The 60938-nt window shown below is 39.7% G+C and overlaps 1 protein-coding gene across 3 annotated transcripts; it reads left to right on the top strand.

Moving 5' to 3' along the window:
• The first annotated feature begins 5403 nt into the window (after nt 1–5403).
• Nucleotides 5404–57791, top strand: SMC5 (structural maintenance of chromosomes 5). 3 transcript variants are annotated; one of them, XM_014057175.2, is made up of 24 exons: nt 5405–5618; nt 8210–8351; nt 9290–9342; nt 9909–10071; nt 11066–11200; nt 12820–12960; nt 18649–18810; nt 19839–19910; nt 21565–21820; nt 22438–22592; nt 23449–23562; nt 27203–27297; nt 27909–28041; nt 28286–28459; nt 30784–30953; nt 32510–32633; nt 34833–34955; nt 39590–39715; nt 41708–41803; nt 42482–42586; nt 50039–50158; nt 53785–53964; nt 54049–54144; nt 56976–57791. In XM_014057175.2, the coding sequence occupies exons 1-24, from the start codon at nt 5440–5442 to the stop codon at nt 57102–57104; spliced, it is 3243 nt and encodes a 1080-aa protein (XP_013912650.2). In that variant the 5' UTR covers nt 5405–5439; the 3' UTR covers nt 57105–57791. The 3 variants fall into 3 exon arrangements, with proteins under 3 accessions (XP_087572123.1, XP_013912650.2, XP_013912652.2); XM_014057177.2 differs by lacking the exon at nt 5405–5618 and having other exon boundaries at nt 8335–8351; nt 9290–9340; XM_087715997.1 differs by lacking the exons at nt 53785–53964; nt 54049–54144; nt 56976–57791 and adding an exon at nt 51987–52160 and having other exon boundaries at nt 5404–5618.
• Nucleotides 57792–60938: the final 3147 nt, after the last annotated feature.

Raw genomic sequence — 60938 nt, 5'->3', positions numbered from 1 at the left:
TCAAGTGGGCCCAATTCTCACACTCGTTCAGAACACTCTTTCTCCAAATTGTGCAATTTGGAGAGGAGGCCTTTCAAATGATTGCAAGAATGATCTCTGTGTTATCTGTATTAACATCTTCCTAGGAATGTAAGTCTGCCTGAGTTATGATCATGTTGAATGAGTGTCATGGCAAGTAGTGGGATAACACTAACAATTAACATTTCCACCAGCTTTTCCAAAAATCTTTAGAATTTTTCTAAAAGCTCCCATAATTCTTTGGAATCTGCTATCTGCAAGTCTATAGAAAAGAATACAGTGTACCTGCAATGTTCCCTCTAAGGTGCGCGCTGCACACGTGGCAAGAAAACACCGTGCAGCAGTTTCCAACTGCCGCGCAGTGATTTCTAATGTCACAGGCTCCGGAAGCTGAGGAGCCTCAGATTTTCTGTCCTGGTTAGCGTTAGCATTGGGGGGGGGGGGGAAACGGCAGCAGGAGCTTAAACGGCACAGCTGGTCTCCTAGGACCTCCTAGGCACTGGCTGTGTCGCTCAAACTACTGTCAGTTGCCCCGTGTTCAGCAAAACAAGCGCGGGGAAGTCCTTTGCAGGTGCTAGAACTGGCTGCCCACAAAGGTCCTCCCCGGACTTGTTTTGATGAGCACGGGGCAACTGACGGTAGTTTGCGCCGGCCACGCACACTCAAACTACTGTCAGTCGCCCCGTGTTCAGCAAAGCAAGCCCGGGCAGGTCCTTTGTGGGTGGCCTCTCCTAGCTGCTTGCACCCGGCGCTGTGGCTGAAGTGAAGCCCCAAAGCCCCTGCTGCCACCAAAATAACTGCTGCCGCCGCCTCCTCCTCCAACAGCACTGCTGGATTTGCCGCCCGGTGCTGCAGCTGAGGTGAAGCCACCAAAGCTTCCGTTGGCACCCCCGCCCATGGCAGCGGCGCCTCCCCCTCCACTTGGAGCACCTGAGCTTGGCCCCGCGTTACCACTGCCCCCTCCTCCACCATGCTTTTGAGGAGCCATGACGCCTTTTTTTTTTCCTGCGGGGCGGAAGCTGGACGGCAGGTGCGGACTGACTGCAGGAGGGGAAAAGGGGGCCGGAGCGCTGACAAAGGTGAAGTGGCGAGGAGGAACCCGATGGCGGTGCAATCGTGGGAGCCAGTAGGAAGGCGGCGGGAGCAAGAAAAAAAAGGCCTCATGGCTTCTCAAAACCATGGCGGAGGAGGAGGCGGCAGCAGGGGTAACGCAGTGCCCAACTCAGGTGCTCCGAGTGGAGGGGGGCGCCGCCACCACTGCCACGGGCACCAGCGGGGTTTTGGGTGGCTTCACCTTAGCCCGGGTGGCAAATGCAGTGGTGCTGTTGGAGGAGGCAGCAGCAGTTATTCTGGTGGCGGCGGGAGCTCATCAGCATTTTAGCAGCGGCCCTTCCCCTGGTGGAAAAAAAAATGCAGCAGATCCAGGCTGATGACGTTGCCGCAGCTTCCAGGTCCAGAGCGGTGCCGAGGCGAAAGAGCAACATGACTGAAGGAGGAATTCTGGGAGTTGAAGTCCACAAGTCTTAAAGAGCTCAAGTTTGAACACCCCAGATTTTTTTTTCTAAAGGGTTAGGGGTGCAAGGATCTTGTAACTTGACAGCTTTAAGACTTGTGTGCTTCAAATGGCAGAGTTTCTGAGCCAACATTTTGGTTGCTAAGCAGGACCGTTGTTAAGTGATACTGATATTATATAACACTTTTAATTAAGCGGGTACCTTGAATAAACATAACTTTGAATTTAAAATAATACTGATTTCGTTGTTGTCTTAGGTGACATCTGTGAAAAAAATTCAGGTGCTCAGGCATGAAAATGTGCTGTTCAAACAGTATACTTTTCTGCTCACACTGAAAAAAAATTAGAGGGAACATTGTGTACCTGTACCATGCATGAAAGCAGTGAATTAACATTATTGGATGCAAAACCTAGATCTTTTATATCCAATTCAGATAGATATCCATTTATCCATTATTTTGTTCTACAAAATATTGTTAATACAGTAGTCTTCTTAATACCTTCCATGAAGCGTTTCTAATAATTTTTATTGCATTACACATTTAAATGTGGAGATCAGGGAAGGCCCTGCCTCCTGCGCATGCGCAGCAGAGACCCAAAGACCAGCTGGCCCGAAGGAGGTGCCGCGCATGCGCAGTGGAGCTGCGCTGGGGCGATTGTTGGCATGCCCCTAGAGAGGGCTCTGCCTGTTACCTGTGGCACGCATGCCATGGGTTCACCATCAGAGGCCTATAATAAATGATGTAAAAATATAATTCTACTCCATTTCAGCAGCCCATGCTTTCCCCAATCTCCACCGTTTCCCCCCAGCGCACCCTACCTTTCTCCATTTCAGCCGCCCGTGCCTTCCCCAATCTCCACCGTCGTCCCCCCCGCAGTGTGCCCTATCTTTCTCTTCCATTTCAGCAGCCCATGCCTTCCCCAATCTCCACAGGTTCCACCCTCCGCAGATGCCTCTCTGTGGCAGAAATGGAAAAGAAAGGTAAGGCGTCCTGGGGAGGGGTGAAACTGCGGAGATCAAGAAAAAAATAGGGCACAGGGAGCCACGTGAGACCCCACTGTGCCCTGTTTTGGGCCTGGAAAGCCACCTGCACCAATCTGGAAGCCAAAACGGGGGCCAGGAGCATGGGGCGCATGCAAGGAAGGCGCTCACATTGCATTTTCGGGGTTGGGGCATACGCATCTTGCATCTGCATACATTTTGGGCACTCAGAACCAAAAGATTAACCATCACTGTTATAGGCTGTCAGTATATTCCACCATTTTTTGGTCAAAAGTAGGAAGTAATGGTTTAATTGTTGATACATTTCTTTCTTGCCTGTGATATTCTCCTGACATCTAGTGGAGACTTCAAAAATGACACCCTCTAGTTTAATAACTTACAAACTTGGCAAAAATCCTATATGTTTTGAGTTTTCAAAAGAGTGAACAGTGCCTATTTGCTGCCCTGTTTTCCTGAAAATAAGCCCTCCCCCAAATATTGCAACACTAAAGCAGCCATGAGGTGACCACGCTCGCTACCTCCTGCACCTCAAAAATAATAAGACATCTCCAAAAATAAGGCCAAGTGCTTATTTCAGAGGGAAAAAGAAAATAAGACCCTGTCTTATTTTGGGGGAAACACCAAAATAGTGTAGCACAGAGAAAGAAACTTTATATATATTATATGAAGTTTATAATGGATCATATATATATATGGATCAGTACCTTGTGTTGGTCCATGACTGTAGTAAAGATTGAACTGAATTGGATCAGTACCATCTGTGATAAGGGTGAAAAATGCAAATCTCATCCCTTCCACATTAGTATACACATAAAAGGTCAGAGCTTGCATCACATTGTGATATCTGCCATCTTGCCCATTTTTACACTTCTGTGAATACTGTACCGTTGGTTTTAGTGAATTTCCTGTTAAGTGCCACATCCTCATCATTTTAGAATCTAAATTTATCCTAAGGCACCATAGCAGAAAAGGCATACTTCTTTGATCCCACTAGATGACACATTTAGCTGAAGAGATCAGGAGCATTCCCATTCTATCTGACCCTAAATTGGCAGAGTGGATGAGCTCTTAGTCCCTTCAATTAATCAATGTGATCTATCAGAACTTAGAAAGTCACTTCTGTTACAGCATCTGCAAGCTAGAAAAACATCTATACGACTTACCATGATGATATTTTCAAAATCATTGAAAACTTGGCTCTGGTCCAAGATTTGGAGGGAGGATAGCTGTTTATCCCATTGTTTTTCCCATAGGGTGTTTTTGAGGTGTTCTGTTCCCTTTTTTCAGAGGTTGAGAAACTCATGATCTTGTTTTTCTTCCTTTTATTATGTACTCCATCTAGAATTGTCTAGATTGGAGTCACATGGCCTTGACATTTCACTAATTAAGTAAATTTTTAAGTTAGATTCCTTTTTCTGTGTAGTGCTTTCCTCTTGTTGCACACAAAAGTGGGTATTGAAATAATGGAAAGCACTGATGGATAGAATAAGGTGATTTACAAACAAATGTATGTAAAGGTATGTGCCAAAAATAATAATTCACTTTTATTCACTATCTTTCTTGGAGCCCATTAAATCTAGGTAGACATAACAGCATTAACTCAAACAAAAATGGGCAGATAAAAGCAAAATAAATTCCACAAGTTTAATATGCTTACAGAACTGAAAATCTTAACTACATTGGTATTATGCTTACTAGAATTTCAGCTTTAACAGCTCCAGAAAAAGTAGGCTAGTTTTAATCTTAACTTGCAATCTCCACTCCAGAATGAGATAAGCATATGCGCAGGAAAATAAAACAAGTGAACTGAACTTTTGATAGGAAAAAAAGAGGGAGCAAAAAGCCATTTTTTCTACCATCATGTTTACTCCCTTTTTTTCTATCAAATTATCAATTCACCTTTCGTATCTTTCCTCACATGATCTTGTGATCTCAGGTTGGCTGGGAAATTCTGGGATATGAAACTCACAAGTCTTAAAAATTGCCAAAGTTGGACACCTCTGGTCTAAATATTTTAGAATATAATCCCAATTAACCAGTAACAGAATATTTTACAAATCTGGAGGACATGAAGCTGGGGGAAAATGATGCACACAAAAGACTTTCCCATGGAAAGCCAAGTTTATAGCTCAGTTTATGCTAAATTCTGAGAGGAACTTAAAAAAAAAAGCAATGAAGTCTTGGATAAACGTCATGTGATGCTTGTGTTCAACCCCAATTTCTGCCACGGTAACTTCTGTAACACTTATTGATAACTGTAATTTGCAATCCTATTCTACACTAACATGGCTTGGTTTAGAAACTATGTATTATCAGTTTTGTACGATGCTCATTTTTTTCTGCTCCCAACTAGCGCGCCTACCTCCTTTCGTAACCACCAGCAACTACTTTTAGTTCATCAGGGAGGCTTTTTCTAAGTGGATCAAAAATTCTCCCTCGCATAAATTGGGGACGACCGTTAAGATAGCAAGAGGACAAGTTTCTGCCGTCCAAATCTACTAATCCTAATTCGTAATGTACTTAACATGTCTACTTGCAAATTATTAAGGATTAAGAATTATTTGCACAACGGCTTCCAGAATAACTCAAGGTTTCACAGAGAAACGCCCCACTGTTTTTCGCAGCCAGTGAAAACGCTCGTTCCCGCCCTTATTTTCCTCACCATCCAATAGACATTGAGATCTCACGAGCTTCCTCCCCGGCCGGTAAGCAACAGAAAAAAACACGGAAATGGTGTCCTGTTTCTTCTAACGGAAACACTCACGAGGCGGAGGAATTGTGGTAACCAATGACATCCGCCGGCAGCTTAACGAGAGATCAGAGCAACCAATGGGAATCGAGCGCGCATTGTCGCTCGCCTAGCCCACCTCAGAATTCACTTTAGTTGTTGCGGGAGGCGGCAAAGATGGCGGCCTCTGGCAAGCGTAAATCTGAAGATACTGAGGCGGCGGGGAGCAGCGACGGAAGAAATCGCTCTAATAAACGAACCTCGAGGGACAGCCAGTCGCGATCGGGCGATCGACGAAGCGCGAGTCCATCGTTCGTCGAGGGCGCTATCGTGAGAATCTCCATGGAAAACTTCTTGTGAGTGCGAAAGGCATACGGGCAGCGGCTATACGGCTGCCCAATAACGGTGGGGGGAGAAAAAAAAAACAATGAGGCGCAGTGGGCGTGGCCTCTTTCAAGGCCAAGAGGCGGGGTTTTCTATTTTCTCGGGAAACTTTTCCCACCCGCGACCGGAGGGTTCGTGACGGCCCTCGTGGGTTCTTCGGTGGTAGTCCTGCATGGTTTTCATCGGCTGCGCTCAGGCTTGCTTACCCTAAATCCAAGAGGGCCTGGATGTCTTCTTTTGTTATCAGCAGTAGTTGCCCCATCACAAAAACCAGGCTCATCTTTACCTCAGATCCTAAGAGCGTTCTAGAGACGTTCCATTGCCTTTAAACGGAAAGGCAGTAGTTGCTTGGAGTCGAATAGAGAGTCTGTGGTGCATAGTAGTGAGTCGGTAGCCCACGGCTTCTGATTTCTCCTTGTCACCTGTACAGTAGTGCTCCCTGGGGCCCCTCAACTTCCCTCAGGAAAGGACGAACAGGAAGTTAATCAAACTGAATAAAGAAGGAACCTTGGAGGTCTTCTAGTCCAACCCCCTACTCAAGCAGGATAGCCTATAATAATGGTTGTCCAGACAAATGGTTGTCCAATTTTTTCTTAAAACCTCCAATGGTGAAGTATCCACAACTTCTGGAGGCAACTTTTTCCACTGGTTAATTGTTCTCACTGTTAAGAAGGTTTATTTTCCTTAATTCCAGGTTGCTTCTCTCAATTATTTTCTGTCCGTTGTTTCTTGCCTTGGCTTCTGGTGCTTTGGAAAAAAAAGTTGACCCCCCTCTTCTTTGTGGTGTTGGAAGAAATGTCCTTCTGGGTTCGGCTCCAAGTGGGGAAAAAGACACTGGAGACATGGAGGCTGCTTGGAAAGATGGTTTTAATGGTGGACAGGACCACATGGCTTGAGTCCTGAACAGAAAATGTGATCACATGCTTCAATGTTGGTAGAGAAGAGAAGGGAAGAAGAGAAGTTGGCCTTTGATCTTGAGCTTGTATTCTGATTGGTTGTAAGACTCCCATGGGGCCATGTAGGGGCAACTCTGTAGGCTGTGTTTTGAATCCAGGTTTGGCTGAGCTCTCAGATGTCAGTTGAGTAAAGGGCCAATATTATCATGCCTTAATCCCATCACTCTGGAGCTGAAGGGGAGAACTCTTTATTATGTAAAGTGGACTAGCTCAGGCTTTAATGGCTCATTGACAAAGGAGGATGGGCAGGAAGCTGCAGGAAGCTATTCTGTCTTTTAAAACATGTTTCTTCCTTTTAACATCCAGAGAAATATTCTGCCTTTTCAATATTTCCTAGGATATTTCATTTTTTCTGGGAGAGGGCTGGGTGATAACTTCCTGCAGTGGCAACCCCTCAAATACTGCTATCGTCACTCCTTAGTCCTTCATTCTCTAGACTAGCCATAGACTACCTAAAGAGGCTATGACTCTTTACTTAAAGCAGCATTTTCCAAACCAACATATATCTGATAGTTGTTGAGTATAATTTCTTCCACTTGAAACCAGTATGGCTACTTGTTTTGGATGGAGGTGAAAGCAGTTTTAAGCCATTATATCTGAGGGGACAAAATTGGGGAATCCAGACTTCTAAATTCAAAGAGATGGGCTTTTGTGTAAGTGAGCATGGGATTGATACTGCTGTGCAAATTAGATAGACCTATGGCCTATTAGTTTGAGTGAGGTCACTAAATAAACATGCACTCAGTGGGCTGAAAAGCTGAAATCCAGTAAAAGTTGCTTTGGTAGTGAATAATAATGAATACCCCAGGGCAGCTTTATAGTTACTATATTAAATAAAGGTGTGCTATTTCTATAATGTTTATTAATTGGTCACTGATGTCTTAATTTGCAAGTGTTTATGAAAGGTCCCTGCTAAATTAGATTAAAAGTCCACTTAAACATGTTCATCCTACAATAGCCAATCAAATATTCACTGTAATCAAAGCCAAATATTACCTATTTTCTGCTCATGTTTCTCAGTAATTGGTATTGAGAGGCATATTGCTCCTGGTATTGGAGCTAATAATTAGCCCTAATGATTGACAATCTTTATTAAAGTTGCCCAAGTATGTGCTCAATGCTATACTATGAGACTGAATTGACAAATGATTTGCAATGAAAAACTCATTGTTCAATTTCTTCACACCATATAATATAAATTTCTTCACACCATGTAAGACAAAAGTACATTTGTCTTTTGCCATAAAAGATTTGAATATAACTCCCACTTCTAAAGGAAGTATTGCAAATTTTTGATGATTAAAAGACTAGCATTAAAAAGTTAGCTTTAGGTAGAATTTTTGTTTCAGTTAAGATACATTAATTTTGTTTGATGAACTGTGGCATATGATTTTATTTTTCTTTGTTTCTTTGCTAAAATTGAAAGTCAGATTATCTTAAATACAGTATATTTGTTAGATTCTTTCTTTGCTTTATTTTCTATTTTGATGAGAACTCAAAATAATAGTGAAAAAATAGGGAAAAATGAATTATTGAAGGCATATCTTCTGTTTTTTATCTTTAAAATAACTTTCGTATAAACATTTCTTTTTAAAATTGCTTTTCAGAACCTATGATAACTGTGTGGTGTTTCCAGGCCCTCATCTAAATATGATAGTAGGAGCTAATGGGACAGGTAAATCAAGCATTGTATGTGCGATATGCCTTGGATTGGCAGGAAAACCTTCCTTTATAGGACGAGCTGATAAGGTGAGGATTTGGTTTGGTTTTGTTTGGAATCATATGATGTCATTTGGACTTTTGTTTGGTAACATATCTTTATGTAAAATAACTTCCATATAATACATGACAAATAAATGATGGCCATTTGTATAATAATGTTAATGCAATGTTTTTCAGAATTGATTTTCATATTTATTCATTAATCACATTTAACCCAAAAGATAGTATTATTGGGGTATAAAGCAACCAACTCTTTTTGCCACCAGCAGATAAAAAGGATCCCTGCTTACTTTAAACTAAGTGGCAAAACCAGAACATTTTAAATGCTCTGTTAAAAGTAATTAAATGGGGTGGGGGGGACCAGAACCTCAAGGGTGTTCGTATTCTAGACGGCAGTTGCCCCAACAAAGACAGCCTGCTTTCTAATTCCTACTAAGGCATTCCTTAATTAATAGAACCAGGAGAGAGCCTGGTTTATTTTGTCTACTCCTTTTTCTAAACAACTAGCCTCTGGAATGTTTTGTTTTGTTGTCCTTCAGTATAATTTGTGCTACAGTGCTCATTGGTGCTACTCCTTAATTCTTCTTTCTCCTTTGTTATGTCAATACTGAATTGCATCTATTAAAGCTGGATTGTTTTAACTGTAATGATTTCAAGGGCGAACTAAATATCAAATTCTGCTCTTTTTACTTTTATAATACTTCCTAAACTACATATTTGGGTTATAAATACTGCACTGTACTAGCAGTTATGATTTCTATCATGAGTTAGAGAGCTAAGTACTGCTAGATTATGTGTTGAGTTTAGGTAACCAAAAATGATGCCTCTATAGTTACTCTTTTTTCATTTCACTGGTATCCTGTCCCAATTTATATTAAACAACTCTATTTAGGTATTTCATAATATGCAATGGTATGCAATACATCTAAATTAAGCATCTCTGTGTATCTTTTCCTTTTGTTCAGGTTGGTCATTATGTGAAGCGAGGTTGCAATAAAGGAACAGTTGAAATTGAGGTGTGAGTAATGTGACTTGTTTATATGCCCGTTTTCACAAGTGTACAGGTTGTATTCAACAATAGTTTTTTAGTGACCATTCAAAGTTACAGTGGCACCGAAAAAAAGTGACATGACTATTTTTCACACTTTATGACTATTGCAGCATCCCCTGGTCATGTGATCAAAATTCAAACACTTGACAATTGACTCATATTTATGACAGTTGCATTGTCCGGGGCTATATGATCACCTATTGCAGCCTTTTGATTAGCAAAGTCAGTGGGAAAGCCAGATTCACTTAACAATCATGTTACTAACTTAACTGCAGTGATTTACTAACAACTGTGGCAAGAAAAGTTGTAAAATGAGGCAAAACTCGCTTAAAAATGTCTCACTTAGCAACAGAAATTTTAAGCTCAGTTGTGGTCATTAGTCGAGGACTACCTGTACATAAAAATAATGTTACTGAAAAATTGTTGAGAAAGTGTAACATTGAGATATACATGTTTATTTTAATAGTACATATATAGTGCTAAATATTATCATAGCCTAAGGTAAGATGTAACAGTTATTTTCTGACCATTAGGTATAAGATGCCGAACAATGTTATTATCACACGAGAAATGTCTGTATCAAACAATCAGTCAACTTGGTTTCTTAATAAAAATCCCTGTACTCTCAAAATGGTGGAGGAACAAGTATCTGCTTTAAATATTCAAGTGGGCAATCTATGCCAGTTTCTTCCACAGGTATGAATATTTTTCATTTTAAAGAAAATATAAATATTAACAATTTCAATAAATGAAATAATAAAGGATGTAATGATATGAGGAATCCTGTGCAAGATAAATGTTTACTACCTGATAATTAGCTACTAGATGCAACAGGATAAGTTATAAAAACAATCATCTTTATACTACCACCTCTTTCATTCCAATGTGTGCCTGACATAATGGATTTAAATGACAGAAAATAGGATTATGACTAAATATTGGGAAAAATTATAATTTTTAACAGGGAAATCAATTAGACAAACTAGTTGCTAGTTACTGGGTGTTCTCAAGCAGAAATCGAATAGCCTTCTTTTTGAATTCCTTTAATTTGAATCTCCACATCAGTAAGGGATTGAATAACATAAATGGCCCCTTCCAGCTTTATGGTGCTATGATTTATTAGGCTTCTCTCATTTATATTAGCATAACTGAAGTAATTTCTCTGAATGGTACTAGGGTAAATGGAAGATTTCTTGCACAATGAAATTCTGCAGTAGGTACGTCTTGGTTACAGTCTTGTGCTCTGTGAGAAGTATGAAATTATTTACAGTGTACACAGTTATTTAACACTCTCAGCTGTGTGACTTGCCTGTATGTGAAATACGCTGCTACTATCTCACAGGGAAAACCATAGTACCATCTGTAGCAGTTGAAACTGTGTTCTGGCCATGACCTTTGCTGGTTTGTCTCTGATTCCAGCATTCCAAAGCTGCGTGGGAAGTATATTTTTGTGATAGAGTGCAGTCTGTTGGTAAGGTAGAGAATCAACATGTTCAAAAGCCTTATTTGGGTGAATGTGTTAACATATGGATACCAAGGTTGTTGTCTGGAACCTACCAGAATTGTTATGTGATGGCAGGAAGAGATAAAAATAGCTGGATGTTAATATTAGTTCAAAGTTCATGTCTTTTAATGTAAAATATAATTGAATGCATTTATACACATAAAATACTGCACATCTGCTTTGCAGGATAAAGTTGGAGAATTTGCAAAATTGTCCAAAATTGAGTTACTTGAAGCTACCGAGAAATCCATTGGTCCACCAGAGATGTACAAATATCACTGTGATCTCAAAAACTTCAGACAGAGGGAGCGAGAACTAGAAGTAAGGGTCTAATATGTATTGTATCAGCTTTACAATTGCAGACTAATTTTGCTGACTGCCGGCTGCATTTTCCTCTTCAAAACCTTGGTGCGGCTTATACTCCGAAAAATAAGGTAGTGAAAGTTGGGGGAGAGAATTTGGTTGAGGAATATCTTGTTAATTCAGTTATAAATTACTAAGATACAGAATTAAGAGTTATGTTAATTTCTAATGGGAAAATAGAAAAGGGAAAGTGAACGTCCATTAATAAGTAGAAAACACAGGTAGTCCTCAATTTGTAACCATTTTAGTGACCATTCAAAGTTACAACAGCACTGAAAAAAAGGTTTTCACACATATGACCATTGCAGCATCCCCATGGTCACGTGTTCAAAATTCAGGCACTTGGCAACTGGCATGTATTTATGATGGTTGCACTGGCCCGGGGTCCATTTGTAATTTTTCCAGCAGAGAAGCAAAGTCAATAGGGGAAACCAGATTTGTGTAACAACTGCAGGACTCACTTAACTGCAGTGATTCACTTAACAACTGTAGCAAAACTCATTTACCATATTTTTCGGAGTATAAGAAACACCTTTTCCCCTCAAAAAAGAGGCTGAAAATCTGGGTGCATCTTATACACTGAATATAGCATTATTTTTGCCTCCTGAAACTACGCCCCCTCCACAAAAATGGTCTTTAGAAGGCTTGCAGAGTGCTCCTGGGGGCTGGGGAGGGCAAAGATGAGCAAAAAACAGGCCATTTTTTGCCACCCACAACCCCCAGGAGCACTCTATAAGCCTCCTAAAGGCTATGCATGCCCTTTTTTTGACAAAAAAACAGTCCATTTTTTGCTCGTTTTTGCCCCCCTCCCCCCAGCCCCCATGAGTACTCTACAAGCCTAAAGGCTATGTATGCCCTTAATTTTTTTGTCGAAAAATTGACCGTTTTGGGGAGGTCTGCAGTGTGCAAAAACTTTTTTAAAAAAATTGGCCTCTTTCAAAATCTTGATGTGTCTTATACTCCGGTGTGTGCTATACTACAAAAAAATACAGTAATAATTGCCTACTGAGCAACGAGAATTTTGGACTCAATTGTCGTTGTAAATTGAGGACTACCTGCATATATTATATTATTGATTGAACATTTTCATTCAAGAAATATTTGGCTTCTGTTAATGCATTTATATGGATCTCAGATGATTCAAAGCAAAGACCAGAAATTCTGAATTAATCTGAATTATAATCAAAGGTATATTGGGTTGTATCAAATGGTGTCCCTTTGTTGAATGTTCAATGGTCCAGTGAAGATTTCCATTATTGCCAGATTGCCAGTAGGAAATGAAGGGAGAATTGTTTAAAATTGCCTCTCCCCTTCAGCAGGTGGAAATTGAGAGCAGATAATTGACTACAATCTACCATAGTGATTATGTGACTACAATCCCGTTGACCTTTCTGTTTTTAACCTGCATGTTGCAGAATAAGTTCTATTTCTGGAGATAAAATTCCCATTGGCACTAATATTAATTATGTTCTTCTCATGTACATAATTGAATGAAGTAGATGGTAGAACAACAATAACCTGAGAGTTAACTTTGTAATTTTTGTCATGTAAATAATTTAAACTATATGTGCTGACAGAATTCATGCACAGAAAAAAGTAGCAATCTAGAAAAAATGAAGCAAAAGAATGAAAGGTATAAGCAAGATGTGGAGCGATATCATGAACGTCAGCACCATCTAGATTCAATTGCAATGCTAGAGAAAAAAAGGCCATTCGTGGTAAGTTCTTAATTTTTTTTAAAGAGATTTGAAAATGTATTTTTAAACACAAATACACATTGACCTACACATGCACAAAAGCAAGGCTAACATAGCAAGAAAGTGTTGGAAGCTAATCAAATGTCAAATATCTGTAATCTATTTTGTCCAACAAATGTCTGCTCAAGGTAACAAAGAAGGGAGATTGCAAGCTGTTTGTAAGTGTTTTAAATATGCCCTTTTGATAATTTCCATAATTATCAAATGCAGAATAAATTATTAAAATAGTAACATTTTCAAAATGAAATTATGAAAAATTTACTTTTTCTCACGTCTCCCAATTTGCATCTAATATGTATCTCCTAAAATTCTTCTTTTCTTGGAATTGAGTTAAGATTTTGTTTTCATCCTGCAACCTGATTTGAGCATTTTAGAACAGTGCGGAGGATGGAGGGGGAAGCAGTGCCTTCCCGGGCCCCATTTTTGATTCCAGGAGGGAAGCCTGCTAGCACCAAAACGGGGGGGTGGAGTGCGGCACACCTGCCAGTTTTTGGTCCCAGGAGGCTTCAGGGAGGCCTGTTAGCACCAAAACGGTAGTTGCATGCGCATGTGCGGGGGTGTGTGTGGGGCACACACATGCATGGTGGGATGGGGCCTGAATGGGGCATTGGATTATGAGTGCCGGCACACACATGCACATGCACGCTTTTAGCACCCGTGGGGAAAAAAGGTTCTCCATCGATGGTCCAGGCCATAGCCATGATAATCTTTGGGAATCTCCCGCCCAAGCATTAATCAGGCCTAATTCTACTTAGCTTCCGAGTATAGGCAAGACCAGCTACAAACTGTAAAATGACAACTGTGACAAATGAAAAGTAACCCCCAGGAGCACGTTCATTATAGTGGGGTTAATGTTTTGGAAACCTTTCTACTCTCTCTATATAAGGAAGGATCTCTTCAGCCTATTTTATGATAATGAATTGTAAGAAAAGAAATAAACAGTCTAAATTCCTTGCTGAACAGAGAATTCCCCTTGTGAAATCTGTTGATTTAGATTTACAAGATTCTTTACAATGTTTTTAGTACCAATTCTCTTAGTTGTTATTTTTTTAGAGTAATATGTTGCATAAGTGAGATGATTCTCTATTGTGGCAAGTCAAAACAGATTAATCCACCATCTGCTTGGTTCCGGCCCTTGGATGTGTGTGTCGAAGGGCCTGCCGGTGAATTCGGCGGCCGGGGGAGAGGGCGGAGGAACCATAGATGCGGGAGTGGGCCAGAATATTGGGGTCATATTGGGGAGGGGCAGATATGGCGGGAACTTCAGGGCAAGCCATTACCGGGGAAGGAGGGTTCCCTATGTCAGAGGGATCCCTCCTTCCGGCCCTGTGAGTTCCACTCCAAGGCCAGATGGCGTGAGTAGTCAGGACCCTGGTCTCAGGTTGCTGTTGCTAAATGCCAGGTCTGTGGTTCACAAGGCTCCCCTCGTCCAGGACCTAATTGTAGACGAGGGGGCAGACCTGGCATGTATTACTGAAACCTGGCTGGGCCCGGAGGGAGGAGTCCCCCTCACCGAAATGTGCCCAGAGGGTTTTCAGGTGCTTCATCAACCGCGATCCCAGGGAAGGGGCGGGGGAGTGGCCATTGTTATCCGACAGTCTTTAGTTCCTCGTAGGATCCCTGCTCCGGAGCTTGTCGGGTGTGAGTCCTTGCTTGTGAAGATGGACCTTGCAGGTCAAGTGGGCTTGTTGTTAACGTACCTGCCTCCCAACAGTGTGACGACAGCCCTCCCCTCGCTCCTCGAGTCAGTAGCTGAGCTGGCAGTTGAGTTCCCCAGACTTATGATACTGGGGGACTTCAATCTGCCTTCACTTGGCAAACACTCTGACGGAGCGCAGGAGTTCATGGCTTGCATGACAGCCATGGGCTTGACCCAAGTAATCCAGGGTCCGACTCACTCAGCGGGTCACACACTCAACCTCGTATTTCTCTCGGAGCAGTGGAGCTGTGATCTTGGTTTGAGGGGTAGTGAGATCTTGCCCCTGTCCTGGTCGGACCACTTCCTACTGAGGCTCAACTTTTGGAGAGCAATCCCCCGCTGTAGGGAGGAGGAACCGATTAGGTGGTTCCACCCCAGGCGTCTTATGGATCCTCAGGGTTTCCAGACGGCGCTTGGTGTTATTCCTGATATTCTCGCCCGCAGTCCAGTGGAGACCTTAGTTGCTGCTTGGAACTCGGCAGCGTCTGAGGCTCTCCACCGGATTGCGCCTTTACGGCCGATCTGCGGCAGTGGATCCAGGAGGGCCCCTTGGTTTACCGAGGACCTCCGGGAGATGAAGCGCCAAAAGAGACGCCTAGAGCGCCGCTGGAGGTCCAGTAAATCCGAGTCAGACCGAGCACTATTAAAAGCTTGCATCGGAGCATACCTCTCGGCAATACGGACAGCCAAGAACACCTATATTGCTGCTCTGATAGTGTCTGCTGAGTCACGCCCTGCCGCCTTGTTTAGGGTGACCCGCTTCCTCCTAAATGGGAGGGTTGCGGATAATCCCCTACAAGGTAGAGCAGAGGAATATGTCCAGTTCCTCGCGGACAAAGTTGCTCGGCTTCGGATGGACCTGGACTCCAATTGCGCAGAGCCAGCCGGGGTACCGGGGGAATGCCTTGAACGACATCTCTGGACTGACTTTCAACTTGTTGCTCCTGATGAAGTGGACAAGGCCATGGGAGCGGTGAGTGCCACCACGTGTGTACTGCACCCGTGCCCCTCCTGGCTGGTCGTGAACAGCAAGGAGGTGACACGGAGCTGGATCAGGTGATGGTGAATGCCTCTCTTTGGGAGGGCTTCTTTCCGCCAGCATTGAAGACAGCGGTGCTGAGACCCCTCCTGAAGAAGCCATCGCTGGATCCAGCCATTTTGAATAACTACCGTCCAGTCTCCAACCTCCCCTTTATTGGGAAGGTTGTTGAGAAAGTGGTAGCCTCTCAGCTCTGACGGTCCTTGGACGAAGCCGATTATCTGGATTCCTTTCAGTCCGGATTCAGGCCTGGCTACAGCACGGAAACCGCTTTGGTCGCACTGACTGATGATCTCTGGAGAGCCAGGGATGGAGGTCATCCCTCCATCCTAGTGCTTCTTGACCTCTCAGTGGCCTTCGATACCATCGACCATGGTATCCTTCTGCGACGGTTACGAGAGGTGGGGATGGGAGGCACCGTTTTTCAGTGGTTCTCCTCCTACCTCTCGGACAGGTCGCAGTCGGTGTTGGTCGGGGGGCAGAGGTCGACCCCTAGGCCCCTGAAATATGCGGTCTCACAGGGTTCGGTCCTATCCCCCCTCCTGTTTAACATCTACATGAAGCTGCTGGGTGAGATCATTTGACGGCACGGGATAAAATACCATCAATACGCGGACGATACCCAGTTGTATCTGTCCGCCCCGTGCCAACTCAGTGAAGCGGTTGACGTGATGTGCCAGTGCCTGGAGGCTGTCAGGGTCTGGATAGGGGTTAACAAGCTTGCACTCAATCCAGACAAGACCGAGTGGCTGTTGTGTTTCCCTCCCAAAAATTTGGTTAGTATTCCATCACTCAGGCTGGGGGGTGAAATTTTATGCCCCTCAGACAGGGTTTGCAATTTGGGAGTCCTCCTGGACCCACAGCTGACTTTAGAACACCATTTGTCGGCTGTGACCAGGGGGCATTTGCCCAGGTTCGCCTGGTGCACCAATTGCATCCCTACCTGAACCGGGAGGCACTCACAACAGTCACTCATGCCCTCGTGACCTCAAGACTGGACTACTGCAATGCGCTCTACATGGGGCAGCCCTTGAAGAGCATTCAGAGACTTCAGCTCATCCAGAATGCAGCCGCACGAGCGATTGTGGGTGCACCTCGGTACACCCACGTTACACCTATCCTCCGCGAGCTGCACTGGTTACTGATTGGTCTCCAGATACGCTTCAAGGTGCTAGTCGTCCCTTATAAAGCCCTTCATGGTATTGGACCTGGGTACTTGAGAGACCGCCTGCTGCCAATTACCTCCCAAAGACCCATTAGATCACACAGGGCTGGCCTCCTCTGGGTTCCGTCTACCAGCCAATGCCATCTGACTACTACGCGGGGGAGGGCCTTCTCTGTGGCAGCTCCGGCCCTTTGGAACGAACTCCCCGCAGAGATTCGGACCCTCACCTCTCTCCAGGCCTTCTGAAAAGCCGTTAAAACCTGGCTTTGTCGGCAGGCCTGGGGTTGATGAGTTCCCTTCCCCTCTCGATTTGTGTGTCTGTTGGTTATTTTTAAATGCTTGTATTTGTAGTTTTTGTGTTTCCCTTTCCCCCTTTGGGTTTGTGCGCCGCCCTGAGTTCCGCTGGGAATAGGGCGGCATATAAATAAAACGAAACCTAAACCAAACCTAAACCTGCTTGAACTCTGATTGTACCAGTTTTTCTTTTAATTCAAGAAAAACATTATGCTGCTCCCACTTTAAATATCATGAACACTATTTTAAAGTCATAGTGTTTCATTTTGCTGTAATATTTTAAAACCTGACTGCTTCTATGCTTCAATATCAGGCAAATTGAGACATGCCTTTTTAAGTAAATACTATTGAATATTACAAAAAGGTTTGAGTGAGAGTCCAGAATTTGATTAGCTACATAAAATTTAATTCTTGAATATGATTTGTATAGCATCAATCTGCTGCTATTTAAAAAAGTAAGAAAAATACCTTTGAAATTATAATCCCCAAATTAAATTCATAATACTTTTAAAATGCTAATGTCAGGGTTCCAAGTAATACACGCATAGCAAACAGAATTCCAAGACAGGTAGTTTCCTCAGAATAGTTTTATTTGACATATCATATTGGCACAAGCTAGTGAAAACCCTCTCTGAATATTCCCATGGATTTCACCTAATTAAAAGTAAATGTTTTTCCCCTTTCCCAAACAGTCACATGGTCCAGTCAAGGTCCTGTCTGGTTACCTGGCAACTTTCCTCTTCTGACCAGCTGTGAAAATGTCCTTGATTTCCAGTATTTTGTTTTGACTACAAAACCCCAGCTATCTCTCCCCACCCCCCTTCCTATCCTTCAGCTCCAATGTGGCAACACTGAAGCCTTAAAATGCCCAGGTCAGGTCATCTTCAGGGTTGACAGCTACATTGTTTCCTTTAGCTTGTTTGAGAAATTCATGGATATTTAATGCATAGCAGTCATCTTGACAAAAATAAACTGTTTTAAACGTTGAAAAAAGGAAAAGTTTACAAGACAATGAAATATTTGTTATATATATATACATACATACATACATACACACACACACACACACACACACACACACACACACACAGACCAACAAGTAGTTCATGTTCGTTAAAAAGCAAACAGTTGTGCAAGTATTACAAACAGCAAACTCACTATAAAATTGTTCAGGCACTTAACATTTATGCAGTGTTGTAATTCTGATCATAATGTCAAATAAAAATCTAGCTAACAGTGCAGTATAACAGAGCATTTCTCCATCTGGTGGTCTCTTGATGAAGGCTGTGTTATTTTTCCTTTGCAAAAGGAATGCCTAGTTAAGCTATTTCGGTTCAAGGTAACGTATAGTAATTATATAAATATGAAATGTGAGCAAAGAAGCAAAATCAGGTAGTATCACCCTATAGTTGGTGCAGTATCACTAATTATTTTGCATGCATTGCTTTTTAGATATATGAAGAAACACGGAAGCTGTATGAAGAGGCTAAAAAAAAACGAGATAGACAGAAGGAAGATTTAAAAAAATTGAAACAGACTCAGGCTCCTATGATTCATGAGATGAAAGAAGCCGAGAAACAATGTGCAAAACTGGAAGACAACATCAAGGAAAAGGTATGTTTTAGAGTCATTGTATCACATTTGCATGAAATCTTAAGTCAAAATGATTAATATACATAAAAAAGTTACAGGAATGTAGCCTGTAGTCATGAAATTTAAAATTGAAACAGTTTATTAAAAACTCTCAGAGGTAATTGGGTTAAAATCATAGAAGAAAAGATTTCATGCAATTTAGTTGTCCAACAAGCCTCCATTTCAAGATTAATGCATTATGGGAAAGCATTCTCTAGATCAGCTATTAATCTGACATCCTGTGGATGTTAATTGATAATTTGTAATTAATCACAGTACTTGAACATTGTTAGGATAAAGTGATAATTAGCTTTAGCAGAATTTAAACCATCAAATGTGTTCTGCAGCCCTGGGACTTGGAAATCATAAATTGACTGAATCTCTAATTCAACAAACCAAAAGGTCTGTTCTTTAAATAAGTTGAAGGTCTTATCCCAGGGTGTAAGTTTTCTTCTGTACCAGTGTCTTTGTTCCATTCTGCAACTGGAGAAAATATAACTTAAGACAGTTAACTAATTCCATTTTTAGTGTTGTGTTGGTTGAAAGTTTAGAATATTGAACGAGTGCATGTAAACTTCTGCCAAGCATTCTTTTTAAGGCATTCACTATTATTTTTTCTGCTTGTGGAAGTCTATGATATCTCAGTGCAGTACTCACTGAGAGGAAAACAGAAATTTGGTCTCAGTCTGTGATATCTCAGTCCAGTAACTTTACCTGTAACCCAAACAGAAACCCTGTTCTTAATAAATATTTCCAGTTTAGGTTGAATCCTTAAAATGATTCCATAAGACTTCAGCTGTTCAAATTGCAGTTGATAAACTCAACAATAATAGTTTACAGATTTGTATCAAGTGATAATTATTCTCCATGAACTATAAAGAGCTATAAAGAACAAACTATATACAGTCTGTTCACATTAAAAATGTGGCATGCTCATACTCTTGGGTGCTATATTAATTGGTAAATTCACTCACTAGAACACACTGCTTACTTAAAATTCTCTCATACAGATTGCAGCCATCAAAGAAACATCTCAGAAATGTAAACAGCAACAGGATGCTTTGGAGAAAAAAGACAAGCAAGTAAGTTTTTTACTCCCTTAAAAGGCTTTGACTTGTAGTTGCAGGTAGTTCTCACTTAACACTGGTAATTGCGACTGATAACTCCCTTGCTAAGCAATGTGGTTGTAAAGCACAGTATCATGTGATCACATCAATTTATGTGCGTAGTTGAGGCAGTTCCAGTTGCCATCATTAGGTGAATCCTGTGTGGTTGTAGCATTCAGTGGTCACGTGATCACCATTTGTGACTTCCTGCCAGCTTCCCCATTGATTTTGCTTGTTGGAACCCAGGAGAGAAGATCACAAATAGCAGTCACATGATCACAGGACACAGCAATTTTCATAAGTGTGAGTTGGTTGCCAAGCATCAAAATTGCAAACACAGCAAGAATGCTGTGACAAGTACAACCTTGTGGTAAGATGAGCAACCAACAAATCAGATATATGATAGATAGATGATAGATAGATAGATAGATAGATAGATAGATAGATAGATAGATAGATAGATAGATAATGTTATAAGGAAACATTGTAAGTCACCTTATTTAGCACCATTATAACTTTGAAGTCACTGTTTGAGTGGCTTTTAAATGGAGATTACCTGTAGTAGCATTGTGTTGCTGACAGACTTGACAAAATAGGTTCTTGTTCCCCTCTAATCTCTCACCTGTCACCCAAACTTCAACCTCAGGGGGGTGAAGTGGGAAAAAGAGGAGTCCCATTGTATGAATGGCAATCTGCAATATTAATTCAATCTTGTCATAACCTTCAAGAATATAAATGTTGAATTTTACTATGATAATAATAATTGTAAAAGTAATAAGTTACTTTTACAATTACTTCAGGGGTCTTAAAGTGTAATACAATGCCCTCCTAAAATGAGTTATGTATATCACCCAGGCAAAGCACTTTCTAATTCTGTCAACTTGCTCTAGTCTTTACTTGTCTGGGCAAGCTTATTGTGGACTGGTGCAGGCAGAGTTTGTACAGCACTCAGGATTTCCTTAGATCAACGGTATCAAACTGGTAGCCCGCAGGCCGGATGCATCATGCGTAGGCTACGGCTACCCCAGCTCCCCAAAGGGAAAAATCATCACGTGACAGCAATGTGACGCTGTGAATTTGACACCCAAGCCCTATATCAAGTCCACTGTGACTGCACCCTAGCAAAGGTGGAGCAGGTTTTGACTATGCTGCTCCTTTTCCAGTTTAAGCCTGATTAGCCAAAAAAATAATAATGTTTGCATCCAGTCCTCCAGTTGTTTGTGACCCCTTCAATGACCACTGTTCACAATTTGAGAATCTCCAACGTCGGTAATTTTTAACAATCATTTTATTCCATACACAGTATCTATTGTAGAGTATATTGACTTTTTTAAAAAAATACATTTTAGATAAGAGGTGAGCACCTTGGAATTATAGAACACAGATACTTTCTTTGAATATTTGGCTGCATCATTTCCCATAGTTATATATGCCATCCCATTTTGTTTACTTTACTTCTACTATGCAAAATAATAAGCTTGGAATCACTCATATTTGAAATTTTGGAATTGTGTGACAGAACAACTTTCATTGTGGTAGTAAGAGTAATTAAAACAGTAAGTCTTTTGCGATTTTATAATGAAATTTTTTTTATTGGCATTTCTGGAGAATATTTCTTTGCATTTTTTAGATTGAAGATATTAAACAAGCTTTAAGGATGAAACGAGAGGCAGAAATTGATCGGCAGAAGAGAATACAAAATACTCGTAAGATGATAGAAGACTGGACCAATGAGCTTAAAAACACAGATAATGCTGAGAACATTCAGCCTTTAATGAATTCTCTTAATGCCAACCTTAGACAGTTGGAGGAAGAGAAGGCAAATATTGATGGTGAATTAAATGATCTCCGTAGGGAAAGGGAGAACTTGCTAAAAGAAAGAAAAGGTAAAAGTGCTGAAGTATATTTTTGCCATACATACAACCTGAGTTCCAAACAAATAAACATATATTGATAAATGACAACCTACCTTCTCTGTCCAGAGAAGGACTGAGATCCAAGCAATTTGTTTGTAAACTTTGGATCCTGGCATCAACCAAGCATTTCTGTCTGAATGTCTTTAATTTTTCACATTATACTTCTTTATGGAATATTCCTAGAAATTCTAATATTAGCTAGATGTTGGGGAATAGTTTTGGGGAATGAGATTTATAAGTATGTGAAAATATCTTGGATTTTGTCTTATTCTCTAGTTATAATTTATATTAACGATAATCAGTTGAAGAAAAGGGTGGTTATTACTATGAGAGCTAGATTCTTAGACATCTTTTGAATAGCAATTATTATACATTTATTTTCTGGTGAAAATTCAGCAACTCTTATTGGATAATCTCATAGGAATAGTTCATAAATCTCCATTAAGTTCTTACAAACATTAACCTCTGTTAGAAGAACAGAAAAGTATCCAATTAAGTATGCCTTCACTGTCTGTTAGTAAAGTTGGAGGAAAGCTTTATTTGCAATCATATATACAGTAAATATTTCAGGGTTATTAAAATTACAGGTATAGCAGATCGCATTGCTCAATTTGAAAATCTGATGAATATAAAGGAAGAGAAGCTGAAAGGGAGATTCCACGATACACATGATGCTCTTATGTGGCTAAGACAGAATAGAGACCGATTTAAAAGAACCGTCTGTGACCCTGTGTTGCTTTCAGTAAGCTGACTCACTTCAGTGTTATTACTAAAAATTAATCATTACTTCCGTTATAATCTTATTTTTAAAAACTTTTCTAAATAATCCATTATTTTATTATCAACTGGGATATGTGTATTAAGACATCTTAAGTTAGCTATTTCGATATAATTTGTCACATGAAATTTAAGTATAAAATATCAAACCAAAGTTTTTTATTCTGATGCTTTATTATATGCCTGTGTTATAAAGAGCATTCTAAAAAATGTCAGAATTGTGATACATTAACATTTTAATTATTTAATTTTGAGGTTATATCATCATGCTTATTATGTGAAGGTAATAATATGCTCACAAATTGTAACCTTTGAATGGGGATTCATTGCATTAGCAATAACAATAGCAGTTAGACTTATATACTGCTTCATAGGGCTTTCAGCCCTCTCTAAACGGTTTACAGAGTCAGCATATTGCCCCCAACAACAATCCGGGTCCTCATTCATTGTAGCATTCATGGCTACAATATATATGAAGTATAACAACTTTCTTTAATGGATACTGTTCAGTATAGATCGTTGGAGAAGAGTTGCACTGTTTTGTGAAGACCCTCCAAACTGACTTTCTGCTCTGTACAGTCAAAGCTGTATTGATTGATATGTAAGAAGCCTTTTACAATAATGTTCTACAGCAGCGGTCCCCAAACTTGGCAACTTTAAAAGTTGTGGACTTCAACTCCCAGAATGCTGACTGGAGAATTCTGGGAGTTGAAGTGGGGACCCCTGTTCTATAGCAACATATTATGTGGAGGGAATAGTGTACATTATTTAAAAATTATTAAATGCAAATATTTTTGTAACTTTAGTTTCTTCTTATTTAGATCAATATGAAAGATAATAAACACTCTAAATATGTAGAAAATCACATTTCTGCTAATGACATGAAGGCCTTTGTCTTTGAATTGAAGGAAGATATGGAAATATTTTTAAAGGAGGTAAAGTTCTGTTAAATTGTTAGACTCTTTCTGTTTGGGAGACTTAATAATAAGTAGGCGCTTGGCACCTAGCACTGTATGTCATTACTGGCATTATAGTAGCACTAACATTGCTTAATTAAATAGCATTTCCACCAACAGCCAGAAATTGTCTTGTTGAGAAAGTAGAATTGGGGAGGGGGATCTATTCTGTTCAGCAATAAAGATGAATATTTGAAGCTTCAGGTTACACAGAGCAAGGACGGAGAGTTTCCTTACTCTTAGCTTGATGGACTGTTATTCTTGTTTACAATAATAATTCTGCTTTTAGTGGCCGATAAATCATTCAAAGGACATAAGATAGACACTACCAGGATCACCAGCAGGGTGATCACTAATGAGAAATTCTTGGAGTTGTATTATAGCAGTATAGAAAAAGCCATTCACCAACTTTGTCCTAATATCAAACTCTTGCTTGGTGCAAGATGCAGCTTCTTTTCAATACTGTCAACACACAGTAATAGTCTACTGTCTCCAGAGTAACCTATTTCATTTCTCTACACCTCTACAATGTGTGCAATCAGAATTGGATGCATTTCTTCACACAATTCATTTCACAGAATAAAGTAGAACCTATTTCCTACATCATGTGCATTTACTAATTGTAAGATTGTAGTAGATTTTTAAATATTTAATCATTGCTGGCTTTTGTTCAAGTTACAAGCAATTTTATGAATACTATTCTAAGACAGGTTTCCAATCTTAATAGGACTGTCTCCTTAACAGATGTAACAGTGCTCCTTCTGATACAGAGTTAATAATAATTCTCAAATACTTGTGAACAATTTTTGCTTAATTTTACCATTTGAAAAGAAAGCAAAAATATACATAGAATTTAGTACTTTAATTATCTTATACAGGTAGTCTTTGCTTAACAACCACAATTGATACCGGCAAAGTGTCACTAAGTGCCATGATTGCTCATGAAATACCTTGTACTCGTGACATGCTTATGACCTCACTGCTGCTTTGGTTGTTAAGTGAATCCCCATGGTCAATTCAATTCAATTTATTAAATTTATATGCTGTCCTTTTCCCCCGAAGGGGACTCAGGGCGACTCACAACTCGAACCGGGGAGGGGAATACAGACAAGAGATTTAAAAACAACAACATAACAATATATAATTTAAAAACTCACAACAGTCATACCATTCGAGACGGGGGCAACAGCTCTTTAGCCCCAGGCCTGTCGGAACAACCAGGTTTTGAGAGCTTTGTGGAAGGCCTGGAGGGTGGTGAGGGTTCGAATATCCACGGGGAGTTCGTTCCAGAGGGTCGGAGCAGCCACAGAGAAGGCTCTCCTCCGGGTAGTCGCCAGTCGACACTGGCCAGTGGATGGGATTCGGAGGAGGCCTAATCTGTGGGATCTAATCAGTCTAGTGGAGGTAATTGGCAGCAGGCAGTCTCTCAAGTATCCAGGTCCAATACCATGAACGGCTTTATAAGTAACGACTAGCGCCTTGAAGCGTATCCAGAGACCAATAGGCAGCCAGTGCAGCTCGCGGAGGATAGGTGTTACGTGGGTGAACCGAGGTACACCCACAATCGCTCGCGCGGCTGCATTCTGGACAAGCTGAAGTCTCCGAATACTCTTCAAGGGCTGCCCCATGTAGAGCACGTTGCAGTAGTCCAGTCTAGAGGTCACAAGGGGAACGAGTGACTGTTGTGAGGGCCTCCCGGTTCAGGTAGGGACGCAACTGGTGCACCAGGTGAACCTGGGCAAATGCCCCTCTGGTCACAGCCGACACGTGGTGTTCAAGAGTCAGCTGTGGGTCCAGGAGGACTCCCAAATTGCGAACCCTGTCTGAGGGGCGTACTGTTTGACCCCCCAGCCTGAGAGATGGAACACTTGGCCAATTAGTAGGAGGGAAGCACAGCAGCCACTCGGTCTTATCTGGATTGAGTACAAGCTTGTTAAGCCCCATCCAGTCCCTAACAGCCTCAAGGCACTGGCACATCACGTCAACCGCTTCATTGAGTTGGCACGGGGTGGACAGATACAGCTGCGTATCGTCCGCATACTGATGGTATTTTATCCCGTGCCGTCGAATGATCTCACCCAGCGGCTTCATGTAGATATTAAACAGGAGGGGGGACAGGACCGAACCCTGCGGCACCCCATAATTCAGGGGCCTAGGGGTCGATCTCTGCCCTCCGACTAACACCGACTGCGACCTGTCCGAGAGGTAAGAGGAGAACCACCGTAGGACAGTGCCTCCCACCCCCACCTCCCGCAGTCGTCGCAGAAGGATACCATGGTCGATGGTATCGAAGGCCGCTGAGAGGTCAAGGAGCACTAGGACGGAGGCATGACCTCCGTCCCTGGCTCTCCAGAGATCATTGATCAATGCGACCAAAGCGGTTTCCGTGCTGTAGCCAGGCCTAAATCCCGACTGGAAGGGATCTAGATAATCGGTTTTCTCCAAGGACCGCCGGAGTTGAAAGGCTACCACTTTCTCAACAACCTTCCCCACAAAGGGGAGGTTGGAGACTGGACGATAGTTGTTTAAGACGGCTGGATCCAAAGATGGCTTCTTCAGAAGGGGTCTCACCACCGCCGCCTTTAAAGTGTCATTCAGCAAGACATTATATGACTGTGACTTAGGTTTTACTTTGACAATCTTTATTAACTCTCCTTATCAGAGGTCAGGTATGAAGCACATAAGTAGAAATCGTGCCAGGAGGGTGCTGCGACTGTCACAAATGCGAGGATTGGTTGCAAAGCTTGGTGTTTTTTACACCAACACAAATTCAAATAGTTGCTAAATGAAGTAAGTGGTAATCAAGAACTGCTTGTATACAGTGGCAATGCAGAAAGAATATCCTTAGATTCAGAAAGAAATATCATACGCAATAATAATAATAATAATAATAATAATAATAATAATAATTTTATAATAATAATAAATAATTATAAATAATATATAATATTATAAATAATAATAATTATAAATAATAAATAATAATAATAATAAAAATTGCGGCACAATTCAGTAGCACAAATGATCCATTGGAATTTGTGCAAAAATTATAATATTAAAACAGCAACAAACTGGTGGGAACATCAGCCTGAAAAAGTCACCGAAAATCAGATGGTCAAGATCTTGTGGGATTTCCGTATACAAACTGACAAAATACTGGCGCATAATACACCAGACATCACACTGGTTGAGAAAAATAAGGTCACAATCATAGACATCGCAATACCAGGTGATAGCAGGGTCGCCGAGAAGGAACATGAAAAAATCGCAAGATACCAGGACTTAAAAATCGAAATTCAACGACTATGGCACAAACCAGCAGTGGTAATTCCAGTGGTAATTGGCACACTGGGTGCTATTCCAAAAGCACTGGAATTACATTTAAAACAGTTAAAAATTGACAAAATCACCATCAGTCAAATGCAAAAAGCTGCACTGCTTGGATCTGCACGCATATTACGAAAATACGTTACGACGTCCTAGGCCCCTGGGTGGGGCCCGACTAGTAACCAATGCCAAATCCGGTGAAACAACTGGCCGCTGTGATACAATTGCATAATAATAATAATTTTTAAGATAAATGAATTCACATTTTCTTTATTGGTGCAACCTATTGTAGATGCGGGATAATCGCAAACTAAGAGTGAATGCTGTATGTGCACCTACTGAATCATTTGCTGAAAAAAGACCTTTAAAACCAATTGAAGAACTGTAGTAAGTATTACAGCTCTATGTTAAGATAGATAAATAAAATGTGTGTTACTATATAAAAGTGATATACAGTGCTTGATTTGGTAGTTTTATCTTTTATAGTTTTTTGTTTCTACTTGTTTATTTGCACCACGTTTTTTATTATTTTTACAAGTAACAAGATGTTGAACATATCCAGCACAACTTCCTCCTCCTATTTTCCCCACAATAGCAACCCAGTGAGGTATATTGGGCTGAGAGAGAGTGACTGGCCCAAAGTCACCAACTAGCTTTCTTGGTTTGTCTATAAATATTCCAAGAATTGCATATGTCTACTTTTTGACTGTTGTTTTCTTTTGAAATTAAATAATGTTTTTTACTTGATAACATAGTTTCTAACTTGTAAATAAAATTAACTTATTTGATTAGAAAAATCAACACAATTAGATTATGGTACAATTATAACCTGAAAAAAATTGCACTATTTAGTTTTTGTACTGCATAATGTTTGTTTTAGTAAATGTAAGATGCTTCCTGTCCACACATTTCTATCTCCGCTTCATTGCTCTGGGAATATATGTATTAATAGTAACAGAAAAGCTGTCTACCTGTTTCTCTTCTCTTTTTTTTTTCAGCCGATACGGATTTTTCTCTTACTTAAGGGAGTTATTCGATGCTCCCCTTCCTGTGATGAATTATCTGTGTCATCAGTATCATATTTATGAGGTTCCTGTAGGAACAGAGAAGACTAGGAATATGATTGAAAGGGTGAGATGCATGTCTGAACATCTCCATTGCCAGCTGAGAGACAAAAACAATAGTGATCCATGGTGAAATGCCAAAAAAGATTTCATTAACCAAATATTATGAGAGTAACAAAGAAAGATACACCATCCATCTCCTTTCAGCTTGCCAGGAAATTCCTTAGCTGACAGCAGCTAGACTTCCTGGAGCTGCAGATAACTTCTTTACTTCCTGTTGTATTCATTTTGTCACTTGTTTTTGTGTACAGGTAATAAAGGAAACAAAACTTAAGCAAATCTACACAGCAGAAGAAAAGTACACAGTAAAAATATCCCGTTATACAAACCAGTCTGTTTCCACTAATACATCACTGAGGCCAGCACAGTATCTTACTGTTACAGTGGATGCAGATAAAAGAAGACAGTTAGAAGACAAAAAAAATGTAAGTTAATTTCTGTAATGTTTCAAGAAAGCAAGATTCCATTTTTATTTGAAGTTTTGGGTGTTTTTAATTCTAAAATGTCTTTGTCCTTTGTAGTTTTTCTGTTCTTTTATTTGTATATCATGGAATATTTCCTTTTTTAAAAAATAACACTTTTACTATTTAATATTAGCAGTATCAGTTAATTCTCTTCCTAATGGCAAATATTTAATCTTTTCATACGTGGACTGAGTCTACAATTTTTCTAGCAGTTTCAGAAAATATACCATTATAGAAAAAGCCAAGTATATCTTGCTTCTGAAAATGGTGGCATATCCAGAATAGACACAATAGGAAGAGATACATATTCAGTACATAATGATTTAGAATAACAAACCATAGGAGAGATGCATACAATTTAAAATAGTACTAATGATAAAATCATGTGTTACAATGATGAACAATAAAACAGATGCACATACAAATTCTATCAGGATATGAAAAAATATTTTCAGAACTGGATAACTTTAAACTAGCTTATTTTTCATGTTCAGTCATGCCTTTGTCTTAAAAATAGCAAAGAGACCAAACTACTACCAGGTTCAATCCTCTTTAGTATGCTCCTTCATAAATAAATAAAATGTGTTGATTTATTTCCTTTCTCTCTGTTTTCACACTTAAATTTGGAAAAGTGCTGTTATGCTTGATCCTTCTTTCTTTCATTCAGTTACTAGCAGTATTACTTTCATCTTACTATGAATCAAATCATTATAACCTATGACTTCTAGTACTCATTATTGTTTTGAAAATATATTGGCAATCTGGGTTATGAATTTTTCTCACTTTAACTTATAGTTGTAGACCAATTCATACTTCTTAAATAGCTTACTTATAGTAGTCAGGGTAGAATTTCATTTGAGAATCTTGGAGAGCCTAGAGCCGGGATGGCAAATCTATGGCACATGTGCCACAGGTGGCACGCAGAGCCCACTCTGCAGGCATGCCAGCCATTGCCCCATCCCAGTTCCACAGCGCATGCATCTTTGGGTCTCTGCTGCACATGCATGGAGGGTGGGACGCATGTGTAGGGGGCGCTCACATTGCATTCTGGGGCCTTGTGCAGTGCCCCTGTGTCCCGTTTTGGCTTCCAGATTGGTACAGGAGGTCTTCCAGGCCCAAAACGCGGTGCGGGGGACACCCACACACAAACCCTCCCCATTTTGGCCTGGAAAGCCACCTGTACCAACTCTCAATCAAAAAATGGGCGAGGATGGGTGGTGTGCATGTGCGGGGGTGGGGCGCATGTACTGGGATGGGTGGAACGCAGGGGGTGCATTGCATTGCTTTCAGCATGCAATGACAAGGCTGGCCTAGAGATTCAGTAGAGGAGATATTGTGTGTATTTCCATTTTAAAGCTAGTGCAAGTTTTTAAAAACAAGGAATGTTGATAATTGGATAGTAAAAGAATTACTGTATTTTTTGGACTATTAAGATGCTCTGGACTATAAGAAACACCTGGGTTTTGGGGAGGAAAACATGGGGGAAAAATCTGCCTCTGTTTCCCAGCATTTTGCCTCCTAACAGCAAACAGCCTGGTCACCTTCAGCACAGTCCAATTTAGCATGAGTAGCTGATTGGTGGTTGGACCTGCCTCCCAGAATAACACCTATCAGCTGTTCCAGGTTGCGGGGATTACCACCTCTGCGCATCCCATTTTCAGCCTCCAAGTGTTCCGTTTTCATCCTGATGCATGGAGGTTAAAAATGGAGCATGTAGACGCAGTGATAGGTGGCGGCAATTCCTGCAGACTGAAACAGCTGATAGGCGGTATTCCTGGAGGCAGATCTAACCGCCAATCAGCTGCTCGTGCTAAATCGGGCTGTGCTGAAGCTAGCCAGGCTGTTGGGATTGCTGGGAGACAAAGGCCGAAGACTCTGGAGGGGCTTCGGCAACATTCGCTCTATAAGAACCACAGACATTTCCATCCACTTTGGGGAGGAGGAGTGCATCTTATATACCAAAAAATACAGTAATTGATTCTACTAGAATGTATGTAGATCAAGGTTGATGATGTTATCTAGTCAGATAATAAAACATTCTCAAGCCAACAGCCAAGCTCAGAGAGCATTATTATTAATAGAAAAGCTTCTATTGAGAACGTACACACTGTGTGTGTGTGTGTGTGTGTGTGTGTGTGCGTGCGTGTGTGCATGAATCCAAATAGTAAATTGTTACTTTCTTGAACATGAAAGTAAAATATGTATAATTTAAAGCAATCAGAGAAAACATTCTTAGTAAGATTGCACAGTAAAATGGTATTTTTCTTCTGCACTACTTATTATAGGAAATTAACAAGCAGTTACAATCATTGGATTCTCAAATGGCGTTACTCTCTGAGAAGCAGAAACACCTGGAATGCAGAGACAACCAACTCCGTCAACAGAAAAAGGAACTCTTGGAACAAAAAAATAAAAGAAAGCAATTAGAATCAAAAATTAGTATGAAATGTGATAGGTATGGATTTTAAATATTATATAAATTTACTTTAAAATCTAGGTAGAAAAATAGAATTTAGAAGATATCATCTAGTTCTTATCCTATGTAATATGCCTTCCAGGAAAAGAGATGACTGCCACAATTTTATGACAATGAATAGATAGTAGTTCTGTTTCCTTTACTGGAAAACAAAATCTTACAAGAAGACTGTTAAAACTGAAATACAAATATTACTAAGTTAGGTTATAGTTACATAATCATTTTCCCTTTAATTATTTATTCTCTTCAGTTATTTTTCCATGATTGTTTCTTCCTTTCAGCAGCATTCACCTTGTGGCTGTAATTTTTGCTTAAAGTTTTTCTCTCTTCACCCAACCTTCCCCATATAGTACTTACACATAGTCCTTGACTTACAACCACAGTTGAGATTGAAAATGTTGGATGTTGACTGAAGTGGTCATTAAATAAGGTATCATGCCTCAAAAAGCTGCATGCCAAAGGAACTCTGCTCTGCACAGGCCAAAATCCCAGCAGGCAGCCCTTTCGCTCTGAAAGAGGCTGGCTAAAAAAGGTCCGTTCCAAAATCCAAGCAGGATTTTAGATAATGGAGTATTTGCAACACAGGGCCTTTGCAGCCAGTTTGCAGCAACAAAAACCCTCTTGTTTTGGGGGACTGGCTGCAAACGCCCTATCCTGCCATTTGTAATTGCTTTCTTGTAAATCCAGGATACAGTTTAGGAGCTACTGCTGCTGCTAACACACTTGTGCAAAACTACAGGATGGTAAATTGAAGACTATCCAAATAGCAATATCCTTGGAATTTTAACTCTCAGGGTAATTAACCTTGTTACAGTGTGTAATACAGTGCATAATTTTATTTTTTTAGAATGTCTTTGCTGTAATAATTATCCTGAGCCTAAACATTATGTATACATTCAACTAAATACAGTTTGAGAAAATTGAGACAAGCATGACTTCAGAGGTGGGTTGCTGCTGGTTTTACTACCGGTTCACAACCCGTGTGCAACACACTCGCTTTTCAATGTAAATTGTTCTGCGCACATGCCCCAGCCTAGGGGCATGAGCGCAATCACTAAAATCCAAAATGGCAGCGGCCCAGCGGTGGTGAGGGAACTGGTTCGGGGGCGTGGCAGGCCTGGGTTGCTGCTGGTTCTGTGATTTAGGCCTCACTTCCACTACCGGTTTGGCTGAACCAGGTCGAACCAGCAGCAATCCATCTCTGGATGTCTTATACTGTTGTGTTGTCTGGGTGGAGAAACCTGTGCTAGTTTTAAAACATGTTGCGCTTAGTGGAAAAATTATAGGATAGATTTATTAAAGACATAATTGAGAATTAGTGTGATTAATATACAGTTACCAGTTGGTGTTAAACTAAACTTTGAGAGTTTAGGGACACCTGTACAGCATATTCCAATGATGATGATGATAATGATAATTTTCTACTTAAAGTAGCAATCTTGTTTTATAATTTTCCAAAATATTCCTGAAACATATTTGAACTGAGAGCAAAATAATAATTCACAAAACATTGTTCATAAATCTTTCTTATACAGTTTAAGACAGATGGAACAAGATGGCATCAATCTGGAAGAAGAATCTGAGCAAGCAAATGCTAAAATTAAGAAACTTAACACTCAGAAAGTAAAACTTGTAATTGATTTTATGCAATTAATAAAGGTAAGTACAGTTTCTGAAAAAGAAGAAATGCTCTTAATGTAATTGTATATTATAAAAACATTTAAATTATGAATTACTCTTTTTCATTCCTGTCACAAAGTTGGCTATTTTATATGATGATTACAACATGCAATGAATTTGGATAAACTGTTAATAGTGTTTCATATCTTAAATTCTTGTCAGTGACTGCTTCCCCCTTAGATTACATTGAGTGGCATTCAATAATACAAATGCTTTTGATTAATAATGGACAGTCAGTGTGTGATTCATCATGTTAATTGCCAAGTATTAAATGAACTCAGTTCAAATTAATAAATCCTGCTGTTGATCCGAACTCCGGTATTTGTATTACAACAGCACAGATGTTAAATAATTTGGCCATTGAGACTTATATTAAGATGATGTTTGAGTGGTTTTGCAAATTAGTAAGAGAAAATTACTTTGCCTACCCAAAATCTAAGTAGCTGTCAGACCAAATATCCTCAGCAAATAAAAGTGTTCTGCTCTTGATACTGATTTCAGCCTAGCACAAATGCTGTGATAAAACTATAGGAAGCTGCCTTGTAATGGCTTTCCTCTGGAAGTTATGGGTGCTCCATCACCGGAGAGTTTCAAGAAGCGACTGGACAGTCATTTGTCTGAAATGGTATAAGATCACATGCCATGGACAGGGGGTTGTACTAGAAGACCTCCACGGTTCCTTCCAGCCCTATTATCCTACAACAGAAAATAACAGAATAACAGAGTTGGAAGGGACCTTGGAGGTTTCCTAATTGAGGGGTCCCAACCCCCGGGCATGCTGCCAGGCCTTCTGCCTTTTGGAATAGGGCTGCAGAAGTGGTGGGTGAACCTATGTATTTGTGTGTGCTCCATTTGCATGAGTGGCGGGCACACATGCCCACCACTCACACGAATGGAGCTAGGCGCACAAAACCTTCCTGGATCAAAGCTGAAAAGCTGGAAATTTAACACACATAGCATGTACTCTACAAATAATGTATGGCTCTCCCTTACAATTTGCAGTGTAGAGTGTTGCAGAGATAATGAGCCTTCCTGCATCTTTTTCAAACTTCTTAAAAGTTTATTGATTCTTTTTTAATGAACAACAGACTTTATAACCTCAGCTGCTCTCTCCTTTTCCTAATGCAACATGTTTCATTGGATGGATGAATACTCAATTATTAATATCTAAATATCTAAAAAGAGAATGACAAGGAGAAAAAGGAAAATAAGATGGGTTCAGCTATGACAGGTGAAGATAACATAGGAATAGTGTACTATTAGCATGGTAAATAAAAATGGTTTCTTGTTATGATTTATAAAGAGGAAGGAAGGATTCCTAAATTTGTAGGAAATTCTTATATTCCTGTTTCTGGATAAATGTAATTCTTTAGAAATGTGCCCAAAAGTTAATACTAGTCCAAATTCAGTAGAAAGTGGGGCCTTAGCTTTCTAGAATTGCCAGAGAATTACATAACATCTGCTGTAATTCATAATACATATAAACTGAGCCAGTTTGGATTAGTGGTTAAGGCATCAGGCTAGAAATTGGGAGACCATGAGTTCTAATCCCATTTTAGGCACAAGCCAATTGGATGACCTTGGGCCAGTGTGCCGACCTCCCCCCCCTCCCCCAGTCCTCAACTCTTTGAAGGAGGCAATGACAAACAGCTTCCAAAAGATCTTGCTAAGAAACTGCAGGACTAGTCCAGGAAGTCAACAGGAGTCACTGACTCAAATACCCAAAAACGAAGAGTTCAAACTCCCTGAATATTTTTTCTAGAAGTTTCATTTCTGGAACTCATTCTCCTTTTTCTGTTATTTGCATTCTTGTCCTTGACAGGTAAAATTGTGGGCTGGCGTTGGGAAATGAAAAACGTTCTTTGATTTGCAGGTCGATTACTGAGGAAAACATTTTGCTTGATGAGTACTTAGATTCATTCATGAGGGGGAGAAAGCTTTACTTTTAGAGAAGCGTTAAGTGGGACAAACAATTTCAGTTGAGAAAAGAAAAAGTAAAAGTTATGTTTGTTTCAGTGATATGGTAGGTTCTAGACAATCATGAATACTTAATACAGATAACACTACATTGGATTACATTTTATATGGAGTGGAGTTATGTAATCGGAATATCTACATTTTCAAAGCTTGAAACATTTGCAAACTTTTCTAAACAACATTTGCATTTATTTTCTGCAGAGTTGTATGGCCCTTAATGAAGAAAAAACAAACTTGATGCTAGAGAACACAATAGCTACTTTTCACAAGAACAGACTTGATGCTGAATATAGAACTGCAACTGTACACCTACGAGCTATGGATGTAAGCCTTCCATTTTGCTACTTGACAAATGAACTTACAAATATACTTAAGTTATCTATAGTTATTTATAAGAGGGTTGCTCAGATAAATTATAATTATTAGATAATATTATATTAGCCTTTCCTTTCCTTTGTATGGACAAAATAATGAACATAAAAACAACTCCTATAAATGGATTCCTTTGCTTCCTCAAAGAATTTCACCTTTCTACCTCCAGAATTATGAATTAAGGTAAGCTGGATAGCAGCAGTTAAATTTAGATTTGTCTGAAATTCCACAGCTTTTGACATGACTTGTATTATGATAGAATTTTTATTAATAGAGAAGAATATTTGTAGCTCAAGAGTTGAAATGAGAGGTCCTTGGTGCTCTCTGAGCTGGGTTGTTTTCTTGCAGATGTTTCGTTAACATCGTCACTGTTAGTATTTTTGTGGAGTCAAATGCTGCATACATGCCTTCTGCATATTTGTCAACCCAGAATATTTTTGAAAAGTGTATGCTATCATACACATGATATAAAAATATCACATGACTATTATGTGATGCACTCCTACCTCTAAAGTGGTACTTTAGGTCATAAATTCTCATTTATTCATTGCCTATTCTCTCAATGAATCTGCAACAAATGCATGATTCTGCCTCATTCAGGATCATAGGAATTGTTTCCCAATTTGATCATTAGAAAATGGCACTATTGCCTTTGGGATATGACAATGTACTGTTTTTCTTAGAACAGGGTTGTTAATTCTCTTGCTTCCATAGGTTAAATCTTGCTGGCATTATTGTTTCATGTTTTGGATAGAAATTCTACAAAATACAGTTGAGAATAGATTCCACAGTTTTTATTTTAAGAACATTTCAATACTATTTTTTCTCTGTGCACTGTTCATATCATTCTGATGGGGAACCATAGTTTTATTTTTCAGTACTCTATCCCAGGGCAAACAGCCCCTTTTCTTGCTGTGGAAGAAAATGTCAAGATAAGAGTATGACTTATGTAACATAACTATGATGGGAAAGAAATGAAAATCAAAAAGTTGAATATCATTTCAATTATGTAGGGTTTTTTGTTTGTTTATCAAACTTACATGCAGCCCATCTCATCTAAAGGTGATTCTAGGCAGTTATGAATGAATTAAAAGCAAGACAAAACATTTAAAACATTGAAACAATGAATATGAACACTAAAAGCAAGTTTATTGGCAAGGATGCAGAGAGGGGCAAGTATGAATTATCCACAAATGCTATCCTTTATGGGATTTCCATATGTTCTTTATGTTACCTTTGCTTGGATTAGATATACAAAAATGAGGCTCATTTTTTTTCACACTAATGAATCTCATTTATAAACTTACACCTACAGATTATTTATATATTATTGTACTATTTTGCAAGTTGTTGTAACAGTATTGAGCTTTTGTAAAATAGGATGATGTTTTATTTCCCTATGTTATTACTCCAAATTCATGGGGAAACATGATTTTCTGCTATACAGAAAAGTCAGAGTTTATCTTTAAGTACCGTAAGGCAAAATAATTTGTGATTTCCATACTTGGGAATACTGTATGTAAAGTTTAGTAAATGAGAATAAGCCAAGATCATACTGTGATTTTAGCCAAGCATAGGTACCCAGTTATTTGGGGAAACAGCTACTAGATTAAAATTAAAGTTCTCTACTTTAGGTTTTTCACCTTATATATGGAAAAGGATCCTGATTACAATTTATTAATGTTCAATAGTGTTAAATAATGTTTTGTTTACATCTATACTAACCTAAACTGAGCTTGAAATAAATTGTTTGGCATTGTCATCTATAGAGGCATTTTAAATATTTAAATTGGTCTTTTTCAGGTAGATCTTCATAATAGATTTGGATCAATTCAAATAGATCGCCCTGATAATAAATAAACTAATATTGGTTTATTAATTTAACTTTTGGTTAAAAGCTGAAATATTGTCTTTTGCCACTAGAGGGCTTCTATTTATACTTCATTTATATAATGAAATTCTGTCACTATTTTCTTGATTCATGAAATCCAGAGTTAGAATATATAGCCATGTGAAGACCATCAGCACTAGAACTTTTTCAGGATATTAGTTCTGTTTATATTGTTAAGAACTAATGTTCAAGTCTGACTGCTTCTAATATAAGCCGTTTAATCAAGCCTTTTCCTCTGTGCAGGCAGAGAGCCCATCTGGAAGACAGCTGCTTGGTATTTGAAGTGTACATCAAAGTGTCACATGGCAATGATAAGATTTCTTAATGAATTTATTTTTCTTTTGAGTAGACTGCCTTATTGTTATTCTCTTCATCTATACTACTTATTTGCATATCCTTATTTGCGGCATCCAGAATTGGGCAAGATACTTAGGTGAACATTTGACTTATGTGGCAAAAATATAATGAAATCCTCAGTGAATTATGAGGATTTGATTTTGGTTGGGTGCCAGTAAATCAGTGCAAACTCTTAGCAACCTCATAGATCTGTTCCCAGACAATTTGTCTCAAATCTGACCCTTGAAGTCTTTCAGTGGTTCATCCATCACCAATGTAATTGTTTCCTTGTTTCTGGTTGTCCTCTATTTCACTTTCCTTTCACTTTAGCTTGCATTATAGACTTTTCAAGAAAGTTAGGTCTTCGTATGTTTCCAAAATATGATAATTTGAGTCTGGTCACTTGTGTCTCAAGTGAGACTTTGTGAGACCTTTTCTAAAGTTGAATTAGCAATTTTGCAATTGCATTGCACTACTGACTTGTATCATTAAACTCCCAGTATCTTTTTCATATATATCATTGCCAAGCAAATCCTTGTCTTTTATATGTGAACTAAATTTTTCTAACTCCTGAATTAAAAACTAAATCAAAACTTGCATTAATTTGCCTGCTTGGTTTAGCTTAGATAATATAGTTTTCTATTAAATAAAAAAGAAAAAGAAAAACAGAAAAAAAGAAGATACATATTAGTAGCCTCTGATTTTCAAGCAATTAAGAGTAAAAAACCAAATTTACCTCCTTTCTGTGGTCTATCCTTTGTAATCATAAAAAATACAAATCATATGTTCATTTTGGGGTTTTATGCAAAAAGTTCAAAAGAGGATTTGAAGTTAATGAAATTGGGTATTTCTTGTTATGTGTGTGTGTCAGAGGTGGATTTCAGGCGCTACGGCCCGGTATGGCCATACCGGTAGTAGCCAGGTACAGTGGCTCATTTGTCCCACCCGTCCGCGTTCCATAGCTGTTTATAACATGACCGGCCAATTGTGCACAGTGTGTGGCTCCTGCATGACCCCTCCGCCGAGCAGCTGGATGTCTCGGGCGGTGGCATGCACATGCATGCACAGCGGGCGTGCCCGACTAGGACAGCTGGCCCTGTGTGCAGCTTACTGGTTGCGACGGGGTCCGGAACCCACCACTGGTTTGTGTGTGTGTGTGTGTGTGTGTGTGTGTGTAAAACACTATGATCTTAAAAGGTGCCTAAAAGTTGGCTTAATAATAAGTTATTTATCATTATCTCCTTGTAGACTGAAACAATCATATGGTATTGATCTGTTTTTAAAATATTGAATGGCATATAATTTTCCATATTGGTTTTTCATCCAAGACAAAAAAAAATGTCTGTTTTGAATGAAAGCTGCATGTGAGGTAGCCTATATAAACAAGAACTAAGTAGTAAGAAGCAGAAAATTTAGATTGTACTTTTACGGGATGCATCTGTACATTTTAAACCTGATTTAGTTGGTTGGCTTGGGGCTCCAATGGGGGCATTTTTCACTGGAGATGGTTGATGAGATAAGAAGACTTCATCCCTATGCTCTTTTAATTTGATTTTATTTCTATGTAACTCTTCTTAATTTTAATTGTTTTTATATTTATCTTTTTACTATTTATTAAGCTGCTCAGAGGTGCCTTACCATAAGATAGATAGCATATAAATTTATTAAATCAATGAATAAAAATAAACCAGGAAGTGACATGGAACTAATAATTAGGTGACAAGGAAACCCAAAGTTTCTGTCTATTTCATTGAGAATTACAGGATCCAAATCTTTCCAACTAACTGAATAATAATGTGATTCATTTGTGTTAAGAAAGCATGCCCAATGGGAATCCAGCTCCTAGCAGTTTCAAATGATTTTATCTGTCAGATTCAAGAAAATTCTTCACCCAGCCTCTAGATGTTTTTGTGGTCCATCTCTTCCTAGAAGAAAATGGAGCATCTTAAAAAGTACCACTGGCATGTATCTGTCAAGGCAACAAGGTTGACCCCAGAGAACCACTGCCAATACATAAATGTTGGGCTAAGTGAGCAAATAATCTTCCTTGGCTTGAGGCAACTTCATTTGTAATTTCTATAGTTGAAAAATAGTTTGAATATTTGATTTGATGAGCCGTTTTATCAAATTTTATCTTATATCACGGGTATTATAGCTTGTCAAAGGCTTGTCACCCATGACTGCTAGACTTATCAAATAAATAACAAACTGACATGACAGCCATTAGATATTACTGCTGGACTTGTATCAATCAGTGTTTTGCACATTCTGAAAGCTTAACTCTGATAAATTTTTGACTGGATTTTCCTGAAGCCAGTAAAGTTTTCATAAACACAGTTTAGCCTTCTATTTATTCCAGCAACAAATTTCTGACCTGGATGCAAAGAAGAATTCTCTTTTAACGAAGTGTAAAAGTTTACTGAGCAATGCTAAAAGAGTATGTAACCTTGATATGGATCAAAACCTTCCAGATGATGTCTACAAGGTAAATATCACAGTATAAAGATTACACACACATACACATACACACAAAGATACATATGCAGAATATTATTCAATCCTTTTTCTGAGAAATCTACAGTACATGTAAAATAACCTCAAAATGCAAAATTGCCCTGACATCAATGGGACATCAGAATAAAAGAGTTAAAACAACTGTATTAGACACCTGTATTAGAGTTGAACATAAAGGGTGAAAAATGGAATAAGATTCTATAAGCACTAGAAAACCTACATTTAAGAATGCCTTTTTTTTAGTTGGTCTTATTTTAGGTGTCAAGAATATCAAGAAACCCTCAAAAGATTCATTCCTAGATAGATTCAGAAAGTGAGCTGTACAGATAGCCCTTGATTTACAACCATTTGTTTAGTGACCATTTGAAATTATAACAGCACTGAAAAAGGTGACTTAGACTGTTTTTCATACTTATGTCCATTGTAGTATCCCAGGTCACATGATCAAAATTCAGATGCTTAGCAACAGGCATATATTTAGGACAATAGCACTGTCCCAGGGTCATATGATCACCATTTGTAATCTTTCCATCTGGTTTCCAACAAGCAACATTACTAGAGTAAGTCAGATCGTTTAAGAACCACATGATTCATTTAACAAATGCAGTGACTCTTTTAACAACTAGCAAAAATACCATCAAATGGGGCGCAATTTACATAAAAACTATCTTGCTTAGCAATGAAAATTTTGGGCTTAATTGTGGTCATAAATTGTATAGGATTTCAAACATTTAAGTCTAGCATTGTGGATTGTGTTCAGATGAATTAAAAGCCCATGAAGCCGCAGAAGTACTAGGTAGATCTTCAGCATCTGCATAATAGTTGGTTTACAATATTTTGAAACTTCATTTTGGCACAATTTTCAAATACAAACACTCTCTTACTAAACACAAATAATCCAAAGGAATGCCACTGTTTGTAGATTACCTCTAGCTGTCATAATATATCTAGGTTACAAAGGCTTTGAAGCTGTTTTTCAAATTCATGAATGTTTCCAGTTATCAATTCAATACTTTTATTCTCTCGTGTGATTGAAAAGTCAAGGAGATATAGAATTTAATGCTATTGGGTTTCAAAGATTTTCTAAAACATTATTCTCCATTAATATTTCTTCAAATTTCACTCAAATCCTTGCACTTGTTGACCACAGAGCCTCCAGTAGATGAGTAGATTTTAATAAGCTAGCTTTCTTAAAAATGAAGAGAAAAACCTAACTTACAATGCATAAACATTTCTCTGTCCTTATCCTTATTACTAAGGGTCACTGGAACCATACATTTAGATTTTGGGCAAAAAAAGATGTTGCAATTCTTTTTATTCCTTGTCTACTACCTTGAAATATTGTAGGCATTATTGCAAAGTAATGCCCTTTTATTTTCCTATTTTCTCTTGCATAAACATCCATTTATTTTTCTATAAATCATGATTGATTATATTTTTGTATATGCTGCAGGAGTTCAAAATATCTAGTTGGCAGCATAATGTATAACTTATAAGTTGTATAATCAATAGTTTATCAGAAATTCACAGTGTCACTTATGTTCCTTTATTCGCTGAAGAACATGATAAGCATCACAACTTTCTTTGCAACTGGATAATAGCATGTTGCTAAAACTGTATTGGATGGTAGCATTGTTCAATTATGTGAACAACCCTTTCCACTTTAAGCAATAGAGGAAACTTGAAGTTGGACTTTAGTAATGGAATGGTACAATAAATCAATATCTGCTCCCTTTTTTTGCTTGAAGTGAGTAGTGAAAGTCTATCATGGTTGTTCCCTTCTGCCATCCAATGTTTATGAAAGGTTATCTGTATCAAGGCAGGGAGATACAAACTAGAAGCAAGCAGCTTGGGCCTTGCTAGCAAAAAGGCCATGCATGCATAAAGGAGCTCACTAAACATCAACATATGTTTGTGCAGAGTAATTATTTTATTTTATACGATTGTAATGCAATTTTTTTAGGCATTCCTGGACCTTCCAAATACAGTGGATGAAATTGATGCCCTGCTGAATGAGGAGAAAACAAGAGCTTCATGTTTCACAGGCCTCAATGCTTCAGTATGTACTCTCAGTATTACATAATAGTATATTATGTGCATTATGTAGAAATTATTAATCACTTTATCAGCAGCAGCAGCTAAGTAGCAGGAATAATGTGTTGTAAATACCATTAGAATTTTAAATAATTTGTTCAAGGTCAGATATATTCTATGGTGCTGTTCTTTTAACAACAAAGAAGAAAAAACAGGATAGAAAATGAGGAAAAAAGAGCTCAATTTACTAGGTACCAGTCTTACTTTAAATCAAGTTACCTCTTCACAGTACCATCCCGCAATCATATTTGAATAACAGATGCCTTTCCACAATTGAAGAAAACAAACAGTACTCAGTTATACTATACTGTAGAGAACTAAAGAGATGGAGGCAGAAGTTTGCTTTTGAACCATACATTTCTTTTAATTCAAAAAAATATTGCTGCAACCATGTTGTGTTTGATGAAATCAAATCTTGTTTAGAACATACAAGTCAACGTTAGGTATTTCTGTACCCTGGTAAGACACAGCCTTGAATTCTTCTTGCTTGAGATAATAATATGCACTCAAGCTTACAAGTTTAATGCAATCTAGGTGTGTGAGGAAATAATCAGTATTTTTAATTCAGATGTGGATAGTTAGCGTTCTGCATTGTCCATTCTAATGATAATGTCTTTTAACCAAAGCAGCCTTTTCTTCCCAGGTTGTTGAAGAATATAATAAAAGAGTTAAAGAAATAGCACAGATGACAGCAGAACTGGAGGAAAAGAAAAAGGAACTGGACAGCTATAGGCGAGATATTTCACAGGTATTACTGTTATTACTTTCACTATTTTTTGTCCTAAAATAAATATCCATTAAGGAATTATATTGTAAGATAAAGATTCCCCTTGCACATATGTGCTAGTCGTTCCTGACTCTAGGGGGCGGTGCTCATCTCCATTTCAAAGCTGAAGAGCCAGCGCTGTCTGAAGATGTCTCCACTGTCATGTAGCTGGCATGACTAAACACCAAAGGTGCACGGAACGCTGTTACCTTCCCACCAAAGGAGGTTCCTATTTTTCTACTTGCATTTTTACATCCTTTCGAACTGCTAGGTTGGCAGAAGCTGGGACAAGTAACAGAAGCTCACTCCATTATGCGGTGCTAGGGATTCGAACTGCCAACCTTTCTGATCGACAAATTCAGAATCTTAGCCATTGAGCCACCGTGTCCCAATTATATTGTAAGATGCAGCATAAATGATTATTGGCTGTAAAATTGTTGTTTATTGTGTGCCTCCCAGAATTGCTTTTATAAGACAGGTGGCTATATAAATTGAATTCATAAACAAATAAATATAAAAACATACAGGAAAAAAATGGTTTGTAACTTGCCCAGAGAGCAAGTGCGTGGCCATTTTTTTTAATGACTCTGTAATACCTTGTATCAGGGTAGAGTCTGGGTGACTGAATGGAGCTCGAGCATTCTCAATAAGGGTGGAGATAGCATCCATGAATGGGTTAATATGGTCCGTGCTCTGATTGGAGTGAGTCTGATTATTAATTAATTACCTGCCTATATAATCTGCATTGTGAGTGTTCCCACCCAGCTTTCCGACTCAGTTCACTCTGGGATGGTCGTGTTATCCACTATTTAATTCCTCCTTTGATGACTACCTTTGAATCTACTAAATTCGAATTCTGTGAGTTCTGGAGACCGCTATTCGTATTTGTGGTCTGTGATTGTCTACCACTGGCCACTGGGCATTGCCCCACAGGCCCTGCCTCTGCCTCTGTCAGGATTTTCATCTTGCCCTTGGGGCTGTCAACGTTTGAGCCAAATTATTGAGGACTTAAGCCTATTCTGCAGCTCAGGCTGCAAGGCTTCATGCTAATGATCTGTTGGAGCTGCTAAGTAAGTTTGGCCATAGGGCTCCGTGTGGAGGCGATTGCTGGCAGCCCACACCACTGGTGCCATCTCGCTCGATCTCCATTCGGCGCGGGGCTCTGCAACGGGCTCCAAAACTGCGCAGGGCAGTCGCCTGGACTGCGAGCAGTTTGAGCGGCGGCTAAGGGCAATCTTACCAGACAGTCACAGCCTGTACATTCCAAAGCTCGGACCGTTTTAAAAAGGCGCAAATGGCTACACGGTCGCCATTTTGAAAGTGAGTGGAGCCTCATTCATAGGCGCCATTTTACTAGCGCTTCTTGCAGCTGGAGGAGATGGCGGACAGCAGCATTGTGGAGGTAGCTGCTGAGACCCACAGGAACATGACAGCCCAACCAGGGAGTCCTTTTGGCAGGTCAGGCACTGGCTCCTTGTTTGAGACCCCACTGGTGCAGAAAGCCTCGGGGAGAAAGGCCAACGATAAGGTCGCCACCTCCTCAATACACAAGGGCTCTAAGCCCAAGAAAGTCTCAAAATCCACAACCAAGGATAAACACTGGCAGAAACTGAGGCATTCTCTAAGGCATTCTGAGAAAGGGGAGGCTCCACCCTCCCGCCTCAACCCATTGCCACCATTACAGTTGGGCATCGCCCAGGGGCCTTTCAGCCCAATGCTCTCCATCAACACATCGGGCCTATGGGGGGATGTTCTCCCACAACCACTGAGTAGGGCCTTTGAAGCTACCTTCACCCCAAATGTACCTGGGCTTCAGCAAGAGGGTCATTTGGTGACCTGACCGAGCTTATCACCATTAGTCATGGTACCACCTTCAGTGGGCATTCACGACTTTTTGGCAGAGGCCTTCCGGCAGGGGATTGCAACCAGTCTCCAACAGAAGGCCCAGTCAACACCAGCCTCCACGACTTGTGATGCTGCCCCTCCTGCACAGAAGAGGGTTGATCACTTCTCTCCAGTGGAGCCACAGCGAAGGCCATCCCCAACATCGATCAGGGACGCTGAGCTCTCGGAGGAGGAGGGGGCAACCCCGGATAAGCCCATCTGCACAAATCTATTTCCTCCTGCCTTATTCAAACAGCTTCTGAGTAAGGCCTCTGCCCTGGAAACTCAGACAGAGGTCTCTCTGGCTCCACCACAGCCAGCCACAGTCGGCGCTCTATTTTAGGAACACAACGTGGAGGCCGATGTCATACCGCCCCCCAAATCCTTGTGGACGCAGTTCAGAAACAGTGGTCATCTCCGACATCCGGGCCCAACCCCTCAGCAAACGATAAGCATTTCTACAGTGTCGTGGAGCAGCTGGATAAAGCTCTTCTATGGCCAACGGTTGATCCCCTTATCGCGGCCTTGCACGCTGCCACAGCCATGCCAGGGTCCCAGGAAGATATCCTTAAACCCAACGATAGACGGGCTGACCAGGTCCTGCCGCTTGGGCTGTGCGAGCTGCATTGGCGGCCTCATTCTTCTCAAGATCTAGCCTTTTTTGGCTCCAACAATTCCAAGAACGTATTCCTGCAGGGGAATCGTCGCTGCAATATAATTTATATCAGATGCTACCCTGAGTGACACCAGGTTTTCTTCCAAGGCCATGGCCTCTGCGGTTGTTTCCCGCAATTTTTTATGGTTACGGCAGTGGCAAACTGACGTGAAGCATAAATTGAAACTGGCTTCAGAGCCTTACAAAGGGGGAGCCCTTTTTGGTGATGCGCTTACACCGCTGCTTGTCGAGGGCAGGGACAAGCATAAGGTTCTTCCCTCAAGCCCTAAAAAGGGTTTTCCTCGCCCTGCCCCCTATCCTAGAAGGCAACCCTTTCGAGCTCAGGAGTATGGGGGTTCGTTTAGGTATCCCAATTACACTTCCTGGGGTTTCCACCCCAGACTAGTTATGGCTAGCAGTCGAGGGAACAACCGTACCATCAACAGAGGGGTAATCAATCTAGGAGGCCCTTTCAGGGGGGGGATAACCGCAACTACCATAAATACTAATCTGGCTCAGGATGGCCCCCCCATTGGCGGAAGATTGCAATTTTTTGCTGACCGGTGGGATGCCATAACATCCGATTCCTGGGTCAGGGACATGGTCAGGTTCGGTCTGACTGTGGAATTCATTTCCATTCCCCCCAAGTTTTTTATCAGGTGTCCCATTTCTGGTAACCCCCAGAGGTGTCTCCTGATGACTCTGGCCATCCAGCATCTCTTAGATATTAAAGCCATTCAGGAGGTTCCGGCCACACAGGTCGGACAAGGGTTTTACTCAATCTTGTTTGTCATCCCCAAGGCCTCGTGAGGCTGGAGGGCCATTTTGAATTTTAAAAGATTAAACTTATGTGCATTATAGACATTTTAAGATGCAATCACTAAGTACAATTCTGGAGGGTGTTCGAGACGGGGATATGCTTAGCTCTATTGCTCTCACGGAGGCCTACCTGCACGTTCCTATTCTGCAGGAGCACTGACAGTTTCTACGTTTTTGTTATGATTCTCATCACTATCAATACACGGCTTTGCCTTTGGGCCTTTCTTCTGCGCCCCGTGTGTTTACTAAGGTTTTGGCAACCCTGGCTGCATACTTACGCACCATACCCATCAGGGCCCAACTTTACCTAGATGACATCTTGGTTCAGTTGAGCTCCCGGGAGGCAGCCACAGCTGATCTTGCCATGGCATTGCATGTGGTTCGGGCCCATGGGTTTTCCATTAATGAGGAAAAAAGCCATTTCACACCTACTACCAGAATTCTTCACCTAGGGGCCTGGATAGATTTGGTGGGCGGCCATGTCTTCCTTTCTGAGGATCGCATTCATAGTCTGCGGTCACTCGTGGCCGAGGTGAGGGGGTCCCATAGGATAGCCCTTGCCACATTATCTAAGCTACTGGGAAAAATGGTTTCTGCCATCTATATCGTTTCCTGGGCTCGTCTTCACACGAGGGATTTATAGTTGTTCTTACTTCCCTTTCAAAAGAAGAGGACCAGTACTTCGCTCGTCAAGGTGTCCCTGCCCAGAGATCTAGTCAATTCCCTCCATTGGTGGGAATCGGGGGCCATAGAGAGGGGATGCCATTTCAGAGTCCTTCACAGGATCACTATCATCACGGACGCCAGCCTTTATGGCTGGGGAAGCACATATGGGGTCTCAATGGCACAGGGTCAGTGGTGCCAAGAGGAGGCGGAGATGAGCATAAACTGGTTAGAACTGCAAGCTATCCGACTGGCGTTATTGAGTTTCCAACATTTCATTGAGGGTCAGCAAGTGCTAATCCTCACGGATAACACAATAGTCAAGGCCCATGTTAACAAGGGATATTAGATCTAGGGATATGATGCTAGAGGCTAACACTTTGGGCTCCTGGGCGGAAGGCCATCTGCTCTCCATCAGGGCGGAAAACATCTTGTGGGAGGCTAATGTGCTTGCTGATTGGCTCAGCAGGTCTAGAATTGACCAGGCAGAATGGCAATTACACCCTTCTCTTTTTCAGGAGATTACGCAACGGTTCAGGGATCCGATGGTAGACCTGTTTGCCTCCCAGCACAACACCCAACTCCACAGGTTCTTTTCGAGGTTCCACACACCTGGTACGGAGGTTCCTGAAAGGGGCCTCCAATCTCTGGCCCCTGGCAGTACATCGCTACCCTTCCTGGGACCTCACAAAGGTGTTGGAGGCACTTACCTGGCCTCCCTTAGAACTTCTCCAGGAGGTTTCCATGCGGATACTTACCTGGAAGATCGCATTCCTGGTAGCAATAACGTCTGCTAGGAAAATATCGGAATTACACACCCCTTCGGTGCAAGAGGACTTGTGCAGGTTTTTTCCTGACCAGGTGGTGCTGAGGCTAGACCGCTAGTTTATGCCAAAAGTGGGGTCCTGGTTTCATAAGGCTCAGGAGGTCATCCTTCCCAATTTCTGCCCCTCCCCGGTTCATCACTTAAAACAACAGTGACACACATTAGACGTGCGCCGGGCGCTCGAGATTTACATTCAGCGCATGGCGAGCCTACACTGCTCAGAGGCACTGTTTGTCTCCTTACTAGAATCCTCATTGGGCCAAAAAATATCGGTGGCTATCGTAGGACGATGGGTACGTAAATGCATCGCAGCCGCCTATGAAGCACGCCAGGAGTTGGTGCCAGAAGGTGTTACTGCCCACTCTACTAGAAGTGCGGCTACCACCATGGCGTGGGCCACTCAGGCATCCCTGGATGAAATATGTAGGGCCGCCGTTTATTACAAATTATAAATTGGACAAATTCGCATCGGCAGATGCCATGTTCGGGCACAGGGTTTTATAGGCTGTAGGTTCTCAAGTTTTCAGTTTGGAACAGTCTACAGCCCACCCTTGAATTAGCCAGGCTTGGGTATGTCCCATTCACGGATGCTATCTACACCCCTATTGAGAAAGGACGTTGGTACCTACCTGATATGCCTCTTCTAATAAGGTGGAGATAGCATCCGGCTCGCACGTGTAGGAGGACTGTTTCTTCTGGTTCTTGTTGTCAAAAAAATTTCCGAACGATAGTTGGGAGAGTTTATTTTTTTCTCATTGGTGTATTGAATTTGAGTACAAGTAAATTATGATTGGATAACACGTTGAGTCTATGATCATTTACTTCACTAGAAAGCTGGGTGGGAAGGTTCCACCACAAAAGCGCGTAGGACAAAATCGCGCTCGACAAAAGCGCGCTGTGACGTCATCACAGCGCGATGAAAAAGTTCGAAAAATGTAAAAATAAAGCGAAAACCTTACCCTAAGCCCCCCAAACCTAACCCTAAACCTAACTCTTAACCTAACCATAAACCTAACCCTAAACCTAACCGTTAAAGTAACGAAAAACCTAACGCTAACCCTTAACCTAACGCTAACGCTCTAAAGCTAACCCTAACCCTTAACCTAAACCTAACCCTTACCTTTATGTGAATCGGCTTGCTTTAATTTAATTTTTATTAATTTTTATTTGAATTTTTCGATCTTTTTCGTTGCGCTGTGATGACGTCAAAGGCGCGATTTTGTCGATCGCGCTTTTGCCGTCCGCGCTTTTGACGGGTCACGGGGTGGGAACACTCACGAGGCAGGTTATATAGGCAGGTAATTAATTAATAATCAGACTCAGTCCAATCAGAGCACGGACCATGTTAACCCATTCATGGATGCTATCTCCACCTTATTAGAAGAGGCGTATCAGGTAGGTACCAACATCCTTTTACTGGTTAGATTCCCTTCCTGATGCCTACGTGGAGTTTGAGCAGACAATTCGTCATTGCACCCAGAGAGAGAAATATCTGCAGCTACCTAGGATTGAACGCACAGCCTCTTCATTGTGAAGCAAGAGCTCCACCTCTAGACCACCATGTTGCTGTATTAGGTGGGCAGCCATATAAATCCAAATAAAGAAATACAAGTAGGTAGGTAGGTAGGTAGGTAGGTAGGTAGGTAGGTAGGTAGGTAGGTAGAGATAGATAGATAGATAGATAGATAGATAGATAGATAGATAGATAGATAGATAGCAGTTGTTCAGGTTGAAAGGATTAGCTAATGACATTACTGTTGCCCAAGAGATGCCCAGTTGGGAGCGCCTTTCATTTTCCCTGGTAGGAGCGGGAATAAAAGATGGGAGGTCACCCTGCCTTCTGGCAGCACTTGGGTCTTGACCATGGACTTGATAACCTCCAACCCACCGTCCTAACCACATAACCACCGTACTCCTTATTAAATAAATAAAGGCCAAAAGAACCAAATAAGATAAATTATAATTGTCTACCCAAGCATTTCAGCTTGCCTCCTGAAACCAGGATGGCTTTCAATTTTAATGCCTTTGGAAAGCTGTTAAAGCCTGACTCTTCTGAAGATCTTTTACGGATTGGTCGCAAAAACATTGATTCCAAAATGAATGTGGAACAGCCATAATGTGACAATCCTAGCCTTCATCCTAGGTAGTGGGAGGATTGGAAATGACAGCAACCAATTGAACAGCAAACTTGAGCAATATGGCCTTGTGTACATCAATATGTCTAAAGAGAGATGGGATGGGAATTTCACCTCCTAGTGGTCACTTATAAATAAATTAGGCTGATGATATTTGTTGATGCCCATGAAGATTACCAAGGTGTGAAGTGAAAGTGTAGAATCAACATGATGCAATGCAACACAGCCTAAATTTACTTTCCATGGAGCAATATTGATGAATATATAGTTTGAAATAAGCAATTCAGAGCCTGGATATATCTGTAGTTTCTGACCACTGTACAGGTAGATAAGTAATTAAGACCACTATTAATTAGTAATATATTGAATACTTTGTTCTGGCATGTTCTGTACTGCTTGTGATGGAATCTTGATTGCCACTTCTATTATGACCAGTCTTTTTTTTTTTTTAGGTCAAGGAAAGGTGGCTGAACCCTTTGAAAAAGATGGTTGACCAAATAAATGAAAAGTTTAGCAGCTTTTTTAGCTCTATGCATTGTGCAGGGGAGATAGATCTTCATAAAGAAAATGAGGTATGATTATAAAACTCTATAATCTCAATTCCTCCTCCTTCGATATTATAATTCAGCAATAACATATACTTTCCCCAAGATACCAGGACTATCATTACTTCAGGCATCTTTCCTATTGTTCATTCCAGACTTTCCTATAGGTACTGCTCTCTTTTAGAATTAATGCATCTTAAAATGCCATTATACCGCTTGTAATCCATATAACTAGCAGTGATGCCTACTGAGCCAATTCTACTTCAAAACAGGGTGTGCAATCCTTGATTCCTACAAGGTGCTTGTGTCTGATGTAAAGGCCGGGAAATCACTCTGTATGTAAGATTTTTCACAATTCCTCCTTGCCTTTGTACCCTCTGCTTTTCTACCAGTCTTCCTTGCTGCCATCGCCACCAGGTGGCTCTGCTAATTTCCTGATAGCACTTTGGTAATTGAGCTTATCAAACCTGTTCCATCTGTTTCACAGAACATTCACCTATTTCCAGTAGGGCAGATTTTGTACTTTAGAGCAAAAGGAAATACTTATCACCAAATCTCTATTCCCTCTATCTCACTGTGTGCTTCCTTTGTTCTAGTTTCACAGCAGACATCACACTGGTCTTACAATTAATCTCTTATGCCATGTTCAGAGATAGACAGCCAAAGTTCTGTCATCTTGACTTAATTTTCTGTTTTCTTCTCACCTAGAAGTATTGAAAATTAGTCCTATTGTCTGTAAAAGTTTATCTCATGGCCATTTGCTCCAGCCATTGCTTCAGGCAGAACATATTGGTGTTTTCATAGCTGACACAGAATGTTTTCGCAAGTATTTTTCCATCTCAACCCATTTTAACCTCCTTTGCAATCACCCTAAAATCAGTCTGTAATTCTCATAACTCTGTTACGTATGTCTTGGAAACAATGCCATAGTACACAGTATTTTTTATCATCAGAAACTCAACATGGGGTTGCTGTTGTTGGGAACTCTGAACTTTTAATGTTCAACCCTGTACCTGAATAATTCAGATGTCTGTCCTTTATGATACTGATTTTCCCCAATGTCATAATCTTCTTGGTAACATACTCCTTGTCACCAGCTATACTACTAGAAAGAATTTTTCAATCTTTAGTTGTCCAGTGTAACTGGTGTACTGGGGGTATGCATTACTTGACCCAATTCTTTTTATTACAGCCCATTTTTGCCTGCTTCTTAGAATGGATATAAATGGAAGAGGTCTCATCACAGTGATTTGTCAATTGAATAGAGCAAAACAACCTTCCTATCTTATCATTTGTTGAAGTAATTGCCCTTTGTAGACATCAGAAATTATTCAAATTGTGCTTCTGATACAGTTGTGGTCTGTAGTCATGGTGTCAACCTACCAACTTCATTAGTTCTAGTGTCCATGTAGCAGATGTTTCTTATAGCTATGTAGAGAGATAAGAAGGTAGCCTTGAACAAGGAATGTAAGAGTGATTAATTAAACACCTGCTCAGCCCCCAGAAAGAGAAAGGGTGAGAAACTCAAGATAACCCTTTTTATAAGACAAGACAAAACTTGGTGTAGCTTTCAAACTTTTGTTTTTGGTTTATAGAATTCAGTAGTTCTTGTGCCTGCTTTTTGATCTGGTCAACACATAAGAATGAGGAGTTTATTGGTTCTAAGATCAGTGTTAAACCAATTGTGTTACTTGCTCCCAGTCATTTAAAAAAAAACTTTCTATCCACACATACATACTATAGAAATGTACAGGCTGTTGTGTCTTCAAGTAGTAAACTGTGTATTCATGAAACCATCTTCCTTCCCCTGTCAAGTACTTTGTGAATATCTATTACCCTACAATTCCCTTTGCAGTGGCTTAAGGGCATTGAGGCAAGAACTGGAATGGGACAACTTGCCACAGCCAACTCAACACAGCCAACTTGCTGTGGCCAATTTTCTGCAGCCAACTTACCACAGGACAACTTGCCATGGCCAACTCACTGCGGGACAACTTGCCATGGGATTTACTAAGTTCTTTTTATTTTTGTTTATTTTAATTTTCATCAAAATTATTTTAACTCTTGTATCAAAGGAAATCATCCCAGTGACTACCAGCTTTTGTAATGTTTTGATGAATAATAAAAGGAACTAACCCTGCATTGCATTGTCATGGGCCTAGTTGTCCCATGGCACGTTGGCTACAGCGAGTTAGCAATATAAAGAAAAATAACTCATTTTGACATAATTTTCATTTATCTTGCTGGAAGAACTGCTAGGAAATTTACAAACCACCTGACTGACATAAGACTTGCTTGAGAGTACCCAGTGAGATATCTGACTTTGATAACAAGCAAGGTGAATTATTTTTCCATGCTGGAATTCCATGCTAATTCCATTCTTCAGCAGGTGAAGAAAACACTAGTAACAGTGCCAACAGTTCTTCCCCTGTTCTGTTTCCCCAGCAACAACTTAAGAGAAAAATACAGGGAGTATTTATTCAGAAAATTATGCAAAATAAGATAGGGAAATATTTGTATTGTTCAGAAGGAGTTTAAAGATTAGTTTGAGGAAGCATTTGAACAATATACAAAATATATGTTTATTTTATTTGTTGGTAATACAGGTAATCCTTGACTTACGATCACAGTTGAGTCCAAAATTGTTGCTAAGTGAGAAATTTGTTAAATGGATTTTGCCCCGTTGTACAACAACACAGTTGTTAAGTGAATCACCTCAGTTGCTAACATTAGTAACACTGTTGTTAAGTGAATCTGGCTTTCCCATTGACTTTGCTTGTCAGAAGATCACAAAAGACAATCACATGATCCTGGGATACTGCAACCATCGTCAATTTGAGCCAGTTGTCAAGCATCTGAATGTAACTCACATAACCATGGGGGTGCTGCAACAGTCATAAGTGTGAAAAATGGTCGTAAGTCACTTTCCTCAGTGGCATATGTAACTTTGAACCGTCACTAAATGAACTGTTATATGTTGAGGGCTACCTGTGCTGCATTGTTTCTTAATTGTGTTTGTATTCTTTTTGTCCCTCCATTCAACATGGATCTTCAGCCATTCCATTGCATTGATAGAAGCCCTGTTCAGTAACAAGTAAAGGGCACACTGGCTTTATCACCCGGTTCCCTAATCTTGTTCTTCATTCACATGAGTGAAGTCTTCCTGCAGGATTGATACCTAAGCACAGCATAGAGACTAAGAAATAGCATGGGAAAAGACGACAATGTTGTTTATAGTCCAGTGTTGCTTATACATTTCAGTACCCTGCCCACATTGAATGCCTGAACTCTAATTTAGCAGAAGCTTAACTATGGTTTAATTGGGACATCAGAACTGACAAACCACGATTTACCACCAGACTTTGAAATCATGTTTGCCAGGTCTGAACAGAGAACCATAGTTATGTTTCTTTCTGGGTCCGCAGAGGCACAGGAAAGCTCAGTCATCAGGAATCAAAGTGAGAGCAAAGTAGATATTGATATCAAGGTGTGCTGCTGTTGCTTGCCGTATGCTTGGAAACTCAGGGCTTGATCTGGCTTTTAAATTAGGGTTAGTGCAAACCTTGCCTTGATATTTTCTCTTTTCAATTGATTAAGTCAGGGACTGCATATATTTGAAGATAATCTGAATACAGGTGTTTGTGTTTTGACAGGAGGAATATGACAAGTACGGGATTCGGATTAGGGTCAAATTCCGTAGCAGCACACAACTTCATGAGTTGACTCCGCACCATCAGAGTGGAGGAGAGAGGAGCGTTTCCACAATGTTGTATTTAATGGCTTTGCAAGAGCTCAACAAATGCCCTTTCAGAGTCGTTGATGAAATAAATCAGGTATATATGCTGGCACTGGAAACAAAAGCTTTCTTCATTGTATTCTGTAGCAGAGAAAAAATATTGCTGTTTATTTTTTTACAGGGAATGGATCCTGATAATGAAAGGAGAGTCTTTGATGTGGTGGTAGAAACTGCCTGCAGAAAGAGCACTTCACAATACTTCTTTATTACACCAAAGGTGTGTGGCTGAAAACTCTGCATCTTATGTAGATTGTATACAGACAATCCTGTCTGTAGCTTATCTTTTTCCATTTTGCATGAATCATCGTATTCATTCCTAACCTAATTTTAAATGTTTAATTACATAGGTTGTTCCCCCCTCCCCCTATTTTGAAGCTGGAACTAAACCAATTTAATTTGGAGAAGTGTGTAGATTGATTATTATTATCGCAACAACAGAATTGTGTCACAGCAGCCAGTTGTTTCGCCAGATTTGGCATTGATTACTAGTCGGGCCCCACCCAGGGGCCTAGGACCTCGTAACGTATTTTCGTAATATGTGTGCAGATCCAAGCAGTGCGGCTTCTTGCATTTGACTGATGGTGATTTTGTCAATTTTTAACTGTTTTAAATGTAATTCCAGTGCTTTTGGAATAGCACCCAGTGTGCCAATTACCACTGGAATTACCACTGCTGGTTTGTGCCATAGTCGTTGAATTTCGATTTTTAAGTCCTGGTATTTTGCGATTTTTTCATGTTCCTTCTTGGCGACCCTGCTATCACCTGGTATTGCGATGTCTATGATTGTGACCTTATTTTTCTCAACCAGTGTGATGTCTGGTGTATTATGCGCCAGTATTTTGTCCATTTGTATACGGAAATCCCACAAGATCTTGACCATCTAATTTTCGGTGACTTTTTCAGGCTGATGTTCACACCAGTTTGTTGCTGTTTTAATATTATAATTTTTGCACAAATTCCAATGGATCATTTGTGCTACTGAATTGTGCCACAATTTATAATCAGTCTGTGTGATTTTTTTACAATAGCTGAGTATGTGATCAACAGTTTCATCAGCTTCTTTGCAAAGTCTGCATTTGGCATCATCAGAGGATTTTTCGATTTTGGCCTTAATGGCATTTGTGCCATTATATAATATATAATATTTATGCTGATAAATAAATAAAGGGAGACTAGTATACATCTATTTCAAGCTATTTAGCTCTCATCAGCTAGCCATACCCAAGTTTGGGAATCGAACCTGTGCTCCATTGCCTCCCAGGCAGGGAGTTAACCATTTGAGCTACAGAGAACGACTCCTTATCAGCCAGCCAGGGTGGGAGGTATATACTTAAAGTCACAACCCCTGGTATGCCCAAGTATGGGAGGAAGGTCACACTTCCACTCTCTGTCATTAGGCTCGTCACAAGAGACCATCCAGACAGAAACCCAATATTTTTTACTGTTGCCTTTTTTGTTACATTTGTTATATTTATGCTGATAAATAAATAAAGGGAGACTAGTATAGATCTATTTCAAGCTATTTAGCTCTCATCAGCTAGCCATACCCAAGTTTGGGAATCGAACCTGTGCTCCATTGCCTCCCAGGCAGGGAGTTAACCATTTGAGCTACAGAGAACGACTCCTTATCAGCCAGCCAGGGTGGGAGGTATATACTTAAAGTCACAACCCCTGGTAATGACATTCTATTTCATGGTACCTGTTTGGACCACTTCTTTGAAGAATTCTTTACACTTTTTAAAGGTAGCATGGCAGATTCAGTGGCATCCACAGGAGTGACATCATTTTGTAAATGCAAAATCTTTCTGATTCATGGATAAGTTATAACATTTATGTGATGATATCCCCAAGCCTATTACATCGACTCTTCCCCCACCCCCCACCCCCAGCCAAGAAATGCTCATGGGTTGCATACTGAAAATGCTTGCTAAAACTCCAGTTTTATTAAGTAAATGTAAGCAATCAGAATATTATATTTCTGAACATAATAAAATTAAATCTCAGGTAACTATGTACAGGTAGTTCTTGCTTAATAATTGTCCTGTTTACCAACCATTTGAAGTTATGACAGTGCTGAAAAAGGAACTTTATGACAGGTCTTCACACTTATGAATGTCATAGCATCCCTGCAGCCACACAATTGAGATCCGGGCACTTTACAGCTGGTGCGTGTTTACGATCATTGGCAGTGTCCTGAGGTCATGTGATTTCCATTTATGTGTTTCACAGATGCTTCAAACAAGCAGAGTCAATGGAGATGCTGGCAGTAAAAAAGCAGTTGCTGTTTTACATTGTCAGTCTCAGTTGTAGTTGTTAAACGAGGACTACCTATATATCCTAACAATTCTTCCCCATGAATATATTAGTAAACAATTATTATTAGGGTATTTGGAGATGATTTTTGAATAGATAATTTATATACAAACTGAAACAAATTATCTTGTCAGCAGCTATACCCTCCATCAACTTCTTGCCAAATTTAGTGCTTGTTTTATTGATAGTCTTATGAATGCCCACTTAAAATAATATTAGTTTCAAGCTATTTTGAAGCTGCTTTGTTTTCTGGCAAGAATTTTAGGAAATGTATTTACTGATATTACTCCAATTTCTTTTTTAAAAAAAAATCTTAATAGCATGTATCTCTTCTTAGCCTTGCTTTTATTTTATTTAAAAATAAAATAAGAGCACCAAAAACCTCTTATACTTCTTTTTCTGTCTCCTTTATTTATCTATTCTGTCAACGGCAAAAATTCTCTTGGCTATAGCTGTTAATATCTTAATATAGTAGAGTTTATTTAATTGATCCATCCCTGGAGTTGAAAGGGATTAATAGTAACAATAGTTCCCAATTTATTCTGCATATATTATCTTACCTAGCTAGCAATATTATCTATATTGTCGATCCAAATAGAATAGTAATACCAGAGAAAAATGAAATGTAGCTGCTATGGGAAACATTTAGTATATGATAACTAATAATCAAATATGTTTGTAAAGAATAAATAATAAGATTGTTTAACAAGATCCTTTTTTCTTGCTTCTTAACAGCTGTTGCAGAATCTCACTTATACAGAAAAAATGACCATATTATTGGTGTACAATGGATCAGCCATGCTAGAATCAAGCAAATGGGACTCAAAAGCTTTCTTTAGGAGGAGGCGGAGATTTCAACCATGATTAGCAGTAAAATATATATTCCTTTTTGAAACTGAAAAGAAAAATATTTTGAAAGATCAAGAATGAATGTATTTCTTAAAAGCACAATTTTTCTCTTGTAAAAGCCATTGATAGCCAATGTTTTATAAAACTAAAACACTGACCTTTTCTTTTATGCTTATTTTTCTCTGAAGAACTGTAGATAACAATTTGGGGGATAAATTGATAAATTGAAAGGATATATTTTCTTATCAGCGATCAATTGTTTTAGATGAATTTGAAAAAAAAAATGTTCTGCGAGTTGTTCACAACTTGGAAGCTTTAATTATATTTGTTACAATATGGCCTTATAAATATAGCCTTTGGATTAACTGGTAAACTGGTGGATTCACCAAGTCTGTTCAACAAAGAAGTTTTAACTGTTTAAATATCTGTTCTATATAACTGTGGGATACTGAACTATGAAAAATAGTATTTCCAATTGCTGCTAAATGATTATAATTTCAAGCATTTCTGAAATATATAAAATATGCAGTATCTTTTTATCCTAATTTTAGAAGCAACCACTTGCTTCACTAGTAATTTTATACACAGTACCATTCTTACAACCCGGGACATACTTACATTTTGTTCGATATGTTTGTCTTTTTTATAGGGAAAAATGCCAAATCTCTTTTTTATATAATAAATATGTATGGGAAATAGTAATTTATTTTCAGTTCTTTAACTCCTGTTAATATGGCAATAGAAATTGACTCAGTCTTTAAGATATTTCTAATAATCAAAAATATCCACTAAATATCTCAGTCTTCAAATCATTTTTGATTAGCATATCCAAAGCATATTCATCAACAAGAGACATGAAATTTGTATTAGTGAATCTAAGGAGCAAGATCCGTCTCCAATAGATAATATCATAGAGGAATGGGAGAAATAATTGTTTAAACTGCATTTTAAAAGTATGAGAGACTAAATCCCATGAGACACTGATTATTTAATTCTGAGTACATAAGTATATTGTAATTTGAATGTTTAATGCTAGAATGGAATAAGTGCAGAGGTATGGGTATTCAAGACTGAATACTTTATTGGGTTTAGTTAGTTACTTTTCAAGTGACCTCTTTACTTTTTATTTATTTTTACACAAACACACGCACACACACACACACACACAATTGCTGGCAAATGTTTAAGAACTGGGTTTGCTTGCTCCATTTCTGCAGATTGATCAACATGCTAAATGCATTGGCTTAGCTCCACTCTTCAACCACCTTGTAAAATACTAGAAAATTAACAATCAGCTGTCATGAGCTGGTTCTAGTTCCCCGTAGTATATATGATTACATTTCCAAATAAGGTTACATTTTAAGCCATGAAGTGTGCAACTAGACCAAAACATTTCTTAACTGGACTCGAGCTGCTCTTCAGATTTGTTTTTATTATTTTAATTATTATTTTTCCTGTATCAATGTACAGCGTTTAGGTTCACCTATTTAAAAAATTGGCCATCTCCTATTTTTAAAAAAGTGAATAGTAAAAGGAAGCCCTTTTAATTATATCTCTATGATTAGTGCAATAATTTCATACTGGGAGGCTAGGAGCAAAGGGGCTGATAATGTTCCTTGTTTAAAACTATTATTTTATGAAACTGACCAAAAAAACCTAAGATAACTAGCTCTTCATAGGAAACTAAAGGAGAAAATTGTCCCTTCTCTCCCAAAGAGTTAAATAGCAAGTATAGACCTTTCTAATCAGTTGATTTTCATTGTATAAAAACCCAAAAGTTTATCTTTAGCCTTTGGGACCAGACAGATATAGACTTCATATTTTTCTCCACTGTCACCTGATGCTGAGGACTTTTCTGTTTGCTTACATCACTTCCTTTTCCTGGAACTCTAGAGCACTTATTACTCCCATTTGTAGACAGAGACATAGTGCCTCTTTGTGTATAGCATTGTGTGTGCCCTTGCAACATGTATTAGCTACAGTATTCTTTCATCATGCAGCTCAGTAACTGTCCATTGGGAGGAGTTAACAATGAGAAGGAAATTCCAGCCAAGTTGCTGAAGATAGTGTAACTGTAAGAGTCTGATGAGGACTGCTGAACCAGCTGTTTAATACCGGTAACAACAAGGAACATCTTCATTTTAAATTATATTACAAAAATTAAGAATGCTTACAGTAGTTTTTGAAGGTGCAGGGAAAAAAATTGAATTAGGTTCATTTCAGTTCCCTTACTCAAATTGCTGTGACTTCAACATGTATAGTTTTTCTTTAATATTGAACTGACTCTAGTTTACCACCAGAGGCCACTCTAATAACATCTGTGGGAGATCTGTTTTGCCTTGTGGACTTGGAAGGTTTTAAAGTTCGTGTGTAGGAGGGGGGGGCAGATAAATGCCCTCAACTTTCAGAATGAAAGGAAGGTCTTTTTTCCATCTGAAAACTATTTGGGACTGCACTTATCTATAGCAAGTGTGTTGGCTGTGGGGAGTGCAGACCAATTATATCAATGGTGGCCACTTCTGGAAATCTGAGCCATGAAAGAAAAAAAAAGGAAGGAAACACTGGTCTTGTGGAAATAGTAATATCAGTTGCTAAATTGCAGATAAGATAGAAGCTGGATTCCATCAACACTTTGAACTCCTGGAAAGACGCTTATCTTTCTGCTTGAAATAGGTATAAATATTGACTTATTTACTTTTTTACAACTTCAGAGAAGGAATGGGGTTCTAGGCTATTTGGATGGAGAGAGTTACAAATAGGATTGCAGGTACAGGGGTTCAACAATAGTCTGTAAAATAACCTAATTAGCCTTTGCAATGGGCAACATTTTGCCATTCAGGTGCAATTGAAGTATATTTCCCATATTCCTTTACCATTGAGCATGTTGGTTGGAATTGCAGGGAATTGGACATCAGCACCATCCAGACAGTACCAAAAATTGCATGATCCAAGCTTATGATTTCCTGTGATGGTCTGCAGCAGGGCTGTCAAACTCGTGGCCCATGGACCGGATGTGTCACACGCTGGTCACGCCTACACCTGGTTTAGCGAAGGAAAAGATGTGATACATCATGTGATGATGCGAGTCTGACACCCCTAATCTACAGTATGTAGTGTTTACAGTCATTCCCGACTTCATATACCACAGTAATTCTCAGCTAACAGATCTAAAATTTGGAGGAGCTGAAATTAGGAAAGATTGCCCTGAAGTGACATCCTCTTGTACAATCATTGTCTGTGTTTTACTCGGCAAACTTTTGAATCCCTGTTTTTTGCCATTATAAACAAAGTTATTCCAGCTGGATGCACTTATGCCCCCCAAAATCAAGGATTTCTTGTTACAGTATTAACACACACAAGCTTACATTTCATATTATACGAGGAACATATATATGACTTAAATAAGCTAAATTTTAGGCGTAGGCACTTGGAATCATTCTTTGTATATGGTCTGAAGCTGCAGTGTTCAGGTTGGGCGGCCATAGACAATCTCTTTTTTTTTTAAATCAATATTTTAGAGTTACATGTGAATAGATTCATTTAATGCAGTAGAGCTTATTTCTGAGTAAATAACCACAGGGTTTCTGTAAGGCTCAGAAGGATGCTGACTTCTGCATATTGTCTTGTTGCCTTTCTTGATGCTCAAGTGTTAAAATTCTTGCTTCTTTATTTATGGCTAGGATTATTTTTAATGTTAAGTTTATATGGCAATCTTCATGGACTTATTCTCTGACTTGCAATCTGTTGTGCGAGTAATGGAAGAAGGCTCAGGAACAAATAAAAAAAACATAACATTTGAATGGACAATCTGAATTATGTTGGGAAAGACTGATAAAAAAGTGTGATGCT

The sequence above is a fragment of the Thamnophis sirtalis genome, unplaced genomic scaffold (genome assembly GCF_051295495.1).
Source record: "Thamnophis sirtalis isolate CommonGarterSnake01/CBP01778 unplaced genomic scaffold, rThaSir2_p1.2 scaffold_5, whole genome shotgun sequence".
Lineage (NCBI taxonomy): Eukaryota > Metazoa > Chordata > Lepidosauria > Squamata > Natricidae > Thamnophis > Thamnophis sirtalis.
The sequence above is the reverse complement of the archived record's forward strand: the minus strand, read 5'-3'. Positions and strand labels throughout refer to the sequence as shown.

Excerpts from the sequence above, each read along its gene's own strand:
- SMC5 (XM_014057175.2), top strand. The coding sequence starts at position 5,440 with ATGGCGGCCTCTGGCAAGCGTAAATCTGAAGATACTGAGGCGGCGGGG. Across the intron at positions 18,811-19,838 it reads AAGACAACATCAAGGAAAAG|ATTGCAGCCATCAAAGAAAC; the intron begins GTATGTTTTAGA and ends TCTCTCATACAG. Across the intron at positions 22,593-23,448 it reads GTGACCCTGTGTTGCTTTCA|ATCAATATGAAAGATAATAA; the intron begins GTAAGCTGACTC and ends CTTCTTATTTAG.